Source organism: Bactrocera tryoni, chromosome 5 (assembly GCF_016617805.1).
Source record: "Bactrocera tryoni isolate S06 chromosome 5, CSIRO_BtryS06_freeze2, whole genome shotgun sequence".
In the NCBI taxonomy this organism is placed as follows: Eukaryota; Metazoa; Arthropoda; class Insecta; order Diptera; family Tephritidae; genus Bactrocera; species Bactrocera tryoni.
This window is the reverse complement of record NC_052503.1, coordinates 8,293,257-8,365,345: the sequence shown is the minus strand read 5'-3', so window position 1 is coordinate 8,365,345 and position 72,089 is coordinate 8,293,257. Positions and strand designations below refer to the sequence as shown.

At 40.5% G+C, this 72,089-nt stretch overlaps 5 protein-coding genes across 5 annotated transcripts in view; 3 read left to right on the top strand and 2 right to left on the bottom strand.

Annotated features, from left to right (window-relative positions):
• LOC120776366 overlaps positions 1–206 on the bottom strand; it is a 4,559-nt gene extending 4,353 nt beyond the window's left edge. Inside the window, exons 1-2 of the mRNA XM_040106944.1 lie at positions 120–206; positions 1–58 (exon numbers count right to left, since the gene is read on the bottom strand). The exon at positions 1–58 is cut by the window's left edge and continues 381 nt beyond it. Coding sequence (XP_039962878.1) covers positions 1–58; positions 120–206 — 145 coding nt within the window. The remainder of the gene's footprint in view (positions 59–119) is intronic.
• Positions 207–12,866: 12,660 nt separating this feature from the next.
• Positions 12,867–29,169, top strand: LOC120776368 (allatostatins MIP). Its single transcript, XM_040106947.1, has 3 exons — positions 12,867–13,204; positions 27,640–28,212; positions 28,279–29,169. The coding sequence occupies exons 2-3, from the start codon at positions 27,666–27,668 to the stop codon at positions 28,392–28,394; spliced, it is 663 nt and encodes a 220-aa protein (XP_039962881.1). The 5' UTR covers positions 12,867–13,204; positions 27,640–27,665; the 3' UTR covers positions 28,395–29,169.
• A 1,112-nt stretch (positions 29,170–30,281) lies between these two features.
• On the top strand, positions 30,282–33,472 carry LOC120776367 (transmembrane protein 209). The gene is made up of 8 exons (XM_040106945.1): positions 30,282–30,407; positions 30,459–30,757; positions 30,828–30,941; positions 31,001–31,241; positions 31,333–31,481; positions 31,541–31,668; positions 31,734–32,063; positions 32,125–33,472. Exons 1-8 carry the CDS (start codon positions 30,385–30,387, stop codon positions 32,482–32,484), a joined length of 1,644 nt encoding a protein of 547 aa, XP_039962879.1. The 5' UTR covers positions 30,282–30,384; the 3' UTR covers positions 32,485–33,472.
• Positions 33,473–66,723: 33,251 nt separating this feature from the next.
• LOC120776938 lies at positions 66,724–68,127 on the top strand. Its single transcript, XM_040108014.1, has one exon. It carries the CDS (start codon positions 66,724–66,726, stop codon positions 68,125–68,127), a length of 1,404 nt encoding a protein of 467 aa, XP_039963948.1.
• A 1,507-nt stretch (positions 68,128–69,634) lies between these two features.
• On the bottom strand, positions 69,635–70,598 carry LOC120778295. Its single transcript, XM_040110081.1, has one exon. The coding sequence runs from the start codon at positions 70,556–70,558 to the stop codon at positions 69,926–69,928; it is 633 nt and encodes a 210-aa protein (XP_039966015.1). The 5' UTR covers positions 70,559–70,598; the 3' UTR covers positions 69,635–69,925.
• Positions 70,599–72,089: the final 1,491 nt, after the last annotated feature.

The following is a 72,089-nucleotide window of genomic DNA, read 5'->3' as shown; positions in this document are numbered from 1 at the left end:
GTGCCATCAACTGGAACACGTCCAAGTCGGAATCCTTCATTGTGTAGAAGAATTTCAACTAAAATAAACAATAAAAATAAAACAACTTTTGCAGAAATGTATACACATTCAATGCTTACCGCAACGAATTCATGGAATCCAACTTGCAGAGCAGAGCTGCAGAAATGTTCCCTGTTTTGTGCATTGTATGGCAAAATAACATCCATTTCTTGTTTGTGTACGTTGTATTTTAACCAATTTACTATTTTATTTGCATTATTTACAATATACTAAATTTATAAACTATTCTGAGACGCCGCATACAAACAACTAAAAACAGCTGATTGGAAGAAACAGTGTTGTAAAGTGAAAAGTGTTTGTCACGTACACCACAGAAAGTTAGCAATAATATCTTCGCGAACAAACATATTTGTGGCGACGAATGGTTCGTCACGAACATTTGTATGTTGAATAAAAACGTTCTTTCCGGGCTGGAACAAGTTCAAACATTAAAAAAAAACAAAATAAATATGAAAGTAATAAGAACATCAATGATTATTTTATTTGTAAATTTTTATTTTTTTAATTTACTTCTATGTCATGTTTTCAAATTCTTAAGTAAATTACAAATGTATCAATAAAGGAGTAATTTTTGTAGCGAGCTATAATATCCTTCACCAAAAAAAAAAAATATATGTAAATAGTCCGATATCGGCGATTCGGACAAATGAGCAGCTTTTTGGGGCAAAAAATAGGTAGATCGGATAAATAAAACTGTCAGAAAATGAGAGAAGAGTTCACGTATACACAAGAAGACAGACGGCCGGATATGGCTAAATCGACTTAGTTCGACACCCTGACCATTTATGTTCAATATATAATGTACATATATGTACTTTATAGGGTCTCCGAAGTTTCCTTCTGGTTGTTATAAACTTTCAGTCAAACTTAAATAAAACTTTGGGGTATAATTCATGTAATGGAAAGCAATAAAACTATATGAACACAAACCATACTAGCGGCTTAAACGGAATTGGAGAAAGTGGGAGATAGTTATCAACGCAGCTCGAACACTTTCTTGGCATAAATGGCGTTTTAAACAAGTACCAAATGCGTCGCTTTCAGAGAACCTTGTTATACGCTTATGGATGCTGACTTCATTCAGGAGACGTCTACTTACCTTTCATCATTCAAAATACAGAGGCAGACTGGCCTGATTCCTCATCAACTGACTACATCGGCATAAATTGTTACCGGCTAGCCATTGCCTCGTATAGTATATGATTTTGCCAGAAATGGTTCTCGTAATAATAACAGTAGGAAGGAAGAAAGATATAGCTTTTTCGAATACATTCCACGAATTACAGAGCTAGACGACATTGCTGTACACTTAAGAGAATATGAGACGTAAGCATAGTATTCTTGACAGTAAGGAAATTTTGAGATACTCATGTATATGGTATCTATGAAATATTGCATTGCTCGAGTTTGGAGGTTTATATACTTGATTCGGTGTAATGAAAATATTATCGACCCTAACCTCTTACGGCTAAAATTTTATACATTTGAAGAGGTTTAAAATCCGGTTTGTTGGGTTTAGACGAAATATTTTATTGAAGCGAAGATAGTTTTTCTTTCCGCAGCAAATTGTAATAAACTATCTCAGACTATCACCTCGAATATAGTAACGATTCGTAGCATAGCCTTCAAAATAGAATACATAGTAAAATTATTTAGCTCGTCAATTCCATTAATATAATGCCATGTTCTCTAAGCCTTAAATCTTTTGTATTGCCATTCTAAAGCTCATTGGAAAAGCTCATAAGGCAAACAATTTGTAACCATCGAGCTGTTTGTAATCTCCTAACATTTCCTGATTCTGATTTCATGGTCGAGATTATGAGAATTTGTTCTCCTAATGCACTAAAATAATATCACGTTCGTTACTGGCAGTGTGTCAAAGGAGCGCTTGCAACACCAGCGGGTATAGGCCGAGCTTCTCTTTTATTTTGATAATGTAAATGTATGCTTATCTCGCGATTCGCTGGCATTTGCTCTCATGGTATTGAGCTTCAAAAGCAATTAGGGTTCCTTGTTTAGGAGTTTCCAGTCTAAATTTGCCAAGAGCACACATCTCCAGCTACACCTACTTTAACTAAAGGATATTTTGTCTGCTTGCTCCATCATCACAGAACTCGGACCTTAATTATTCCAGAAAATGTTCGTACGCCAATTATACGTTCGAATGTTTGGCTGAATGTCCACGCTCTCAATCGGTGCCTAACTAGCTAATTACCCTAACCTCTAAAGCACCTGCCGTTTCAAGCAGTGTACAATGTTCGCCCTTCAGCACCGACCAAAGTTATCGCATTATCATTCAAAAGCGCCTAAGTACATATACTATATATAGTATGTATGTAGATGGCGTAAAATTTCCATTACATGAATTATGAGAATACATTCACCAAAAGTTTTGATCTAAATAAAGCAGTCTGATTACACATCATTTAGGAGCCTTCACCAAATTATCAGTGGCTATCAGTTATGTTAATTTATTGCCACTAAAACGCAACATTTATATGTTAAACATGGTGTACTCTTGTCGTAGGACGTCATCGCTTATACGTAGAATTCCGCATGACAATATTGTTGTTTACTAGCAGACAGATTTACTACAATACCCTCCTAGATTGTACAATTCTGAATTTGAATATTATTATATTTGCAAAAGAACGTAGCTTAACTCGATTTTGAAGAAGGTATCTTAAACGAATCTTAGTGGAAAAATGAAGACATGCCTCGCTCTGGACGGCCTTCGACCTCTTCGACTGATGAAAATACTACAAAAGTGAATGATATCTCTTCTTAATTGGCATAGACACCGCTTACGCGACTATAGCCGAGTTAACAACAGCGCGCCAGTCGTTTCTTCTTTTCGCTACGTGGCGTCAATTGGATATTCCAAGCGTAGCCAGGTCCTTCCCCACCTGTTCCTTCCAACGGAGTGGAGGTCTTCCTCTTCCTCTGCTTCCCCCGGCGGGTACAGCGTGGAATACTTTCAGAGCTGGAGTGTTTTCGTCCATTCGGACAACATGACCTAGCCAGCGTAGCCGCTGTCTTTTAATTCGCTGAACTATGGCAATGTCGTCATATATCTCATAGAGCTCATTGTTTCATCGAATGCGATATTCGCCGTGGCCAACGCGCAAAGGACCGTAAATCTTCCACAGAACTTTTCTCTCGAAAACTCGCAATGTCAACTCGTCAATTGTTGTCATCGTCCAAGCCTCTGCACCATATAGCAGGACGGGAATTATGAGTGACTTATAGAGTTTGGTTTTTGTTCGTCGAGAAAGGACTTTACTTCTCAATTGCCTACTCAGTCCGAAGTAGCACCTGTTGGCAAGAGTTATCCTGCGTTGGATTTGCAGGCTGACATTGTTGGTGGTGTTTACACTGGTTCCCAAATATAAGAAACTATCTATAACTTCAAAGTTATGACTGTCAACAGTGACGTGAGTGCCCAGTCGCGAGTGCGACGACTGTTTGTTTGATGACAGGAGATATTTCGTCTTGCCCTCGTTCACTGCCAGAGCCATTTGCTTTGCTTCCTTGTCCAGTCTGGAGAAAGCAGAACTAACGGCGCGGGTGTTGAGGCCGATGATATCAATATCATTAAAACGTGGTATGGTGCATCATGAATTTGTTCCGGAGGAACAGACGATCGATAAGGAGTTTTAGCCATATTGAGGCGTTTGCGTGCCGTTCCGTGGAACCTGTTTTCAGTCGGTCGAAGATATAAAACAATATTCGCTGAAGGACTTGAAGACCATCTCAAAAAGTGCTTATGAAAAGTGTTTCGGTAAATAGTCACCATATTTCAAAATCCCTAAAAACTTTAGCTGATTTCAGTGCATCAAACAGCACAGATCTCTATCTCTCTTTTGGTAATTAATGAAGTGCTAATTTGGATTGAGGCTAAACACGAATCAGCATCGATAGTCAGGCCTTACGATTGTGATAGAAAACAAACATAATCATCTGAAGAAGACTTACATACAATATATGGCATATATAGTACGCTTGCATATCCAAGGACCAACCGTTAACCAAGCGATATGTTTGTATGGCGATTGCGAGTGCATCCTTGCAACTCACCAAAGAGTAATTGTGGCAGCTGTTGACAACTGAAAAGAGATGCCCGACAATGCCAAGCAACGCCTTGGCGATGATGACTGCAAGGCTTAAGTAGACCAACGCTACAGGCCCGCGACGCAGGCGAAGCTTATGCAAAGCACCCGATCAAAATCTAAAAGCATACATTTACAAAATATAAACAGTGCGACAAGGCTTTCAATGTCAGAGAATGCATTTTTAAGGCTAAGCGCTTGCATTGAATGCGTGAAGCGTCGAAGCCTCGCTTCGGTTGTGTGTGTGCATGTCACACTCGCTGGAATTTTTCAATAACGCTGAAGGCAAACAAACAGAACAATTGCCAGCCAATGGAATAGAGAATGTAGATTATTATGTAACGTCGAGTCATGCGGAGTAGAAGAGCATGTGGGGCTCCAAAAGAGTGCTTGGGGTCATAAGGCTGCTTCTTGCGTTGCTCATTTACTGTCAGCGCAGTTCATAATGCAAAAAATTTGTTTTGTTTTGTTCCTGCCCCCAGCCGCTGCCAACTGCACTTACGCAAGCTCGCTTGCTGATTCACAGCTCCTCCAATGGCTATTATAATTTTTAATATTTCTTTGTTTTGCGAACATGTGGGACTGACTGCGCGACTAACGCTACTTTGCAATCATGAATCAATTTCTCGCCACACAGTTTAGTCCATGTCAATGCATGGCGCTGTCAATCAAGAGATAATGGGGATTCTTGTTTTAAATTTCAAAGTAAGCAAGTGGTTAAACTGAAATGATTGTCGGTCTCTGGAGCCAAATGACAGACTCGATTAATGTCATTTTCACTCTCTTTAGGGTAAGGCTAATTTAAGGCAAAGGAAATGATCTTATTGGGAGCAATTGAGGAAGACCCAAATCAGTCTCTCTTACAAAATCAAATTGACATACGAACTGAAGCCGCATGACCACCATAATCGTCGTATCTTCGTGAATGGGGCTGAGTAACAACTTGAAAATGAGCGATGAATTTCATTTCTGGCTGCTTGGCTTCGTAAATAAGCAAAATATGGGCTATCCACACGTACTTCATGAGTTACCATTATGGTCAATGATAACCGAATATTTTTGGCCCGAATTGGATAATATGGTATTGGACAATGTGTGGTTAATGAAAACCAAGTTTGATGGACGTGTTTTCTCACGAAATGGCCCAGTCAATTGGTCGCTACTGGCTACGTCAAGTCTATGGTTTATGCCAACAAGCCAGCGACGATTGATAAACTTTGTACGAATATCGAACGTGAAATTGTAGCAATATCGGCCGATTTATGCTGGATAATCGGGTTCTGCGTCTGGACTTCTGCAAACGTGATCGTGGTGGCCATAGAAAAGAAATCGAGTTCCATACATAATGGCCCCGAATGTACTTTCACACGAATAAAGAATTTGATTGATATCCCAAACCGTTTTTGTTTATGAAAAAAAGCTTTCGTAGCGCTCCTATTGAAAACCCCGTTACAAGGTTGGTCTTAAAAATCTTTAAGAGTGAGATTTTCAATTTTCCAATAGAACAATTTTTTACAAGAAATTGTTCTGAATTCTAGTTTCCGTAGTGGTGATTGGAAAATGATCTTTTGCAGAATTTTTTCTGAACTGAGAAGAATATTGACAGGCCGGTATTGATGATTTTCAGGGAAAGGGTTTAGTTCTACACACCTTGAGAAAATCTTAATGATATATGTGATATTTGTTTTCTTTTTGTTATTGGTTTTCGGTATCAATAAAAGGCTGGGGTGTAATTGAGGATGAATATGAGGTGGAGGTCTCTGTATGGATATTTGAGACCACAGCTGGCTGTCGCATAGACTTCCCCATTATACCCCAACATTCAAATAATTAGTATTACCAAAACATGCACTGCTTTAGCTACATGTATAACATCCTTTCGAAGGCTTTGTGCTCTTTTATTTTTGAACTCGGCATTCCAAACAATTGCGTGCCGCCTAATCAACAAGTGTGACGTCATACTATTAATGCTGCATGCAATAAAATACCTACACAGTAGCAAGCATATCGCATAGGAGCATATGCGCTGTAAGGGAATCTCTATTCATTCACCATCAATCAGGCCCAGTTGCCGCAGATTCTTATCGAATTTGCGAGCTCCAAAGCGGTGGCTAGCCCTGCCAGGTTAAGTGTATGCAGAAAACCAATTCATTAAATAAGCAAGCAGTGGTGTCATAAATTTTCCCATTGCCTGCATGTGCAGCGGTGTGAAGAAAAATGGCATAATTAAGCTGGTGGGAAAGGTGGTTGAGAAAGGAGACTTGTAACTTTTGTGAAATCTTCGGAATGCTGCTGCTCTTTTAACTTTTTGCTAAATATTAAATTATATTATGTTTGAAATTATCTTATTTGGTATTTTTGGCAAAATCAAAGCAAAGCAGGGTTGCATTTTTTGTTTCTGAACGCTTAAGTAATGGGTTTGGTACGTCATTGTTGCAGATAAATTTGCTTAGACCTTCGCCCACAGCTACTCACGCCCACACACATCCATGCAAACAGGCACATCACTCAGTTTGCGATTTAAGCCATTAACAATTACGCCACCAGTTGTGGCCAAAGCAACTTCGACACACACACACACACACTTGCTCAGCGAGTACACGGCAAAGCGGCGGTGAGAGGAGAAAGGGTCGGGTGAGAGCAGCACATTCGTCAACAATGCTAAGATGCGTTGTCACTATTCCAATAAAACGCAATTTGTAAATATCCCAAACAGCCGGGCACACGCAACGACAATGCACAGCTGAGGAGGCGAGGATGGAGTTGTGGCACTTGCTTACATATGACAGCGGCAAGTTGGTGGTGGGCGGGGTCTTGAGAGGGCTGCTGGCGTGTTAAAAATATGCGTCGATACCGTCATGAATATTCATCGTGGATCAAAACGCTTTCGCAAATAAAAAGTGCGAATACAACACTAATACATACACACGCACACACAAAGGTAGGGTTCGTGTGAAAGGATAATGGAACAGTGAAAAATTACAAAGAATAAATCAGTCAAGGTGGTTATTTCAATGTTCGACATATGGTTATTGGAATTCAGGTAGCAGATTGATTTGAAAGCAAATGAAATTTTAGCGATTTACAGAATTGGAAGTATGTATGTCTCTATATGAGTGATTGGGTGAAATATATTACCTTCGAAATATGAAAGAAAATTATGGACAAATCCTATTTTGAAAATATCTCGGGTAGTAAATCGACTGAAATCCGGACACACGCGGAGTTTTTCTTTTTGCCAAGACTCTGCCGGTTCTAGCGGGTTCTATGGAAGAACAACCATATTTGAGAGTGCGCTGACCGAGCAAATCCAAAGTGAAAATGAACCGTCAACCTTGGAATTCCTCAAGATACTCAAACGAAGGGTCAATCGGGTCCGACAAGACACCGCAGCCGATTGGAAGTTGCACCACGAAACACCCCGGCTCACACCGCCTTTCTTGTAAACAGCTACTTAACCAAGGCCGGCATCCCAACGCTTTGCAGCCGCCCTACAGCCCATATGTGGCGCCCTTGGACTTTCTTGTTTCCTTGCCTGAAAAGGCCGATGAAAGGGGATTAAAGCAGCATGCACTTCGGCTCTGAAGGCTATTCCTGAGAATGCCTTCCGTGACGCCTTCAATGTTTGAAATTGCGCTGGCCGCGCTGGCAGCGATGCATCGAAGCAGAAAGTTTTTAAAGAATTGTGACGATTGGTTCAATAAACTTTTTTTAATCGACTCAGTCCTATGACTTTCTCTCTTCACTTGTTTTCTTCATTAATGTCCAAGTTGCCTTTACAATAGTAAGTTATGGTCCTTTTCTCTTATGGATGGAAATATGAGAGCTCTGCCCATGTTCCCAATTTTAATTTTGACTAAAAGTACAGCTTTGGTCCTCATCAAAAGGGCTAAAGATTATTATATCTTCCCTTGAAACTACTCGGTATGGGAACGTCTCCGAAAAATTAGTGTTTCAATCATATTTTTTAAGTAGAGGGAAGTGTCAAAAGCCGGAGTGCGGAACTTTAATCCTACTCCGAACTCCAGACACGGAACCACCTGATTAAGTATTACTTTGTGGGAGTGATAAGACATTTAAGTCTCTTCTATCGCACGGGCTGACGGACGCCTACTCTGCTCTATATGTCTTAGTTTTGCAATGATTGAGGCTGCCGCTTCGCTGACGGCTTTCCATTCGCAGTGGACTGACACATGAGTGTCGTCAAGCTTTAGTACTTAGAAGTAAGCAATATAATCGGAACGCCTATCTGTTGAGGTAAATAGCTTCCGAAAACTCCCAGTGAGACTTTGATCTTCAGGATTAGTTCCTAGCTTAGTTCAATGCCCGTAAGTTACACACTTTGAAAACCAATAAAACCACGAAATAAATAAAAACCTCGCCAATAACTGTTCCTCAGTACTTCATCTTTTCTGCCGAGGAGTTTTAACTCCCCAAATCGATTCTAAGCTTATTCAGTTCTCCTATATATCAGCCGTATCGCAAGCATCGTCAGTCGGAGATGAGTAATCAACTTTGCTGTTAAACAAACTGAAATTCTGTTGTTGAATAAGCGCCGCACCTACACATGCACACATTTACATATTTACGCTTACATTTACATTTATGTTTGCATTTCAATCTGTATGCATTGCAATCAAGGAGCATTAACACACCAAGATGTGCAATTAGGTGTTGCAATTACCACCATGCAACAAGGAGACCTTGAAGACACAATATCGAGACAACATGAATTTTTCCAGTTATGAACTTTTTAGACACACCCATACATATGCACATGCAGAAATTACTGTGTTGTGTCCATATTGCCAGGCAGATTACTCTCGGCTAATGCCTTCGGGGCATTATCCAAGTGCAAGTGCCACACGCATGCTTCTGTGTTTGTGTGTGTGTGTGGGTGTGGATTAGACTCGCCTGTAAGAGCAGATGAAAGTTCATGTGAAGGTATTAAGACATATATGACGCAAATGACCACTCAATTGTTTTGTGCGATTGCATTGGGTTAATGTCTAGCTGTGTGAGTGTTGCAAGTAGCTGCAGTCGGATATTGCACTTAAGTAATAGATTTTTATGGCACTTGAGATGGTTATGAAACACAATATGGGTTTATAATTTCACATATTCTCTTTCCAGAAGCTGAAACTTTGGTGGGGCGTTTGTATGGTCCTTGTTACCCACCTTGGCCACCAAAAAAAGGTGACTTTGGATATTAGTATTCCTGATTAGATTTGAATATTTAAAGGTTTGTGTCCAATTTGGACAAAGAAAACCTTATAACCGATTCTTTTTTAAATTTTCCGGTGAGTTAGCTGTCAAACAAGTCAAGGTGTAGGCGTAAGATTCTTAAAAAGTTGAAGGTTGCTTTCAACATGAGGTTGGCGTTAAGAATCAAATTTGTTGAAGATCTGTTCCCTCCCCTTCATAATTGTTTAAAGGAAGATATAATAATTTTTAGTATTGTTCTTAGACATTGATGGCTACAGAGGTTAAGTAGCATGATAGATATACAAATTGAGTTGAATGAAGGCCATGTTCCAGTTTGGAACATATAGCCAGCAAAGGTCTTTCCTATCGACTTTTACATTTCCAGCTATTTATGTCGAGAAAGCTCAATTGGTTACAGAGTTATAGTGCTTTATGCAAACGCTTCTTTTGAAGGACGACTTTTGCGTATTTTCTACTATTTCAATAAACATGCCGCCAAATTTCAGCAAAATGTCCCTATCAGACAGACAATAACCTTCACCCATTTGAACTATTATCTCTTGTGTCTTGGAAATTATGAAAGTATTGACATATATTCGATATTAAAAATAATACAGTAAAAAAATAGAAGTGAATTGGTTGCATCGAAGCTATAATACGCCTCACAGCTGCATTTCTTACAGCAGCAATATGTTTAACTAAATCTGAAAACGTAACCGGTCAACGGTTTGCATCCAACGGAAAACGTTTTTCTAGTTCTCTCTAGCCACGTACATTTTATAAACAATATTCAAATCGAATTCAGGTAACTTAGTAAGGAAAAAATATCTTATATAGATATCTTTCGTGATTTTAATCGGCAAGTTTGTATGGCAGCCACATATTTCCTGATGCAAGCTAAACAATATATTCGGAAATTTTAGCGTTGCCTTGGACAATACGTATAATCCGCTTCAAATTTCATGATGACATTTTGTCAAATAAAAAACTTTTCAATACAAAAAATTTGATTTTGGTCGGTCAAACCTCGGGGAGAAAAGAGCATTTGCAAAATTTCACATCTGTATCTCAAAAACGAAAGCGTTAATCTTTATTAAGAAAATTCACGTTCTGTAAAGAATGTGTTTCGCGCTCAACTTACGGTCAACAACATTGGCCTAATGAGCGTACTATTCGCAACACAATCACCCAACTTGAGACCCAGCATTCATTTTTGGTAATATTCGACCGAATAGACAACGTCCAGCACGCAGTGATAAAAATACGTAGCTGAGAGTGTACACGAAGACCGTGGAGAGTCGATTCGATGCCGTTCGCAGCTACTCGTACTGACGTACGGAACGATTTGGCGCTTTTTACGTCGCGATCTTAAATTGAAAGCGTACAAAATACAGCTTCTGCAAGTATTAAAGTCGCTCGACCTTCCCAAGCGATGGGCCCTTGAAAAGTTCCACGAATATTTTCGAGTCAAATTTCTTTCAGTGATGATACCCATTTTTGGCTCAATGCGTATGTAGACAAGCAAAATTGCCGCTTTGGAGCCAAGAGAAGCTCGAAGAGATTCAAGAGCTACCATTTTATCCAGAAAAAAGTACGGTTTGGTGTGGTTTGTGGGCCAATGGAATTATCGGTTAATATTTCTTCAATAATGATGCCGTAACCGTCAATGGCAATTGATGCCTGAAATTGAAACTCGTAAACTCAGCGACCTTGGTTTCAATAAGAAGGCGTTACTCCCTCCACATCACATCAATCAATGGATTTATTAAGAGAACACTTCGGTGAGCAGGTAATTTCACGTTTTGGGCCGGTCCATTGGCCATCAAGATCGTGTGATATCACACTGTTAAACTTTTTTTGTGGGGATATGTAGAGTCTAAAGTATATGCGGACAATCCTGCTTCGATTCAGGCCTTGGAAAAAATATCACGCGTGTCATTCGCTTGTTACTAGCCGAAATGCTCCATCGAGTCATCGAAAATTGGACTCAACGGACGGACACTTTGAGGCCTAGTTACGGATAACATTTGAAAGAGATAATCTTCAAAAAATAAATGCCAAAGAATGTTCTTTCGAACGATAATAAACATTCCCCAAAAAATTTGAAGTTTCTATGTTTTTTCTTTAAAAAAAAAATGAGGAACCTCGAACGGATCACTCTTTATATACACTTTATAGAGTCTCCGATGATTCCTTTTGGGAGTTACCAACTTTGTGGCAAACTTAATATACCCAGGATATATGTATGTATGTACATACATACATAAATATAAATTGCCGACAAAATTTTTAAATTCTTAGAAGAATTGTAACCAGAAAACAAACAAATAAGCAGAGTTTATGATTTTCGGAATACATTTTTTTATTTTTATCCAATTATTAAGCATTCCTTCAATGCCAGTATCGTTACCATTATTATTTGTATATCGATTTAGTTATCTACAATAACAATTTAAAGGCGCAAATCAATGCAAATTCTCCTGGCTCCAATTGCAACTAAGTGCAAGATTTGCAAATGGGAAAAATAATAAATTGCGATGCCAACAAAAGCTCAACCTGGTTGTTCTGGTTTAATTAAAAAGCGAACCACAAAATGGCCACTGGAATCTGCCTAAGCTCTGGCAATAACCAAATAACCAAATACTTGGATAAATAGCACGGCCGTAATAGTAAAAATAAATTTCACCCATTGCCAACTCGGAGCAATTTATCAAATGTATCAAATGTCTTAATTGTCTATGCGGGCCGAATGACACCTGCAAGGGGTAGCGGCAAATCCGTGCGCACACAAATTTCACAATTGCCATCATATTTTGCGGTTAAGTGAAACAAAAGCGTAGGCACATGGGCAACACTGTTCGGCACTTCCTTCTGCATAGCACCCCGCTCCATCCGCATGTATGTGTGTATGCGTGTGATTGTGTGTGTGTGACAAAAACAAAGCCACCAACTAATTGAGTGTGCCATGCATCCTGTCTTAAAGATACGTGCGTGTGTGTGTGCGTGTGAGTGTTGGCGCCCCACACAAGTGCCATGTTCTTGTGCGTGAAACCATGTACAAATGTGTGTGCGTGCATTACGTGTACTTCCGCTTTTGTTGCCGCTCGTACGCTCGTTTATCGCCGTGATAGTCGTCGTTCGGAAGCCAGTTACATTTGCGAAGCGGCGACATACTTCGGAAACTCCTTCGGCATTGCTTGGTCGTGTGCGTGTTGCTAGCGCCACAGTTGGTGGTAAGCAGTGGCACAGCGCTTTGGAGGGGTTTCACAGCCGGCCAGTCGATTCATATGCTTTCCGAGTGTTTTACGAAACATTTCGCATTTCGTCAAACTCACATATTTCTACCCAAAAGCGGGTCATTGTTGATTTTTGAAATTTGAAGAGCGTACGAATTGAAGCCCCCTCGAAGAGCTTATTGCCGCGCCCATGTTGCCGATGGCGCATATAAATAAGTGCCGCCGAGCCAGTTGGAGGCATTTAACGGCGATCAACAGGTGAAAGCGCGCAGTTGGCTTAGAAGTGGCCAGCAGTAAGCACACGACAGTCGCAGCAAGTGAAAGCAAACGCTAAAGCAACGACATTGACATAACTGTTACATAGTTTGAATTTACTTTACTTTAGTGTGTCCCGTTAAGTTACGCGGCAAATTGAGTTTATCTGCTTCGCTTTATAATCACATTAGAGGTAAAACGCGGTGAAATTAATTAAAAGCAAAGAACCAATAAACTAAAGAGTGCAACAAGTGTGAATTACAACAACAACGACACTTACAGGGATATACATTGTACAGTTAAAGGACTTAAAGGCAGTGCTACACCGGTTTATTAAAGGTGAGTTGGGCAATGCTTTTTTAAAACAAATATGGAGGCGTATCGAGCTTTGCATTAAACTCACGACCCCTGAATTTTTTATTGTGGGTCGTCATTTTTAATTTTACAAAAATCTATATGAATCTAAAAGAATTAGTGGTGAGCTGCGCTCTTCGTAGATTCGAATAAATTTTTTAATTTTAATTACACCAAAAACAAATGAGAGTGTCGGCTCATTGGTTCTCACTTCTCATAAAAATATTAATAATAAATTTGATAAAAAATGTTAGCAAAGAAATTATCGCAAATATTCAGAAGCTTGAACGATTTCGTTATTTCAATGCAAATTAGACAGTGCAACAAGGTTCTATGTAACTCAAGAACATATTTAGGGGTAACATGGGTTTCCTCCTGTGAAAAGAGCCTTTTTTCAACTATATTTTATTAGAATTTTTTATTGTTACAAAAATGCATATTAACAAAGAATTTCCGGAATTTTTGCGAAAAAATTTAAGACGCAGGCATTGCGACGCCATTTCCGGTGACCCGCGGATGCGTCCGCGTTGGCAGAATAACTCCTTACAGAATCATCTAAAGTGAAAAATACTTTTTTTACTTAAAACCTTAACTTAGTACTTGGACGAAGGAAAAAAAATTGAAAATTGGATTTTTGGCAGACATTTTTATAAAAAAAATGAAAATTTCAGTGAAAATAGTTGTAAACGAAAAAACTTCGTCCAAGTCTTTAATAATTATACCTCAAAGACTTGTGTGACTTCAAAAACACAGTTTCGAGAAAAGCTCGTTTGAAGACGGCGCACTTAGCCTAGCTAGGCTGGAGTGTACACATTCTTAAAGCTGTATCTCCGGGGAAAAGATAACCAAAGGTTTAGCAAAAAACTGCAATTATTCTGGAAAGTTGTTGTCTATTGCGGTTTTTTGGATCGAGGTAATTTTTTATGTTGGCTTTATGCTAAGTTTCTTTTTTCTATGGCTTTTTTGTTTCAAGTCGGTTTGATCCACTTTCTAATCTAACTTTTATTGTTAGAATCATATCAAAAATCATCATAGAAAATTTTCCATATATAATGGTTTACATGTTTTTGGTTTTTGAAAAAGAATCTAGACTAGAGTTCTTAGTATTCGCTTAGCGACTAAACGGATTAACTGGATAGGGCATTATGCGAAGAATTTTAAGAGACCAAACAGTTTAGCTTTTTAGTAAATTTGTTTTAAAGATGTGTTACATTTTTATGTACCTTTTGTTAAAATTGAGCACTGTGCGTCTCAATACAATTAATAACACGTATGTACCTATATCGTCACCTAAAATCCAAAATAACGTAGCAACACTTTTCATAAGTTTACAGGGTAAACGAAAAATAAGCGATAAACCACTCATATTGAAACGAAATTTGAGTTTTGGTTATAAAATGGTTATATATGGGTTATATATTGGGTATACATTGGTTATATTTTGGTTATATAGTGGTTATATCTGACAGCGGAAGCTTAAAATGTTACACCACATATATGTAATAAGTATGGTGTAGTAAATCGTTAGCAATAAAAACTCAGTTTCGGTTTTTTTGATAATATATACATATTTATACATATATGCAAATTGCTGCCCATCCTTTGAAAGATATTTTTGAAGTACCTGGAATAATAGAGATATAAATAGATGAAATGTAATCGTTTTTTTCTGTAGCTCCATGTGCTTTTAGAAATAAAATAAATTTGCATACACAAGACTCCAATGAGCCAAAGAGGATTGCTGCTTCTACATTCCCGTAAATTGCTTATCAGAGTTATCTTATCGTCGAAAAATAATCAAATAACGTGGCCAATTAAATGAAGGTGGAATTAGTTTATTAATCAGTAGTAAATATGCAAATGTGTGTAGTAAACTAATAAGTACATGTGTAAATTGAAGTGCAGGAATCCGTGGGTCGCAGCGCTATTTATTTCGAGGCTGCAAACAATTCAATATTAGAACTACTTACAGTAAGCCCCAACTACACTAACGTATAATGAACAAAAATTGTCAAAAATTATATAAAAAGGAATAATAATTTTTCTTGCCAATTCTTTTATTAACTAGCAATATAGTTTTTCTAAATAGTTCGTTTGCAGTCATTAGCTTCTGCTAATCAACGCATATCTAAAAAGCCTTTCACTTCCAATAATCCCAGCAGTTACATGGATTTGCTTGCTCTTAGCGTGTTTAATTAATTGCTTCATACAATTTGATTGATAGTTGTTATCAGAAAGCGACATGTTTTGTTTGAGCAATAGCTCAGTGCCGATTTTATGCGAAATATTTCTGAACTGCAAATTTTTTACTTTGCAAAGGCAAAGCCATACAGTTTTGATATACAAAATTTAATAAATCTTAACAAATAATTATAAATTTAAAAATATTTCAAAATATATAGGTTAGGGTAATCTGGTATGTATGTAGGCCAGTTTTGGTCTTTCGCGATTTAAAATATATTAATGTATTAGTACTGCTAGAAGTAAAATGAGCTCGGATGCCACAAATTAAAAATTAAAAATAATACTTAACAGTGCTATGGTGTGATTAATTTAATTGCATTTGCTTTTCAACTCAAAGAATCTTGTCTCAGCATCAAAATTTCTAAGTCGCGAGAAAGTGATTATCAATGCTCTGAATTCAGTTACTCATACGCCATGTTGGACCAAATGTGTCAGATTTTAATTTGCTTGCATTGATTGGATTTTTTTCTCTAAATACTTTACATAATTTATAATTTTCATTTGTGTTGTCTACTTTTTGACAATTTTAAGAAGAGTTCGCTCTTCTTTATTTATTATATTGGGTAGTCGAAAAAGTCATTTCGTATTTTGTCAATAGTTGCCGTTGCAGTCGTATATCTCCATTGCTACCAATCACATTGTGTCTTACCATATAGTTTTGGAAAGGTGAGATTTTAAGCTTCATTTAATCAAAAAACAATTAAATTCGAGGATTTTGAAAAAAAGTTACAGCTCTTCAAAAATGAATGAAAATAATAAAGAATATTTTGAAATTTTGGTATAAAAAAGGGAAGAATGCCACGCAAACCTCCAATGAAATTTTTGAAGTTTACGGAAGACGTTGCTGCATCAGTTCGAGTGGCCCAACAATTTCTCGCTCGCCTTCGTTCTGTCTTTAGCGGAAAAATGGCAAAAAATGGTTGACCAAAATGGTACATATTTGTTTATTTATTTAGTGAAATGTTTAGCCTTTATTGAAATGAAATATCGCATTAAAAACTTCAAACTAAAAGTCATGGAAATAAAGCGTATGAGTTTCCAAGCCCTAATTTTCAAGGGAAATCGGAAACATTGCAATTCCCATGTGGGAAGTGCGTTGTTATGTAACTCAGCTCACGGCTAATATTCTAATTTATCAAAGCAATTCCATTTCAAAATCTATTGAGTCATCAATTTGCACAGCAACAGGTGTTTTAGTACAAATTGAAAGTGATTTCAGCACAAAAATAAAATAGATTAAATCCCATATGCTATTTTTGTCAAACGAAAACTATTTGCAACGCAGTCGAATTGCTTAAATTAGCGCAGCTTTTATGCGCGCACACGCTCAAGCGGAAGCAGGGAAATCCCAACAAGCTGAAAAATGACGCGGATTAAGCCATTCAGTTTTCAATTGACAATCAAATATCGGTCAATTGAAAAAAGACGGTCATAAAACGGCCATTTAAACACGAGGCAGCATATCCACGATTGGCTTTGGCTGCAAGCGCACAGCGGCGGAAGTTCTATTTCGCTATCAATTGTTGCAATACCAAAAGAGCGCAGCTGAGACACTGCGAAGTCTTTAACAAAAGTGCTTGTTTACCTACATACACATGTCCGTCTGTGCGCATGTGTGTGTGTGTGTGTGTGTGTTGACAGTGCACTTCTAATAAACGGAACACCTGCCTAACGACAAAACAATGTACTGCCACCACACGCACACACTAACGCGCATTCAATTCGTAGGACACCGGCCGACCTAGATCTGCAAACACGCAGACATACCTGTGGAACAGTCGCTAAACCGGAAAGCGCCGCTGCTCAATTGATTGCCGCCTTCAATGGCAATGTAATTTCTCAACTGATAACAAAATTTCAAACGCACCACGTTGCATGTATGGATGTGTGTGTATGAGGTCTTTTTGCGAAGCAATAGCAATTCTAACTTCGACAATTCGACTACAACAGCTGCTTTTTCTCTCAACGTCCATGTGTTGTTTGGGTATTGGCAATATCCATACACCTCAGCCGAGTAAAAATACTTAGGCTTAAAATATTTAGGACACTTCTGCCGCCGTCGCTTTTCAAAGCCAAAAAGTCCAATTGTTTGTTTAATGTAGTCGAACCAGTTGAGTTTGAGCAGTTTGTCAGCCGGTCCTTCTTCAATGTCGTCCTCATTAAAAACGCATTTACATCGCCATACCATTCACACACGCGCACACACATATTAGCAAACAAACATTCATAGTTTCTCGTCATGCCGTAGCAGTCGACGGCCGGTCGACCTTCTTGTTGAATTTGTTAAAATAAATGTCCTCACCTAAAATCTATTTTTCATCTTGTGACGTAAGCTATGAAATCGAGCGTAGCGGTAGCGGTGCCTTACAACATTCGCTGGCGGAGGATTTCCTGAAAAACCGTACACATGAGCTCCGCAATCGCCACTCCATCTATTCACCGTATCTCAGCTCATTCAAGCAATTGGCAGAGTAAATAAACTGAATCGTAAATGAAATTGGTGATTTACATAAAGCGATGGGTGTTCTTAGCCCTCACCGATAGTTACAATGGCCGCAGCATTTTTGAATTCCACCAGGAAGTCTACCATACAATCATAGCGTTGCGTGTATTTGTTGGTATGTTGTTGTTGAAATACAACTGTTTAACTTGTATTTGAGCACATTTTTACCCGTGACTTGCGTGGGTGATTCACTGAGCTAGTTTGAGGCACCGTGGGGTGTCAGTGAGCAAATATTGTGATAGTTTTATTAATAGAAGCTTTACATTTGAGGTTATTATTACGAGCATTCTAGAAATTTTGTGTCTACAGTCATTATAATTACATGAGACAACTTAATCATAATGGAATTTCCCTGTGAGTTTTGCATTAACGAACGCACTGATGAAATGTGTTGGATGAAAGACTATTGTTTGGCTCAGTTCGCGAGGTCAAAACCATTGAAAAGTAACCTGCAAAAAAGTATTTCAAAATGTAGATATCTCACTTGAAATTTATATACATATAAAGGGTGATCCATTTCTAAGTTCCTTACTTTTTTAAAGAAAAAACACAAATACTTCAAATTCAATGGGGAATGTTTATTACTATTCGAAAGATCATTCTTTGGAATTTATTTATGAAGATCATCTCATTCAAATGTTGGTCGCAGCTACGTCTCAGATGGTCCATTCGTTCAGTTCAATGTTCAATGACGCGTTTGCGTATTTCGACTGGTAATTGGCAAATGACACCCTTGAAGTTTTACTCCAAGGACGGAATTGAAGCGGGATTGTGCGAATAGACTTCAGACTTTACATATCCCCACAAGAAAAAGTCTAACGGAGTGATATCACACGATCTTGGAGACCAATCGACTAGCCGAAAACGTGAAATTATCTGCTCACGGAAGTGTTCTCTTATTAAGTCCATTGTCTGTTGCGTTGAAGTGAAGTCTTGTTGAAATCAAATGTCGTCGAGATCACGAGCTTCAATTTCAGGTATCAAATAATCGGTTATCCTGGCGCGATAACGGTAACCATTGACGGCTCTGTTCACCGGAATCATTTTTGAGGAAATGTGGACCGATGATTCTACCGAGCCATGAACCAGCCCACAAGCCAAACCGTTATTTTTCCTGGATAAAATGACATCTCTTGAATCTCTTCGGACTGCTCTTCGTCTCAAATGTTGCAATTTGACTTTTTTACATACCCATTTGGCTCGAGAACGTCGGATCTTCTTGGAACTCTTCAAGACCCCGTAGAACGAATAATGAATACTGGGTCTCAAGATGGGTGATGGCGTTGCGAAAAGTATGCTGTTGCCCTGTGATGGCTCAGAAATATGCCAGCAGCATGATGAAATGAAGCGACGATAAGTATTGTGCTTTTCAAATTGTTCACACACATCGAGTTTGATCCTTAGGCAAGACAAGAAAATCTTGTTTTCTAAGTAAGTATTCCAAAGCTCTCTGCAAAAGTTAAAGCAACGTCATCTTTTGAAGGAACAGCAGTCTACCGAGTTTCGTTTAGCTTCAGCCCACTGTGTCAGCAGTCATATTTCCAGCTAAGCTCCGTGCCATTCTAATCACTTGCCAATTTGGCTCATCAGAGGATCATTTCGTTAAGGAAAATATTAAATAATTTCAAATGTAAATTTTGCAGAAAAGTAAGCGTTCTTAGGCACGCATTTGTGTGTGGGTATGTGTGTGTATTTTTAGATGTCGGTTCCCAGCGGAGCTTGCGGTCTTCAGCCACGTTTTTTCCAGCTGCTGGCTACTGGCTCTTCATGTATTTATGCTGATATCCAGCCTATGCAAGTTAGGGTTGATTTAGGAGTAACTACGTGTGTATATGTGTGTGTGTGTGATGATGGTGTGCAAATCATTTGTTGTGCGGTTATTTATTTAGTCAAGAATTTGCGTTTTTGCGGGGATTTAATGTCGGTTTTGGAAATTTAGGCTTTCGCCACCGCTACATTATCAGCCGAGCACGTAAAAGAATGTGTGGTTTTCGGGCGAAACTCCAGCCTTCCAAGGACATTTATGCGTTGGCAGCACCGACGGCTGTTTGCTGTAGTGCCGCAGAATATGGAATTTTTGATAGCGCCCAAGGCGATACGGGCGGCGTCCACGTCACATCAGACAGGCAGATGTGTCAATAGGAGAACAACAACAAAAGCGGTAGCTTGTCGTTGTTGACATTCTTGTCGAAATTGAGGCGTTAAAAGCGTTCTAATTCTCTTGTTGTTGTAGTTGGTTTGAATGCGCCGCCGGATTTTTTCTGCTGCGAATGAGCAAGTGAAACCGCGAATGTTGTTTTTGTTGTTGGCTATGGTCCTATCCAAACATTGCAAACGCGACATGGCCTCGTTGGCAGATTTCCGTCCGTAGACTTGCCACTTATGGAACGTGCGGCATCGCTTACGCCGCAAATAATTATAAACACACATGCACCATCCATGTGTGTATGTATGTGTGTGTGTGAATTTATTTAAAGTATGCCTAATTTCATTGAAAAACTCAAAGTGGTAACGCGTGAACTAATTTTGACGCATTTTTCAAGACCACTTTGGAATTCCCAAACGCATATCCCTTAAGAGACTTTCGAATGCCCTCCATTCTCCTTATTGAAATGTTGTATTTTTTAGTGGAACGTTCGTGTTCGGCTGTTGGTATTTGCGCGCTGACTAATTTAAGATTTCGCCTGGCTTTTGTGGCTTAGGCAAACACGTACCACTTGGGCCGCCTCGATTAGCCTATCCAAACTAAAATGTAATTGAAAGTTGTTGACTAGCTGACATTCGCTTGAAGCGGCGAGTCAGCTGGGGCAGGTGTCAGCAGCAAACTCTTTGTTACTTGCTGATTTATATTCATAGTGCTTGTGAAGCTTCGAAAGCGCGCGTCTTAAGCCAAATGGGATGAGTTTGGAAAGAGTTGAGTTTGGCAAGCGCGTGTGGCCCCTTGAAAAGTCGATTTATTTAAGTGGCTGTCATGTTGATTTAAGCAACAATTAGTTTTAAAGATTATTTTACCATTTTTCTGCAGAACTTTGCTTGGGTAAAGCTGCGTAAAGCGTCACAATTATGAGCTGCAAAGTATGCTTAAAGATTTGTGTGTTCGCTGTTCTCAAATTAGATTTATCATTATTGGGAATACTCGTATAGGTATGACTACTACGCAGTCATCACACATTTAATTAAAAGCAACAAAAATTCATTTTGCTACCTTCTAATGGCGTCACTCCGACAGCCGAGCGGATACTTTGGCTTTGAGCTCGCTGACAGTGTGCTTAAAACTATGCAAAGAGCGCATGACGTCACTAGCAACAGCTTCAAGTTTTTCCATATTAGACTTGTGTGGCTGTCCGGTCACAGCTGAAGCGAGTCGGTGTCCGTTGTCATTTTGTACTCTATCGCTGGACCTATAGACTTGAAATGAGCTTGGCAAACGCTGCTCAACAACCAGATTTTATGCGAGATCCTTCTCGCCCAAAGTGAACTATAAGAGGCCATTCGAACTACTTGCACTTAGCAAAGTTAAGCTGGCAACTATTGTAGCCAAAGCTTTATGGAGGAGTTGGAATTTTTGTCGTGTTCTCCTTTGTTGTCTAACTTCTACCAGACTGAGATTGAAATCTTTGGAAATCCTAGCGAAGCGGTTTAGATTGATACTAATCGGCTAATAACTCTGTGCTAAGCTCGAAACACTTTGCTACTTCGAATTGGGTAAGTAAAGTCCGACGAACAATAACCAAACTCTATAAGTCACTCATTATTCCCGTCCTGCTATAAGGTGAAGAGGCACTTGACGATGACAACATCTGATGAGTCGACGTTTCGAATCATCGAGAGAAAGGTTCTGCGTATAATGCGTATAATATTTGTCAAAGTAAAATCCATCAATTTTGGACCAACTCCACGTTCTAACCTAACCTCACATATTGGTTGGGCTCCTCAAAAAATCTCAGAATTTACTGAAATCCTCGAGTTCGTCAATTATGTCGATAAGTATTTAAAGAGTGTACTGTAATAACAACTCTAGAACGAATCAGATTTTCGATTTCGAAAAGTGTGAGTTTCGTTTTAGTGCTGCAAATAGGCTAATTTCTGTGAAGCTTGGAACTTTCGCTCGTTTATATAAATTTGTTGCACTTTTATTTTCTATTTTCGCTCAAGTACAAGTACACTAAGGCAAGAGCACATAAGTAGATGGGGATATTAAAAACTGCCGCAATAATATCAACAATATTGACGAGCAATTACTTTTTTACGCGCAATAACGGCAACGTGTGAGTGCAGTCGCGCTGCTATTATTGCATTTTCCATATAAAAGCTATGCATACAGTATGCTCCAAAGTAAATGAACGCTGGCATCGTGCCAATGAATAATGAAATGGTTTTTGCGCACCTTCAATTAGCATTCCTTATAACAAAGAGGCTTATAATTTTATTGAAATAATATAAACACTAACATTTACATGCAGACATAACGTCCAGCGTTTTAAAAAAAAATGTTGCCTACATTTCGGCGCCAACAAAATTTACCTCGTTCAATATTAGTAGAAGGCTTAAAAATACTTTTTCTGAACCCAAGAGCAATACAACCAACTGTACTATGCAGCATGCATGAACTCTCTCTAGCACTCCTCTCTGCTCACCCACTGAGATAATTTCACTTTCGCCATTTCGCCATTTGAATCGTCATAATTTTGCAATTTTGCATTGAAATTGTGCTGTAAAAGTGCTTTCGATGATTACACACTCGTTTCCCGCCTTTTATTAGCATTTTTAGGCGCGCAAGTCATAAATTGTGTTATGCATAAATGCCAGAGTCCATCAGCGCTCGACTAGCTTAAGAGCCCAGCCAAGCAATGCGCTATTATATATATATATATACATATATAAGTTAATATGTATAACTGGTATGAGTATATATGTATTTACAAGAACAAATGCTACACTCTGCTGCCTCTCCTGTCTCTCCTGTCACTGTTGTCTCTGCTGCCAATTCGGCTACTTTAACCCGGGCACTCAGCGTATTTATGAAAATAACAAATGGCTTAATATTATCGAATCGAAATCGATGGGAATACGTGTGGAATGAGCCTGAGTGTACTTTGACCGTTTAACCAAATTTCTATTAACCATTTGCATCACACGTACATACATACAAACACTTACATAAATACCCTGATACATGTTGCTCATATGCTTTTTTATCCATAATACAATAACGGTTTTATTTATGGCTTCGTGTCATCCCCCTGCAACTATTGTTTATTGTTAGCTGAGGTAACGGCTAAAACAATAACAAACTACTTTATGATAAACATCACGAAGCACAACACGAATATGCTGCAGAAGCTCTATCGAACTCAGGTGAAAGCTATGAAGGTGTTCTTTTCTCACGTGATTTTTCTTGTATTTTGCTGCTTATAGTTGTTGCAGCTTTTGTTTGCTTGCCACGAAGTTTGTAAAAACCAGAGGGAAACTTCGAAACTTCGAAGATCTTACAAAATATTGTATAGTCGAAAAAGTCTTTTCGCATTTCTAATCAAACTTCAACTTATTTTTTTTCTTATTTCTAATGAACTTTAATGAACAAAATAAGTACCATTTTGGTCCACCACTTTTTGCCATTTTTCCGCTAGAGACATTATTCCATCAGTGTAAAACTTTGCTGGTTTCTCGGCGAAAAACTGCGACAAGTAATTTTCAACTTCTCTTGAAACCAACTTTACTCCATTGAGGGAGTTCAGCATTGACCGAAACAAATAGTAGTCCGATGGCAAAGTTAGAGCTATATGTTGGATGCATCAAAACTTCCCAGACGAGCGCTCCCAGTTTTTGCCGAGTCATCAAAGATGTGTGTGGTCTAGCGTTATCCTGATGTAAGACAAAGCCCTTTCTGCAGATCACTTCCGGCCGTTTTTTTTCGATTGCTTGTTTCAATCCCATCAGTTGTTGACAGTAAAATGTAGAATCAATCGTTCGACCAGGCTGTAGCAGCTCATAGTGTCTAATTCCTTTCCAATCCCACCAAAGACTCAGCATAACCTTTCGAGGCGTCAATCCAGGTTTTGCGACCATTTGTTGAGCTTCACCACGCCTGGACCATGATCTTCTTCGCACATTATTGTCGTATTTTATCCACTTTTCATCTCCTGTTAACATTCGCTTCAGAAATGGTGCGATTTAATTTCGTTTCAGCAAGAATCGCAGATGTTAATTCGGTCCATTAAGTTTTTCACAGACAATTCGTGTAGCCAGTCTTTTTTTAAATTGTTAAAAATCGTTTGATGATGAATTAACTTCATTAAAGATGTCACGGCTGCTTATGTGACGGTCCTGGTCAATCGTTTCCATAATTTCATCGACTTTTTCAACGATAGGTCGACCAAAGTGAAGTTCATCTTTCACATCGAAATTTCCAGAACGGAGGCGAGCGAACCATTGTTGTGCTACACGAACTAATACAGCATCGTCTCAGCAAACTTCACAAACTTCTTTGGTGGCTTGCGTGGCATTCTTCCCTTTTTATATAAAAATTTCAAAATATAGCTAAATTCTTCATTTTTTTCACGCATTTTTGAAAAGCTGTAACTTTTTTTCAACTTCCCCGAATTTAATTTTTTTTTAAATGATGCTTAAAATCTCACCTTTCCAACGCTATATGATATTATGTAATATATGATATGATTGGTAGCACTGGAGATATACGAGTGCATCGACATCTTTTGACAAAATGCGAAGAGACTTTTTCGACTACCCAATATTTGGGAAAATTACATCTATGTTGCTCTATTGACCCCTTAATCTTCGGAAGAAGATATTCTTTATTATTTCACTAATAAAAATTTATTAATAAAAATTAAAAAATTGTACGGTGTACCATATGAAACTTGCTTTTAGTCCCACGACTCTCTTCAGTATCTAACAGTATTCTATTGGCTTCATTCACAGTTTCGTCACTTTATGAACCACTGACTATTAAAGTCAGCATTATTAGATAAATATATAAACAATCCGTCGCTCCCATGTGACCACATTGTCCGGGTATGCCACATGATCGTAAGTGATTTAAGTCGAAACTCGAGATTGCTGTGGTGTGTGAGCGGTGCCCAAGCAGCAAATTACAGAGCGCACATGTGCCTTCGCACCAAATGTTCACATCGGACGCATACAAACACACACGTCTTTCAATGGAATGGAAGACAATCCGTGAATGTGGTGTGACAGAAAAACGAGTACAGAAAAACGAGTAAATGATGAGCGCAGGATGAAAGATTGCGTTGTGGCCACGGTCTGACAGGCTTTATAAAGCGAACGCACGCTCACGCTGACGCACAAACTTACACTCACATAGATGTATGCCTAAATATACAAAGTAATGAGTAGAAGTATTACTGGCCGCCTGCAAGAATGCCGCGCGCCGCACGCTGCCCAAAAGCTCAACAGGCCAACAGGGCGTATGATGAATGCGCTGCCGATGAGCTGGTGAAAGTGACGAGCACTTGATTGTGGAATTCCGCAAGGAATCGGTTTCTCTATTGAAATGTGCACTTTTTCGACATTTGACTTTTGACTGTGCCCTGTCCAGCGCGCCTTGAGCTGGCCTATTTGTGGCTGAAAAGCGCAAAGGTGGAACATTTTTCTTATTTTATTTCCCCAAAGGTGTGGGCGTCGCATAGTGCGTTTGAATGTGTGTGCGTGTATGGCTTGGCATTTCAGCTGATGATGATTTGCTGTTATAACCAAATACGCTTGTCAATTTGCGCCTATTCACCGCTTAACAGTGCCATGATGTTGGTATTTATGTAGGCACCTTGGCACTCAAGTGGCGCTGCACAAACAACTGCGTGCGGCTAAAACACACAAACGGTTTTTCACGCGTCACAAAGTAACAAATGAATGAACAAATGCCCCCCCACCCCCTCAGCTCTGCGCCAGCCACTTGACTGACTGAAAGGGCAAAGCGTTTTTGTTGCCGTTCATGTTGCTTTCGGCATATTTTCGGCACTCCAATTTCGGCTTAGGGGAAATCTGCGCACTCGTCGCCCGTACTGCCTGTATCCACCAACACACACACGCACGCTGGCGCAGGTCTGTTTGTTCGTGCGTTGCCGTTTAAGCATTATGGGGTCATAATTTCTAACTGTTATTATACCTTTTAGCCATGATCGCATGCCCCTGGGCGCATACACCGAGCCGGCTGCGAAGTCGAGTGGCAATGCGTGTGCGTGTGTATGTGTTGCATATGCGTGAGCGATTAAAAGTGCTCGTTCATACACAATACTTAAGCTCTTAGAAATGCTTGTCCATGTGTGTGTGTGTGTGCGTCTGAGTTTGTATATTTGGAGGTATTTTCGCTTTGTGTTTTGTCCACCCACACAATTTTCGGCGCTTTAGCACAGTGTACAGCAGCTGAGAAAGGAAGCTGTGGAATCTAGTCTAGTGGAATGCAAGGTCTGCAAGGCTTTCGGTTAGATGGGAGCAAACCTACTCAATTCCCGTCAGAGTAGAAAGTGCAAAAGCATTCTATGGCCACATCTCTGTTCTTCTGGAAAGGACTGCGCACAAAACAAAAGGTTCCAGTTGACCTCTCCTTTCTACGGCAAGTCCGCTTGGTGTCTAGAATGGCCAATTGTCACCGCTACGTATACTTTTAGGGAGAAAATCATGAACATCGTTGGATTTCAAGGTTGATTTTGCTGTTGCTTATAATACGGGTTCCAAGATAGATGCGAGGAAATGTTTTATTTTGTCCTTCTGGTTCACTACCAGACCCATTTTCCCCATTCTGGAGAAAGCAGAAATAACGGCGCGATTGTTGAGGCCAATGATATCAATATCACCGGCGTACGCCAGAAGTCGCACGAAAAGGAGTTGCCTTTTCTGAAACCTTGTTTGGTATCGAACGGCTCGGAGGGGTCCTTTCCGCTCCGGACGGCGCTTTTGGTATTACATACTCAACGTCACAGCCGTATTAGTTTCTAAATTTAGACATAGCGGCATAAGGACAGCTTCATTTCGTGCGGCCAAAAGCAGCTTTGAAATCGACGAAGAGGCGGTGTGTGTCGATTCTCTTTTCAGTGGAAAATTCTCTGGATCTCATTCACTTAGGAGTAGTCAGAAACTATTTTTTATAAATGGCTCAAGCAGCTTTCGACTTTCGGTCTCAGATCAAGCATTCTCTGGGTAGCCAAAGCACATCCGTTTGAGCTAAAGTGAGAAGCCCAACCATCCCTACCCAAGTTTCTGCGCTGGGTTTGGTGCCAACAGCCTCAGAAGAAAAATTTCCCTTTCGATGACGCCATACCAAAGACAGAATAGAACACAGTGCAAAATACTTCGATTGTTTGTATGTAAAAATGTGTCAAGAAATTGTGCCGCAATGGCTGAGAGTGTCGGTGGGTGTGTGCGTGAGATTGCAGTTTGGGTTGAGCAAGTGGATGACGGGCGAATTGGCTTCCAAAAGGAGAAGTACCGCCATTTAACATAAGGCAAATTAAGAGTGTAATTGCGGGCGATAATTAACGCATATGTTGCATTGAGTCGTAAAGTAGCCGAGCGAGTTTAGTGTTAGAAGGTCAAGCCACCGAATTTAAATGCAACATTTCTATTGTTTACTGTACACAATTTACCGCAAATGATTAATCACACGACCACTTTTACTTCTTCTTCACTTTTCTAGTTACAACAACACTTTTCAAAGGCAAGATGCAGCATCCAACCAGTGAACGTCAGTCCAGGTGTAAATTCCTAACGACCATTTTCCATGCTTTGCTCATAATCGCCGCGGTAAACATGAAATTGGCCGGCGTGCACGGCGAAGAGGCAGTCACAGGCGTCGCGCTGCCGGCCGCCAACGAAGACAAACGCAATTGGCAGGCGCTGCAGGGCCCGTGGGGTAAGCGCGCGCACTTTGCCGGGCCAACGCTGCCCGAAGTGAATGAGCCAGAGGACGACGAGCGTTTGGTGCCGCTGCTGATCAGTAATGGTGAACGCGATGAACCCTTCCTGAAGTTCTCCATGATGTACCTGACCAATGCCGGCACACTGGATCGCTTGTTGAACGACAGACAGGACGAACAGAGTGCGCTGAGAATGAACGATGACCTGGTTACGTCGATGGAAGATACTGAGGGGTACGGCAACAACAACAATGATGACAACAACACTCCGCTGAGCGAGAAGCGCGCTTGGAATAAAATGAACGCTGCCTGGGGCAAGCGCCGCAACGCGCCCACTTGGAACAAATTCCGAGGTGAGTTTTTGCGCTTCACTGGTAGAGAATTTTTGTTATGATTGTTTGATTCTGTTGACTTTACAGGTGCATGGGGTAAGCGCGAGCCCGGCTGGAACAATCTCAAGGGCATGTGGGGCAAACGCTCCTCCAAGGATTGGGTGAAGTTGCATGGCGGCTGGGGCAAGCGCGCCTTGAACTAAGGCGCTGGGAGTGCAACCTGCTCAATTTGCGATGGAAAGCCTTCAACAGAATGTGCAGCTAATATGTGTTTACCGGCCATCAGCAAGTCGAAATGATACCCAACAACAACAATCTACAACAAATTCACAAAAAATATGAGAAACGCAACAAATGTATACAAAATCATATTATGTAATCAAATTTGCCTATTGTACATTTTACCTTACGTCTTTATATGTGTATGTGTGTAAACATAATTAATTAAATTAATCTCTTGTAATAATACATATGTAAGCAGTGTGACGGGAGCTATGCATGTAAATGTAAAATACGGTCAACTATGAGCATCTTAATATACATTCACACACACAAAAACATATATATAAATATATATTTTCAACTATTTATATATGCATGTAACAATTAGGAAGCAAATGAAAAGTATTAAAGGAACCCGTGAACAGCATTTAAAAAAAGTCAATCTCAATCCGGTTTTCTATTCGAAATTTTTAATACCAAAAATGTATGAAAGCCTTAAATGTTCTGTGTATGTAACATTGTATGTAAATGTGTATAGTTCTCTTAATTTATATTTATATACTTCGAGACGCGTTTTTAAGGATTTCTCCCCCACTTAAAAGCAATTTCGTGCATGCAGACAGACTCACCGATGAGGGAAAAGTGGAAGAGAAGTGCAGCCAACAATTCCAGTCAATTAAGTCTGGTTTTATGTATTAATTACAAATACAACTTAAACAGTATTAAATAAAGAGTATTGTAAAAATATCAATTAAATTTCGAGTTTACAATGGAATTTTTTAATAGGTGAGTTCGTCGTCATGGCACAAATTGGGAGATTAAATAATTCTCCTTATAGCCTTTCATCGAATTTATTCAGTTATCTTCATATTTGAGATATTTCAGTACTCATAATGGTTCATTCCTAATAAAGGGTTATTTTATCGGTTTACTGCGCAAATCTTGTACTTGTATTCCTTCATAAATTTCAAAAACAATTTGACATGGTGATAAAGAAAACTGTCCGTATCCAGCTACCTAGACCAAAAATGTATCAATTAAATTGTTCTTAAGGAAAAAATAAAATTAAGATTATATTTTTATCACACACGTACATTTCGTTACTTATCAAGCGCTTTCAGAAAAAAATCAAAAAAAATTGCATAAACATTTAGCAACTACACAAACCCTTACTTTAACTTAGTACAGAGTGTCAATAAGCTGCTGAATTGTTGGACCAGAAAATGGAAAACATTTTGGCATTTGTTGCTTCCTTCTTCCGCAAAATTATTAAAATTGTCAAATCACGCTAAAATGGATTAATTTGGATGTAATTATACATATTTGCTGTTTAAAGTTAATCACAAATGTGGCAATATTAGTATGCCGCCAATTTCAGACAGATACCAATGTAAGGTACATTTGCATTTCTATACACATTTATGCTGACATTTTCACTTATGTAGTAAATAACTATATTAATAAACATATAACTTATACCAATGTATTTTCACATAAAACGAATAACATACACTTTCCGAAGATAGATGTTCACTAAGAAATAATAACAGCCTTTCACCAATTCCTGTGTAATCGAAAACCAAACCGAATTTGCTTGAAAATAATTACATTCCACACAGGGTAGCAGCGAAGCACTAGAAATATTTTTCTCATTTATTTTGAACGGTTTCACTGTTTGTAAATCCTTTTCACCACTTTAAGAAATATTATATTTTATCTTCAACGGAAGTCAACAATTCATAAAAATTGTTTAAAATACAAATTATTTGCAATGGCGTGCGTAGAACACAGATGATGCAGTGATTGGATTTTGTGGAACTTAGCGGTGACAACACGAGAAACGGCATTGCAAAAAACAGCTGTGCTAAAAGGCGCAAACTACTATTGGACCGGCGAAAATCTTACTAATTTTTAGTTATTTCGTATATCGTGTATTGACAATTGGAATTAAAATAAATTTTCAAAATAACAATGCAGTCTTTGCAAAAGTATTGGTATGTTATCGGAATTAATTGAAATTTAATACTAATATGCTCTCTCGCTAGCGGTTCGCCCAACAAATTGGTTGAGCTCAGCCTCAATATGCACTTGCGCGCAAAACTCGCTAAGGATAGCTTACGATGGGGCTGCCTAAATGTGGTGCTACTTGCCATACTGTTATTTGATATTTCTAACCGTTGTCCATTTGCACACTCGAAATGGTATTATGCAGAGTATATTGCGGCTGTGCTAACGGGACTTGGTGCATTCTCCAGTTTCCTCAAATACTTTCTGTTCATATTCCGAAAAAATCCGATATTAGGCACCAAAGAACAGAAAAATCTACTTAAATTTGATGAGCTCGGTAAGAAAATAAATAATTTAACTTGAATTTATGTAATAACTAACAATTGTTTAAATTTCATTGTTTACAGATTCGTCATTTCTTGTAACCCCACCGTCACAAAGCAAGAAGAAAGCATGCGATGATTTGGCCCCTAATCAAATAAACAACACATTGTTAAGCTGGCACTCATCTTTCAATGATTGTAAGAAAGATATATCCAGAATTATGGTTGTATATTTAATTTCTATATTTTATTTGCAGCGCGCGCTGGTATGTCTCACAATTGGAGCTACAGTCGCACAACACCACCTCGCGGCAGCTTCAGTCCACAACAGCAGCAACAACCACACAATACTTCCTGGAACTCTATGGGCAATCGTTCGTTGGTTATGAGCGGCAACAACAGTGCTATGAACAATACCAATTCCCTCATGGAGTCGTACCCCAAATACAAACGCGAGGAGCTGATAACTGACGAGGAGAGCCTAAAAAATTATTTAAAGTAAGTGAAACCATTTGACGCGTTTTATTATTAATATATCGTGTCATTTGTTAAAAGAATTTGTATTTTAATAAAAAACTTGTAATTTTAGAGAGTTTTCGATACACGAACAAAGCATGAATGATACAGCAGATGTGAGTCAACATTATAATACCGGTTCAGTAAACTCCTTCTGGAACTATTGCAACACAGCAGCTAATATGCTTAAGACATCCATATACCAACTGTCCCCTTTGACGAGTGAGTAAAAACATTGCTTTATGATTAACGAAATGTCGTTTAACATTGACCTCATTCAGATCCTGCCACACCCAGTAAACAATCAGCAACTGAAGACGGTGGTCTTAAATTCATGGATAGCAACTCGGAAGTTATTAGACGCATCTCCTCCGAAAAATTATCACAATATGTAGCCAATTTGAGAAGGGTAATAAATAGTTGCCTTTCAAGACCCTAAACGACTATACTAACATCCCATATTTTTCTTTACAGTGGATGTCTGCAACTATTCTGGAGCGTTTATCAATAGAAATCAAAAAGATCGATGAATCATTTAAAAATCGTGGATTTGCTGATATGCGTATGGGTGGCATTAGTTTGGAACGCCTTAAGAAAACAGTTGAAAATCAACAATTTGTGAATCAGTACATGCCAATGTTGCCTTTGATTCTGCCGTTTTTGGAAATGTCGAGCAATCAAGAGTATTTGGTTCAGCGTATTAAGGATTTGGCAGAAGGTTCATGCATCTCGGACTACCGTTGGAACTCGGGCGCTGCCTATCACGGTTTGAAATGGGATGAGCATCTACCCACCGACTCAGCGGTCCGTTCACATACATATATTCGTAATACGAACTCACACTAATATTATAGCATATTTACAGATATTATTCCATCTATTTTGCGTTTACATGGACAGTCAACTCATGCCTTTACCACAAGGTGGTGGTCGTCCCTTCTTCAGTCGCTATGTGATAATGGGCAAAGAGAAGCGCTCAGCAAAAGAAACTCTGGCGCTCGTCAAAAATAAAGCTCATTGCGCTATACTCTGCACGAATCCGCAGAAACCACGTTTCAACTTTATAAGCGACAAGGAAATCCATACATGCGCCTACGACCGCAATAATCTCTTTTACGTGATCATACAATTTTTAATCCACATGAAAACCCATCATGAAGGCGCATTGGAAGGTGTCAACCTGGGCAAAAGTGGCATAAATATTTTATGCGTCATTGAAAGCTGAACCAGCGTGTAACTGAAGTAATTTCTTTGCCTTCTTCAAATTTTACATACACACACATGTAGTTAGCGTTGTAACACCCTTTTTTATTACTGATTGGCCAATTAAGACTTGACAAGCGTGTAGAATGAAATTCTCATTAGACAAAACAATACACGATACTGCTTTACACTTACAATATTAATATTAAGTAAATTTAGCGTAGATTGAATGAAGCGCAGAACTTTTAATCGCCAAGTTCTTATGATTTTAAAAGCGTATAAATTAGAAAGTGTTTCTATGCGACTAAAAATACAATAAATTGTTAAAAGTGCGAACAGACATAAACCCCAACCGTACCCTTACACATACATACTTACATACTCACACCCACACGCAAAACGCAACACACAGAGAGAGTGGCAATAATTTTGCGCGTAGTTTTCGCGTAAACTTTTAATTAAAGGGATTTACTGATTTATATCGCAAATCCATGGTACATTCCTTTGGACATTAATCGTTTTTGTGCTGTGGATTTATCGTGTCACAGGAGTGATTTGTGGCTGAAATACAGCGTGCTACAGCAGCGCCGCCGGCTGCACACAACACACATACACATGCACGTATAGCAAGTGAAAATACATATGCAGCTGCTGTGGCAGGAATGTGAACGACAAATCTGCTCAAGTTATCACAGGGCTTGGCGACAGCCGGCAAGCACACATACCGCTAATTAAAAGAGAAGAACATAATAGCAACACTCCTGGGTACCCATCAATTTTAACGCACTTACATGTACTTTACTGACTGAACTGACTGCACCGAAAATCGTTATAAACTCGTTTTATAGGTTATGTAGAAAAAATATATTTACAAATTTACGCTTTTATGTATTTGCCAATTATTTTTTATTTATGCGATAATATAAATAATACAACTAACTACTCCTAAGTTACTATAATTTAATGAGTTACAGTAATTAAAAATAATTTAATTACTTAGATTTGGTTTATGGACTATGTTTAATAATTTCTAAGGCTTATTGATAGTGAATAGTGTCTTTATATGGCTTAAAAATAATAAAATGTCATAATTGTATGGAATATTCGGAGACTATAGTATTGACTGTATGTCTGGAAGCTGATTGGAATTACCGTTAAATCCCCCATTTTCATAGGACAATATTTCAATGGACGAAGGGGTTGGTCGCACAAATTTAAGCAACCGTTCCCACAACGTAACCGGAACGGACCCGGATTTTTAACTCGGCAGAATTTTGCCCCTACATCATCAACAACAACAACAGCAACACATTTAAGCAACAATTTTAGAAATAACTTCGCTTTGCCAAAATTTAATACAACATTTTCTGCTTCCGGCTGGCCCTGGCTCGATGCATTCTCCATTTGTTGTGGAACTAACGCACTGTGCGCTTGCATTTCAACAAATTCCAAAAGCCGGTAAACGAGTGTTTGGAGTAAGCGATAAAAAATTATTTCCACTTGAACAATGTACCCTCCCCCTCCTTCCGCACTACGCGGCAACTTTGGAACGATTGAGTTGACACGCCCACTATAAGTAGAGCTTTGGAGCTGGCACGCATTCGCCGCGCACACACCCACAGACGCACGCACATCATGCGGGAGGGGGAGGAGTCGCAGCTGCAGGCGGAAGTGAAAATGTGTTAAACAATTCCCGGAGTCCCATACCGCAGGAAGTTGCAGGAGGAAGTTTGTTTGCTGTTTGTTGCCGTTGCAGCTGCGGCCGCTGCCGCCATTGTCGCCCATGTTGTCAGCTCATAAAGTTCTGTTGTTGCGGTGCTTCTTCTGTTGTTGTGTAAATTGAGTGCAATTAAATTGCAGCCGTTAGCAGAACGAGCCGGAGCGCGGCGCACGGTGGGGCGATGTCGGGTGGTACAGGTTGGTGTGAAATTCCATTGTGCGGTCGGTTACTTAACGACTGCAACTGGCCAGCCAAGCATTCGAAGTGCGCCATTTTCGCCACTGCCAACGACAGCAATACCTATGTCCACACCCACCACACACGCACCCGCAGCCACTGGCGCAAGGTATGCTTGCAACTCGCTGGCGAGTTTCCTTTATTTTTCGGTGTAATGGCCACAGTCGTATTGGCCATGTGCGGTTTTGGTTTTGCCCGGCACTTTGGACCTTGCCCACACGCGCATTTCTCCTTGAGCGCCTTCGTGATTTCAATGCAGCCACTGTTGGCGCGACACTTGCGCACAAACACACACGCGTATGGATGGTGTTGGAGGGAGCGCATCGTTGCGGCAGCAGTTTCATTTCTCATTGTGCACTTTTGTGGTCTGCAGATGCGCCAATATGCATTCGCCAAGTGTTCTGTGTAGCGCGCGGACAAGCCACCGCCATCTACGCGACGCTGTGCTACTTCACTTCATTTTGCTGCGATTCTTTCGCTCTACATACACTGTTGATTGTCTGCATGCTCCATTTGGCAGCGGACAATTAAATGGCTTGTTGGTGTCTGCCTCACTAGCGTCCCGCCGTACCCTTTGTGGCGCTTGCACACGATTGTTGTGCCGTCTGTGCGGTCTGCGGTGGCGATACATTAACCGGTAATTTAATTGTAACGTTAATGAGGTTATGTTTGTTGGCACCACCGTCGCTGTGTACGTGTGTATGTGTGTCTGTGTTCGTTTGCCCGTGTGAGGTGCAGTTTGGAGCGCTTTAATGGATTTCATCAGTAAATTAGTTAATTCGTTGCAGGTTTGCTGCGTGGCACTCTAATCGAAAGTTTGGCTGAACCTAATTAAATTGTTGGTCGCCAGGAAGCGCCTGATTATTGCTATTAAAGCGATCCAGCCATTAGGCTTCGGCTTTGCAATGCTGTTTTAATTGATTTTTCATCGGTACAAATATATCTAGTTCCATTATAGGGAACTTGCACACATATGTACATATATATGTATGTCTGTATGTGTATTTAGGGCAGAAGGGCTTTAGTTTCATTTTTGGTTGGATATACATATAATTTAATGGATATTAGACGGACTGCTTAATATGAAGGCAGCTTAGATAATTCTGGATTTCAGTATCTTCAACCTTAATGCTCAGTTGCTTACTTCTCCACTTATTGTCTCCTCTCTCAAATTCATAAATATCAGAATAGACCGTTACGAGCTTTTAAGAGTTTTTAGCATGATGTGAAGTTCTGGCTTGAAATACCGGCAAATTATTTTAGTTGAACACTGCACTCCGGACTATAACGGGATACCTCCCAACGAACATGTCTCCCATCGAACATCTGCACAGTAAGGTCCGCAGGCTACCACTTAAGGAGCATAATGAACTCCACACCAAGCAGCTCCTGCTGGGAAGTTTTCGTAGAAATCATCCTTGTAGTTATCTGTTTGAAGCAGAGCCGCCTCCTAGGAGCATCAAGCGGTCCTTCTTCAATTACGTCGATGACATAAGAAAATACGCCGACCAAACTTTGGACGCAACTCATAGTGGAGTCATAAACACCTTCACCGACTCCCTCTCAGTGAATGGCGTACTTGGAAATCACCACCCGTTGTAGACGACGAGCTCCATTTGCGCGAGAATCTAGAGTGACCCTTGCAGAGCTTCCTTCTAGATACTGTAGCGGATTATACTCCCACTTAACCAGAATGGACCCCAATATATCAAATACAATATGTCCAGTATGCAACGAGTACGCACGTGACTCTAACCACCTCTTTGCATGTCCGGATAACCCTACACTTCTGACATCCCTCTCCTTATGGTCCGACACCGTCGAAACAGCACGTTTCCTTGGCTTTCCGTTGAATGACCTCGATGACAACTTATCTGAACTGACTAGATAACTGTTACAACAACAATGATCACAATATGCGACCTTAATCCCGTTAGAGGTTGGGTAAAGCCCACTTTGTGATGATTTCTAAGCCATGTTTACCAGTTTCTTCATATTTACCGATAATCTGAGGGTGTGAAAAAGGTTCCCATTTGCAAAACCAACTGACTCAGAGTGCCGAAGATATTCTGCACAATATCCAAATTTTTACTCAGTTTATCGCTTTCGCGGCTGAGCAAGTTTCGCAAAAGAAGCATATTCCTCTAACCGTTTAGGATATTCCACAATTTATATATATTTACAATCCCCGTGCATGCGAAGTTCGCACGTTTGCATTTCAGCGAGAATTTAAACTTTTGCGGATTATCGATAACGTCTATGACACGTCATAATCAACGATTAATAGCACCTGTCGAAGTGAAATATTTAGTATGCTTGCCAAAATGTACACCAAATCACATACACAGCTAAAAGATGCTAATTCCCGACGCTCATCCATCTCCCCTTGTCAATTTAAGACGAGTGCCGTGTTTTTGTTTCCCCAGCCAACCAGCCAACCAGCCACCTACCGAACCACCGAACCACCGAACCACCGACCCGCCCCCAAGCACATCAGTCATCTTAAAGCGCTCCAACGCTGTCAAAGCACTTTCGAAAGTGACAAAATTAATGGCTACTTCGGAGGAGAGAATGCCAAAGCACAGTGCCTGCCATTTAGAGAGTAAATGCAGATGTGGCAAGTGGGCAGGCGGAAGGTGCAGTTACGCTAGTGAATATGTCAGCGTTTTAGCTCAACAACTTTTTGCGTTCGCGTCTTCGTTTCTTCTTAGCTCAATTCCGTTCCGAGCGATACATAAGGACGCCCAAACTGAGCCAACTGCATAAAATTCTTAAATATGTATTTGCCAATAATATATGCGTGCATATGTGGACAAACATGTCACTGATGTCAGCATTAGTTGTCTTAACCTGCAAAGCTCTATTTTCCTGGCTTCGTCCAATATCACTGCAGACAGCTTCCCGCCGACTCGGTGGCCTTTGTGGCTGCGTTCGTCTATAGTATATACTCCCTTCGTCCCCGCTTTGACATGTCTCGCGCCACTTGTAAATTAGCTTGAAAATAATTTGTCAAAATGGTGAAGTTGCAAAGGCCACTGGTTCACTCTTAAAAAAAGAAGTGGCGAAAATGGAACTGCGGCAAGTAAAATAGCTCGTCATTGCAGACTACTTCCCCCTTCGGTGTGTTTGTCTTTACGCTGCTGTTCATTGGAAGTTTCTCCTTTTGTTGGCGTAAACTTTATCCCAATTGACACAAGAGATTGTCATGGGTCTCACTTCCTCCTCTTTGCCTTCGTCGTGCTAATTCTCCACATATTAGTATGTGCAACCTCACACGTACAGCAGCTGCTTATAGATACATATAGCATAGTCTAAGTATACCGCCAACTTTAAATTATGCATACACATCTGGAAATTATTTTTGAGAAATTTTTCGCGAGGGCGAGGAGACATTACGCTTGTGTGGTTTCTCAAAACCAATTACTTACAAGTGTGCGAATATATGTGCATAAAATCATACCTGTACATACACATATGTGACTTTTGAAATTATATGATTTTTGGGTTTTGCGATTTCAGCTGAATTAAGAGCAATTTATACTCCATCGTTTTATTTTGAAATCTTCGAGTGATTTTGTTTTTATTTTTGAGTTTAGATTGAGGTATTTAAGAAAATAGAAAAAATCAACAAGCTACCTAGCTGTCTCCGGATCGAAAACCCACCAACCAGATCGATCATGTTGTGAAAGATGGAAGACATGTCTCCGGACTCGGACCACTGTCTTTTTGCAGCCAAAAACGTACGTCAACAACAACAAGGTAAGATCGACGTCGAGAATATGGAAACGTTCGAATAGCAATTACCCGTCTGAAGGACAACAAACGGCAGGGGCCGATGGATAACCGGTCGAGTTATTCAATTACGGCGGCGCAGAATTGATAAGGAGAATGCATCAGCTTCTTGGTAGAATATGGTCGGACGAAAGCATGCCCGACGATTGGAATTTAAGTGTGCTCTGTCCAATTCACAAAAAGGGGATTGTGAGGTCTCCAATCTGCGCCAACTATCGTGGGCCTCCCTAACATCGCATATAATGTTCTATCGAGCGTATTGTGTGAACAATAAAGCCCATCGTCAACAAACTGACCTTATCAGTGTGGCTTTAGACCTGGAAAATAAATAACTGACTAGTCATTCACCATGCGCCAAATCTTGGAAAAGACCAGTGAAAAGAAAATCGGAACACACCACCTCTTCGTCGATTTCAAAGCCAGCTTTTGACATCACGAAAAGGAGCTGCCTTTAAGCCGCGATGTCTGAATTTGGTATCCCGCAAAACTAATACGGCTGGGTAAACTGACGGTGAGCAACAACAAAAGCTCCGTCAGGATCGAAAAGGACCTCTCCAAGCCGTTCCATACCTAACGAGGCTTCAGACAAGGCGACTCCCTATCGTGCGACTTTTGCAATCCACTGCTGGAGAAAATAATTTGAGCTGCAGTCTAAATCGAGAAACAAACAGTCGTCGCACTCTCGACTTGGCTCCTGCGTCGCTGTTGACAGACATAACTTCGAAGTTGTAGAAAATTTCATCTCTCTTGGAACCAGTATTGACATCAAAAACAATGCCCGCCTCGAAATCCAACACAGAATAACTCTTGCCAACAGGTACTACTTTGGATTGAGTAGACAATCGAGAAGTATAGTCCTCTCTCGACGAACAAAGACCAAACTCTACAAATCACTCACCATCCCCGTTGTACTATATGGTGCAGAGGCATGGACGATGACAACATGAGTCGGCGTTACGAGTTCATGGTTCTTTGCGCATTGGCCACGTCGAATAACGCATTCGATGCAACGATTAGCTGTATTAGTTATAGGACGAAATTACGCTGGCTAGGTCATGTCGTCCGAATGGATGAAAACGCTCCAGATCTGAAAGTATTCGACGTAGTATCCGCTAGCGGAAGCAGAGGAAGAGGAAGACCTCCACTCCGTTGAAAAGAAAAGAAGAAACAACTCGGCTATAACGGCGTAAGCGGTGTCTACGCCAATAAAGAAGAAAAAGTTCTGAGTTTATTTATCATATAAGCTCCTTTTTTAAATGCAAAGCTGGCGCACTCTTCGAAGAAATCACTTGTGAATCACCTGGAACCTTACTTAACTCTAGGCTAGGCCGCAAAATTATTATTCTACGCTATAAAGTCTTATAAATTTATCAAAATTTCTTAAACTTCACTTGCTCATGCGTCTACGTTCACCAACGCAGTGAAAGACTTACGAGTGTACATTCAAATTCGCATTCAGAAGACTCGAGTGCCATCTCTCCATTGATATAGTATCATGTGTGTTACTCGTTCCGCTCAGCAGGCACTTTGTGGGCAAAAGTGTCAGAGATTGGAGTGCCAGCAAAGCTGAAGTGCGGCGAAGCAGTGTCGAAGTCATAAGAATTTTCAATATGGGCATTTCAGTCGAAAAACTGGACATTGCAAGTAAAAAACTTCTTTGCAGCAGCGTCCATATACACTCACACGTACATACCACTCCCAGGCAAAGGACAACAACCGGTCACTGCTGATCCCATGAGGGTTCTCAGAATGCTCGAAAGAAGTGTCTGTATGTGTATGTTTGCAATGCCTTGGCTTCCTCTTCCACTTTCGTCAGCTGCACTTCGGATTGACAATAAAATTGAGGGCATTCCTATCTGCGACGAGGACAACGCTGACTTCTTTGTTGGTGGCACAAGTGCTGCATAACTATAAGTACACTTTCAAACACAAACACATATGTACATATGTGTGTACATATATGACTGTACCAGCTGCTGTGTGCGGCAGCTCGCGCAAATATATAAATATTTCTTGTATCTCTCTTAAAATGTATCCAAAATTTAAAAGTTGCACTTTATGCCCGGAAACGCTTGCTGTCGTTGTCATGTGACTGCGTGTGCTTGTGTGTGTGTAAACATACATATATGCCGTATAATTTAAAGACTTAAGTATAATAATAAAGTTTGGCAGCGCGCTGCTGCTGCTGGTACGCGGCAGGCGACCCAATCAACTGGTTGAGCTACGCAGCCGCTGACTTCGTGGACAATTTCGAAAGCGCGGGCATAGAAAGCTGACGACAAGAGACATCTCTGTATATCCCTATGTAGTAGTTGTAGTACATACATTTGTACATAACGTGGGTATGTGGCAGCGCGTCGCAGCACGCAAATGTCTTCGAAGCTGAGCGCTGAGAAATGGAGCAACTGTTCTTACGCAACAGCGGAACTCTATGCCATCACACACACACACACGCGCGCGAATGTTGAGCGAGAACATTTCCATTTAAATACACCCATGTGTACAGACAGATTCCTTCGTCGCTCTTTCTTTGTGCACTTTGAATTCTCCAGTCTATTTTTCCTTTTCATCGCTTCCAAATGCAGCGAAATGCTTTCGTCTTCCGTCTTCGGTTTTTTGTTCAAATATCTTATTAGTTCATGTGAATAGCTGTGCATTCTACATTTATAAATAGCAGCTTTTCTTCTTTTTTCAAAAAAATGTTTCGATTCCTAAAGACATAAACATGTGTGAGTGTGTGTATGTAAGATTCGGCGCTTTAAGCGAAACCCTGAACCATCTGGTTAAATATTTAAACCATAAACAATGTATTTAGACTTCCTTGCACATAATTCATAACGGTATGCTACACTTGATTCGAAAAGTTGTTGGTTTTAGTGATTACCGATGAGAAAATAATCTCTTTTTAAATTCACTAAATCGGTTGTTTATAGTCTGATAAGACTTAGTGCAACAATGTTTGCCCCTTTCAGTACAAATATATCCGAAATCTGACAATGACTTCATTTTTTCGTTATTGCCAGATGCTATAGACATTTCAAGCTTCCTTAAACTCTTCGTCTTTACTTCTAAAAATCTTAAAATCTCAATCTACCAATACAACCTTCTGTCACTAGTCGCTCCTTCGACTATCGACGGTATTCGCGTTGCCAATGCGCAAAGGACAAGAAATCTTCCGCAGAACCTTTGTCTCGAAAAGTCGTAACGCCAACTCATCAGATGTTGTCATCCTCCATGCCTCTGCACCATATACCAGGACCTGGGTGATGAGTGACTTGTAGAGTTTGGTCTTTGTTCGTCGAGAGAGAACTTTAATGCTCAATGTCTATTCAGTTCAAAGTAGCAGATGTTGGCAAGAGTCATTCCTGCGTCCGACTTCAAGGCTGACGTTGTTGTTGGGGTTAATGCCGCTACGAAGATGTACGAAATTATTTACGACTTCGAAGTTATTACTGTCAACAGTGACGTGGGACCCAAGTCGCGAAGGTGACTACTGTTTGTTTGATGACAGTAGATATTTCGTCTTGTCCTCGTTCACTACCAGACGCATACGCTTCCTTCCTTATCGAATCTGAAGAAAACAGAAATAACGGCGTGGTTGTTAAGGCCAGTTGTACACTCTTGTAGAAGATTGTACCTTCCCTATTCTGATCTGTAGCTTGAACTATTTTCGTACGATAGGGGGCCGCCTTGTCTGAAACTTCGTTTGATATCGAACGGCTAGGAGAGGTCCTTCCCGATCCTGACGGAGCTTTTGTATTGCTCAACGTCAATTTACACAGTCGTATTAGTTTTGCGGGGATAACAAATTCAGACATAGCGGCATGCTGTAAAAAGCAGCTTTGAAATCGACGAAGAGGTGGTGTGTCGACCCTTTTTTCACGAATCTTTTTCAAGACCTGGCGCATGGTGAATATCTGGTCAGTTGCTGATTTTCCACGCCAAATGTTGCACTGATAAGGTCCAATCTGTTTGCTGCTCCCATATCCTGGTGTTCTGCTTTCGAGTAGCGCGCCTGGAGTTTTCTTCAAACGCCAACAGAGTTCCGCTTTGGGTTCGAAGCTTCTTGTTTCACTATTTAGCGTTTTGACTGTTGATCATCATCAAGAGGCATCCCGTTATAGTCCGGAATGCACAGTTCTGACATGTCTAAAGCTTCCTCTTCTGCGTTTCACTGCATCCAGGCGACCATAAGGACCGGCCGGCCGTTTGCTTTGTATGTTGCTTACAATGTTCTTTGTCTTTTCTCCATGTGCTGCCGGCTAGCGATTTGAGGACTTTGTTGCGGTTCTGTACTTTGGCAATAAACGCGGTCGTGTGAGGAGTGAAGGAGCACGGTCTGTTGAGTGTCACACCTAAGATCTTAGGGTTATTGACAGTAGACTTTTTATCGCCATCGACTGCAATATTAAGGTCAAGTTTTTACTCCTTCGTCCAGTTTGTGTGGTGACTATGACAAAAGCTTCTGACAAGACCAACGCTACAAGGATCATCCTCCCGCAGGGTGGTTTTTGGTTGAGGCCATGAACTATCTGGGCGTTAATGATGCTAAGTGCTGAGGTGGTGCTGTGCACTTTTCGGAAACCATACTGGTGGTTGCTAGACTCAGTGACTAGTGGTTAGTCTTCAGTGTCTGAACTAAAATTGTTATCAATATAATTTACATTCACAAAAATGATCAGAAAGCTTAATTTTTCAACATCTCTTGGTGGATATTGTATTCCTCAAAAGATAAGAACTTTATGCCTTGACAAATTTTCCTAAAATGGGTAATTCGTTAGAATATTAATATAATAGTAAAATGGAAATTAAAAAAATTTACTGCTTGCGTCTACGAGAAGAATATTAGGCGAATTAAGTACTATGAAAAAACTTTATTTTTTCCGGAGATTCGTGGTAAGTCTTCTAACGGAAATTAAAAAAAATTTGGAACATTTCGTCAGTCATGTGCATACTTATACACAAACAAATATATTTCCATACAAATATTTATTTAACTGTTCGTTTGTTCAATCGTCCGTCTCCTCGTTCGTGCGTACGAATGAACATTGCCATAAAATGTTGAAATAATACGTAATAAAAGGAAATATCGACATAACACAAAGTGATAGGCAACATAAGAGTCGAATATCAAAAATAAACACTTTAGACATTACATTTCATTTCAATTCACTGCTGCGAGCTGCGAGCTTCGAGCTTCGAGCTCCGAGAACCGAACTCCACCTCTGGCCGCAGTTAAGGTGGGGTGCTCCAAGAGACAGCGACGACAACATCGTGTTTGTGCGTGCCCACGTGTGCTTGAGTGTCCTCGCATATCGACTTCATTTGATGGAACATAAGAATTTTATGTGGCGCGAAATATGGGCGAACACAAGGAGCACAAACTGCCGAATGTGCTGGAGCTCATTCACTCGCCATTTTCCGCTTTTCCGGCGTTTTGTTTGTACAAACTTAAATAAGCGGAAATGTGGCATGCTACGTTCACATGCCACGCCCTGCATAAATTCAGAAGACACTGTCACACACACGCACACGCACTCCCGAAAGTCATTTCAACCGCACGTTCACAAATAAAACGACAAGTGCACGAACACACACATACATAGGTGCACACACACATACGCACATGCTGCGTTCTATAACGGCATTCGCATGCATGAAGAGTAGCTCTGCCGAGAAAAAGTACACCGCTGACCATTCTGTGCACAACGAGTGCGTTCGAGCATCCCAAATTCTCGCTTTTCTTTTTACACATATACTATACGTACAGGTACATACATACATACGTATGAAAATGTGTATGTAATTGCAGGTTTGATAAAAAGCGAAAGCCCTTACACTTGTTGAGATATCATTAATGAGCCAAATACACGCACAAAAGTTCTTAGCTGCGATTTTTGAGTTTGACAACCAGCTTTGTACGACCCCAGATTGCCCGGTGAAACTAAGAAGCGGATGACTTGCTCCGACGCGGTTAGAAATACTCTAAAATTATATCTTAAGAATCCATACCAATTAAACTGGCTTCCAATTCCCTAACTTTTGGTTGGGGAACATTCCGAGAATTCCTAAATATTCAACAACATGAGTCTCTTTATACATATAATGATGAAGACTTGATGCGTGTAAGCAGATGCTCGGCACAACCTGGGGGCGCTCTCCCTCTCTCATGCACTAGACAGCCACTGTTAGACCGCATTTCGGTGCAGTAGTATGTTGGATAGGCGTACGGAAATCCACCTACCGGAAGCCAATGGAAGGGGTTCAGAGGCTCGCTGTACTGTGCATGGCGGGAGCTTTAAGAACAACTTCAATGGCGACTCTTGAGCTGGTACTAAACCTGCCACCTTTAACAGATCTTTGCTGAAAACTGAAGGTTCAAAGTAAATATTGGAAAAGATGCCTGACGTAAAGGTATGTTAGCTACGCGCAACACTCTAAGCATCTATACGGATGGCTCGAAAATGGAGGATGGAGTTGGTGCGGCAATATACTTTTCAGAGTTAGACAAGGGCCACCTTTTAGGTTGCCGGACCACTGCAGTATATTTTAAGCTGCGGTCTTTGTAGACAGCCAAGCAGCAATCAAGGCAGTAATCTCGTACCGCATACCGCTAAGTGTCTTGGGAAGCCAGACAGTAGTAGAAAGTCTTGCTAGAAGTAAGCAACTTCACTTTCGCTGGGTGCCAGGATACTAAAGCATCGAGGGCAACGAAAAAGGGGACGAGATTGCCAAGAAAGGTGTGCGGCTAACATCCGAGAATGTGGTCAATATTGGTAAACAATAATGCATGGGATTGTCGATACGACGATGTTGACAGAAGCATGGCAAAGAAAATCAAAACCCGATGGAACGAGTTACCTGGTTGCAAAACTGCAAAAGTCATGTGCAAAACGGTAGATCAGATGTACACAAAATTCCTAATGGCATTCGATGGAAGAGAATGTAGGAAAATGATTGGAATGCTAACTGGTCACTGACTGGTGTCGGCATATGCTCGCAGAATGGGGCTGACAGATCGAGAAGACTGCAGGAAATGTTTAGAGCAGGTTAGCAGGGAAACAGTGGAATATCTGTGCACTTGTCCGCATTGGCAAGAGTACGCTGTAAGCATCTGGGGTCCCTACGGTATGATACACTGGCCGAGATATCTATAGTGGGGCCGCAGAGTCTGTTAAAGTTCGCGACAAGCACAGGCGTCCTAAAGTAAGACTACTTCTCTTGGATGTAGGAACTGAGCTCCATCTGGTATTGCAAAGGACCAAAGCGCTCAGGAATTGCAATATTTTAAAGCATAATAAATCCGTTATCAACCAATAATTTTTTCTTTATCAACCAAATCTCAATTGAGCAAAAACATATTTTGCAACCCATGAAGTTGCGTTATTTTAGTCGTTTACATTGTACTCGTATCTTCTTTACCGGCGCGACATATGTTGATGCTGAGTATTGGCGAACGTGCTTAGATGACCACGGAAACCTCAAGTGCATCTGGACAAGTGTAAAGCCAACCTTTATCACTCTATCCGAGCTTATTTGCCAGCTCATTGCGGCAATTGGGCTTAAGGGTTGTATAGCCGGTGCTAGAAATACCGTTGTGGTTGCAGCAATCGACCTAACCAACAGCACCGCCACCGACACCGTCCCCTTCACCAACTTGCATTTGGGTCGCACTCGCACAGCTGTTAGTGTCCATGTGCCACACATGCAACACCGCGCGCACATTCGGCAGTTGTAAACCTCAGCCGCTCGACTACCTCGACTTGTGCTTAAGCAGATATTGTTGCCATTTCAAATGTGCAGTTAGACATCTCCCACTAATGGTATAAAATGTTGCAAGCCTTGTGTACTGTGCAACATCGCACAGTGGGCCCGTTAAGTAATTCTACACCTGAGAATTGCAAAATGTGTCAAGCTTCGGTTTTCGACATGATATTGTCTGCTTAGTGTAACCCAGACGATTCGTGACCAGTTATAAGAATAGAAGGGTGGTTACAATGTCTAATAAATATAATAATCTAATTTAAATCTCTTCAGCGCTCTTGGTTGAAAAAATGTTCGAATACATGGTTTTTCAAAAACTCTTTGATACATGACTTTGCTTAAATCTATTTCTTCAATTTAATTGAATACACAAAGGATCGAGTGCAGGAGATCTGGTGATCTCTTTGCCCTCACTAAGGTTAGCCTCTGCCTAGTTGTGGGGCTTTTAATAGGTCATTGCCTTAATGGCGTCCATGTTGTAAGATTGGGAATCTTACCAGGCGCCATATACAGAAGCTGTATGGAAGAAGATGTGGTGGAAACAATCAAACACTTCCTTCTTGACTGTTCCGCGTTAAAGACTTGGGAGCGCATAACTTCAGACATCCTACCGACTAGCGGTGGTGGAAATGAAACGTCTGTGCAAATTTGTATTGGCTACTAACGTTTTGCTAATTTATAACTGCGAACACAGGTGTTATTCTTTTCTATGGTTTCACAAAGGGTCCACTTGCGATCTTCGATCAGCCATCTAACCTAAACCTAACACATTGAAACATTTGAATATTTATTTTAATGAAACTCATGAAATTTCCAGTTCGTCCCAGTCTGCAGCACAATTTCTTCGAAAACAACTCCCTGCTCGCCTTTCTGTAGGCTACCATCCGCTCCACTTGCCACTCGCCGCTACCGACTCACACCCTGTCCCCGCACACACCTCGGAAACGTGCTTCGTTGTCACCATTTTCGGCCACAAATCCTTCGTTGCCGCTTTGGTAAATAGCACACCCGTCTGTATGTATGCATTCATGCACGCGCGCATGTGTGTGTGCTGCGTAAATGCATAGCCGTGCGAACCAGGACTGATTGCAACGCAGTTTTGGTCAGTACATTGGAACTTTTGCATTTAAATATTAATTAGCAGGGCAACTTGCACATCAGCCAGGCCGGACCGGCTATCGAGGTCACACAGAAACAGAGGACGGTGTGTGTATTTGGGGGTGGGCGATGCAGGGGTAACGAATGCAATGCACGTTTGGCACGAGCAGACACTTGTTGGCAAGCAACTGGTTGGCTGGTTGGTTTGCAAGTACCAACAACAACTAAATCGGACATATTTGCCGCTATTGCTGTTGCTGTTGTTGTTTCTGCTTTTGCTGTTGGCCAAGCAGCACGTTGATTGACGTGCACAATGGCTAGGCTGAGGGATATGACGAGGATTACGAAGAGTGCCACATTGTTTATTGTATGCACAATAAGCATGCACTCCCTCGCCCCTTCACCTCTCCGTCGCACTGCCTCTTCCATCGGTTGGCGTTTTTATTGGTCTTCTTTGCATGCGCACCTCTCCGGTTGGTTGGTTTGTTATGGCATTGCAGACTTGTATTTAATCGGATTTGGATTGTTTTGAGTTTACATAATAAGTGATACTAAATTTGTGCCACACAGAGGTTGTGTGGGCTTTGCAAATGGATGCATGAGTGGCCCGATGGATTTGCCGGTCCTTCGGAAAGTGGAAATGAGATCTCATAGTCCAGCGAGACAATATGGCCAAAGGGCAACACTAACAAACCGACAATACTACTACAGTACGTATGCGACAACGTGCCGCAAGCTGCCTGCCACCTATGTGTGCACTTACCACATCTTCTTGTCCATTAATGCCTTGCTGCTGCTGCTGGTGTTTTTGTAGCACTACAAGTGCTTTTGTGTGAACAATAAATATGAAAATTAAATAACAGACGGCACAATGAGTAACTGATTGAGCCAGGGGCATGTCAGGGCAAAGGTGCACGCGCCAAGTAGCACAAATGGCAGTGGTAAGGCACAGCAGATGGCTGCATCTGGTTTGTATACCGTGCAAAGCTTCAACTTAAGGCGTTGGTTGGTATCCTGTAGGATCGGAAAGACGGCAAGAAGTTCCATATGAGCTCTTAGCAGGAACAGAGTGTAGTATTAAAAAACGTTCGGCTTGTGTGGTCGAAACTTCTTAAATGAGAACTGACTTGTACTAGAGACTATTTGTGAAGGTTATGTGATGTTCTTATTGATACATTATTCATCCATAGTAAGGAAAATTATTTGCTATAATTTTAAATTATTTATTTGACAGTAAGCATTGGCTTGACCTCGTTTGTTACGGTCAATGACCCTTTTTTTACCCTTTTGCCAAAACGCAGAGGCCAATGATCAATTTTTACATTTAGCTAGTACAAGAATTCTGACGTCAATGATCTTTAGTTAGGCCAATTAACGTTTCACTCGCTTTTAGTGAAGAGAGCAACCTTTCCTGAGGTCAATGACCTCCGATACGCACCACCTTTTCATCGATTTCAAAGCTGCTTTTGACAGCACGAAAGGGCGCTGCCGTTATGCCGTGATGTCTGAATTCGTTATACACCCAGAACTAATAAGGCTGTGTAAACTGATGTTGAGCATTACCAAAAGCTCCGACAGGATCAAGAATGACCTCTCCGAGCCTAAACCAGGTTTCAGGCGACTCCCTTTCGTGCGACTCCTTCAATCTACTCTTGTAGAAAATAATTCGAGCTGCAAAACTAATGGAGAAGGTACCATCTTCTAAAGGAGTGTACAGCTAATGCGTATGCCGATGGTATTGATATCATTGGCCTCAACTACTGCGCCGGTAGTTTTTTTTTCTCCAGACTGGAGAAAGAGGCGAAGCAAATGGTCTGTTAGTGAACGAGGGCATGACGAAATATCTCCTGTCATCAAACACACAGTCGTCGCACTCGCGACTTGGCTCTCACGTCACTCTTGGTAGTCATAACTTTGAAGTCGTAGATAATTTCGTCTATCTTGGAACCAGATTTATCAACAACAACAATGTCATATTCGAAATCCAAGGCAGAATAACTGTTGCCAATAGGCGCTACTTCCAACTGAGTAGCCAATTGAGAAGTAAAGTCCTCTTTCGACGAACAAAGGCCGAACTCTAAAAGTCACTCATTATCCCCGTCCTTCTATATGGTGCAGAGGTATGGACGATGATAACATCTGATAAATCGGCGTTATGAGTTTTCGAGAAAAAGGTTCTGCGGAAGATTTATGATCCTTGGAAACGGCGAGTATCGCCTCCGATGGAACGATGAGCTGTATGGGATATGCGACGACATTGACATCTTTCAGCGAATTAAAAGACAGCGGCTACGCTGGCTAGGTCATGTCTTTCGAATAAACGCAATACCCACCGGTGGAAGCAGAGGCAGAGGAAGACTTCCACTCCGTTGGAAAACCAGGTGGAGAAGGACCTGGCTTCGCAAAAAGAAGAAACGACTGGCGCGTTGTCTTTAAGTCGGCTATAATAGCGTAAGTGGTGTCTACGCCAGCAAAGAAGAAGAAGAATTATATAAAAATTTTACCCAACTACGGTTGAGTTGAGTCTTCTCAGCTTTTCGAAATTACTCAAAATTAGAATGAGTGAAACTTCAATTCAATCTTATCGGAATCATTGTCATTTCCTTGTTATCTCCATTCAGCTCTTTGCAGTTAACATGCTTTGTGAGTCCATTTCCGGATCAAGTTCTCTAATTCCTGCGCCAGCTTCCACTTCTAACTTGCCTAATAGCCGAGAGTTTGAAGCGCTGGGGTATTTACTATTTACTCGCACATAAAATGACATAAATGAAAAACGGAATGATAAATCGCATTAATTTATTTTTTCTCGTATTCCCGAAACATGTAAAGCCAGAAGAAGACACATGTTTTGCCGCCTAATGGAACACTTGCGGCATTAAATCGAAAACAAAACCACAAACACAACAACAACCCACACAACGACAGCAACTATGGGCGTTCAACTTCAGTCATCTCTTGCCACTCGACTTAGCCCGCGGATAGGCTTTGGAGGCATCATCAGCGCAGCTACCACTTCCTGTCCATGGCTGAATGGCAGGCGGAGTGGGCGTGGCAGGCGCGTTGATTGCGTTCTCCATGTCGCAGTTGCTTGTTGGTGATTGCGACAATTTTTCAACACAATGACATGTCACAAAGAACGGAAGAAAAAAACTAGTGAAAGCAAAAGAAGACGCAGCATACGTGTACGGACGTGTATGGGTAGGTGGGTGCAAAGACACATGCCTGCGCTATGTGTGTGCGTGCGTGGCCGGGTTGAGTGGCTTGGCGAATGAAATTTGTAACGCACCTCAATGAAATTACTACAGCGTGACAGTATAGAAAGGATTACATTACATTTGCTGTGATATGCTTTGGCTCGCATTGAGCTTTACCAGATCACGGCGCTGATAAGTTCACTAGCAGGCTGACAGCTTCACCATCCCCCCACACCACTACGCTCGCACACATTCACGAGCAGATTGAAATCACTGTCAGTCGCCCGGTCGCAGTGCTGCCTGACACTTTCATTCATCTTAGCACGGGCTTCCCTTATGTGGGTGTGTGTGTATCGGTGTGTTTGTTTTCTCAGCCACTTCCTTAACGCTTCATTTTTTGCTTATCCAGCTCATGTGTCCGTTTCCGTTTGGCTTCGATGCTTCGCCTAAATGTTTTCGTATGCGGTTTGTTTGTCAAATTGATAGCGGCGTTGCTTTTGTTTGTGCTTTTCGGCTAACCGCACTCACGCACTATAAACACCCAATTACTCTCGATGTTCGGGCTGTTGACGCTTGTCATTTTCACATACACAGACGCTCTTCACGGTAGAGGTGTAGACGAAAAATTCGGTTGATATTTATGTTGCTTCTGGCCAAAAGTGACGGTGCGCAATGTTGCATGCCACTCTGCAATGAGTGGTCCAAGCAGCTTCGGCTGAAGATCGGCACATTTAAAAGCGGAAATCAAGATTTAAAGAAACTCTTCATTAACAAATATTCGGACTCTGACCAGAGTTTCTCGAAAGTACTTAATACCTTGGGATCTTCGTATAGTAATACTAGGCGAACTTTATACTTCTTCTGCGTAATAGTAAATTTTTTCACTGCGCTACAGTATTAACATTGGCAAAGACTTCGCCCATATGGATTAACTCTTCGGTAAGGTTGCCACTGAAACATTCAGCGATCGGTGTTCCACACTTTTTGATGTGTCGACTTTTGTTGCGCGGGAAGAAGAAATGGTTCCGTTCATTCAGTTGCGATCTCAATGAACCTTACTAAACCACTTTATAACGTCCTTAGGAGTGCTGGATTTTCATGATGTAATTGAGGACGGAGCCTTGTATAGATGTTCACACAAGTGAGGAAAGTTCTCTGAGCGCCATTCACTTCGGAGTGGCCAGAAACAATTATTTTACATGTGGCTCCAGCAGCTTACGACTTTCGGTTTTAGACCAAGTATTCTCTAGATGGCTAAAAAGCTTCCATTTGAAGGCGAGCTAAAGTGTGTAGGTGAAACATACCTGCCCAGGGTTGTGCGGTGGGTTTGGGACCGCCATGTAAAAAACATTCTCAATGAAAAAAAAAACAGACTCGGATAAGTGGTCCCTCTCTTGATGAAGATACCTGCAAACGTGTTAAGGATTACGATTTAAAGGCACGCCCCTGGAATGTCCGGTCACTTAGTTGAGAAGGTACCGCAATGTCAGCCTTGAAATCCAATGCAGAGTAAATCTTGCCAACTGGTGATACTTCGGACTGAGTAGACAATTGAGAAGTAAAGTCCTCTCTTGACGAACAGAGAAAAAACTCTATAAGTCGCTCATTCTTCCCCTGCTATATGGTGCAGAGGCATGGACGATGACAACATCTGATGAGTCGGCAGTACTCGCCGGGAAAAGCAGAGGAAGAGGGAGATCTCGATTCCGTTGAAAAGTCCAGGTCGAGAAGAAAGGCTTGAAGTTTCCAATTGACGCCAAACAGCGGGAAGGAAGAACAATTGACACGCTGTTGTAAACTCGGCTAGAACCGCGTAAGCGATGTCTACGCCAATAAAGAAGAAGAATTGACTAGATTTTCTGAAAATAAATTTGGTCACCAGCTCGGAATTCAAAAGTCACTGAGTTTGACTAACTGCCTTCGTAGAACACATATCCGATGAAAATCTAGTTGACTCTCTATTATAGCGCTGTTAGGTACAGAGGTTACGCGCCAATGTGAGGAACTAAACATGACAAAGCCGGCAACAAAATAGGTGAATCCGTACGTGACCGTGTCTGCTGGTGGATTTCGTTGTGTGTCAAGCTGCTCGAATGCGTAAATGTTTAAATTAAATTTATTACAGACAAGTAGATTCTAGCCATTTCATCCTAGAACGTACACACACACACACAGGCATACTAATGATTACAAATAAAGCGGCAAACAATAGGCATACACGCACACACTCACACACAACAAATGTAATTTACTAATATCTATAAACGACACAATTCCGTTATTTGCGCACAGTTATGTGCATTTGTGAAGTGCTCGACTTACTGCTAGACACCTCTAAGTACTACTCGAACCTCTGTCTCTGCATGTGTGTGCGTGTGTGGACAAGTCGAGCCCATAAGTAGGCGCTGTTGTTGTTGTTGGCATTCTACAATACATAGTGCGCATAACATGGACTCATGCGACGAGTCCTTGATAAGATTGCGATAGGTTTGTGTGGCATGTTGTGTGTGTGTGCGCGTTGTTTATGTGTTGGAAATTATGAGTAACGTGTTGTAAACAGTTGGAAAATTGCAGGAAATCCTTATAAATTGGCAACAATTTTATTTACAACAACAGCTAGCTGGCAACAACAACAATGCTCGACAACAGCAAGCTCTGAAGTAAGGCTCAAACACGGCCTCAACAACAGAAACAGGATATCAGCAACACTGCTCAATGTGAATGGGTGCGTGTGTGCGTGTGTGGGTAGTTGCCATGCCACTTGGTTGCTATTGCGAGTGTTCATTATGTTTTGTTGTTGGTTTCGCACTGTTTATTCGTTGTTGTTCGTCGCATTCATGATAGCTGTTGTTGTTGCTGCTGGCTGCGGTGACGGTGGCGGCGTTGCTGCAGCAGTGGCTTCTTTGCTTGTCATTTGAAATGAGTGATGTCACAATAAAATATGGGAAATTGAATTATTATCAAATAAAATGAAAAATACGCACACACACATACGCCGTTAATTTGCATATACATACATATATGCGTCTGTATCTATGTGTGTGCGTGTGTGACAATATCGGCAAAATGGCAGATCATAAATTCAATAAATGACAAATGCAGCGGTCGTCGAAGGGTACAGAGGGCGGCGAGGGTGTGTGTCCTGCCGACGACAATGCTTTGCTGATAAACGGTACTCCCAATGTGTGTGTGTACGTGTGTGTGTAGTTGGCTGGTTCGCTTAAATGCATTATGAATCAATTGAGCAAATAAAGCATTGTCCACAGCATTTTGTAATCTGTAAATTCACAAACAAGCAAATACATATTTAAATGTGTTTATAGAAAAATGGGAGCAGAATCTATTTAGAAACCCTCAAAGCACTGCTGAATGACCAGCATCCTAATGAGTTTGCTCTGTGATTATAGATCTTATTTCCACAGACAGTGCCGTTATTCATTGAGTGACTTGTCTGTTCATTATTCATTGTCAAGACTTTAGTTTAGGAGGGTCTACTGAGTAGCGGGCCAAGAGGTTAATGCTGTGCTGGTCCTTTAAAATACCTGATTTTAGCTTTTAAACTCAGTCAACTTAAACACGCCCCTGAGCGGGTAAGTTTGTCAAGAATAATCTGACTTGACTTCAAAGGCGTTATCTAGGGAGTTACTACTACATTTTTATATGGACATATACTCTAAGGCTTTACTTGAATCTATATTCGCTCTAATATGACTTACTAAATCCTTCTCTTGATAACCATCACATCAATGGATTGGATGGTGTCATCGACTTCAGGTTTGATATTTGCACTTAGACTTATTTACTTTTTATCTAGTCAAAAGATAGAGACACTAACGCTGTATTTAGTCAGCTATTCAATGTTCACTGCTGGAAGCTTTCTTAATTAGACGCATGTGAAAAAATTCAAATTCTTCATCAAAATCAGTCTCAAGCAGGTTATTACTCATATACTGTTAAAATACTGAGAGGAACTGTGGATTCGGAGAGACAATCTAGCCGAGAGTTTCAATCAGCTTATTCGTGGATCTTCGTTGCTGATGATTGTATATGTGGACTAGACGGTCCGCTACGTCCACTATTATCTTTAGTGCTAGTCCAGCGACACATTTCCTTCCTTTGTGCTGCGATATATTTGAACTATATTGAAGTCTCTGAAGCATGTTTAACTCCATGGATTAGTAAAATTCTATGGAAAGTATATTGGGTAGTCGAAAAAGTCTTTTCGTATTTTGTCAATAGATTGTCGTTGCAGTCGTATATCTCCAGTGCTACCAATCACATTGTCTCGTACCATATAGTGTTGGAAAGGAGAGACTTAAAGCTTCATTTAACAAGAGAAAAAATTAAATTTGGAGAAGTTGAAAAAAAGTTACAGCAGTTCAAAAATTAGTGAAAATAATGAAGAAATTCGCTATATTTTGAAATTTTTGTAGTATAAACAAGGGAAGAATGCCACAAAAACCACCAATGAAATTTGCGTAGTTTATGGAGACGATGTTGTATCAGATCGTGTAGCAAACAATGGTTCGATTGCTTCCGTTCTGGAAATTTCGTTGTGAAACATGCACCTGGCTTTGGTCGATCTATCGGTGAAAAAGTCAATGAAATTATGGAAAAAGAACTGGCTCTAAAAAAAAGCCCGATGTTTGGGTACCACTTTCTGCGAAAAATCTAATGAACCGAATTAACACTTGTGTTTCTTTGCTGAAACGAAATAAAATCGCACCATTTCTGAAGCGAATGGTAAAAGGAGCTGAAAGGTGGCTCAAATTCGACAAAACTGTGCGAAAAAGATCATGGTCCAAACCTGGTGAAGCTCAACAAATCGTCGCAAAACCAGAATTGACGCCTTGAAAGGTTATGCTGAGTGTTTGGTGGGAAGGGAATCATCCACCATGAGCTGCTCCAACCTGGTCGAACGATTGATTCTATATTTAACTGTAACGAAAAATATGGCCAGAACTGATCAACAAAATGGACTTCGTCTTCCATCAGGACAACGCCAGACCACACACATCTTTAATGACTCGAAAAAAAGTAGGAGAGCTCGGCTGGGAAGTTTTGATGCATCCACCATATAGCCCTGACCATTCACCATCGGACTACCATTTGTTTCGGTCAATGCAGAACTCTCGTTATGAAGTAAAGTTGGCTTCAAGAGAAGCCTGTGAAAATTATTTGTCGCAGTTTTTGCCGAGAATCCAGAAAAGTTTCGCACTGTTGCAATAATGTCTCCAGCGGAAAATTGGCAAAAAGCGGTGGACCAAAATGGTACTTATTTGGTTCATTAAAGTTCATTATAACTATAAAATCCAATATAATAATAATTTTACAGACTGATGTCTATGCTTTAGGTTTCAGGGTGTCACTGATTTGAAATAATCATTCACCTCGCTATATGGAATATGCCTACAATTATTACAATATTTGTCGAGGCAAATTTTGTTCCATTGTTTGCTGCCATTTGATGGCCGCCAACAACAACAGTGCAGTCTACGCCAGTTAAGGGGATTTTTAAGTGAACCCTTTCAGCCACTTCGGCGATGCGACGGTGAAATACAAATCCAACGGTGATCTCTCACACATCACCCATAAAATGTTAACCACAAAATCAAAGCAACAACAGCTTTGCAACAAAAAATGCCAATACAGCGCTTCGTAAAGCAAAGCTAAGGAAATTGAGAAGCAGAGGTGGGGCGCGCAAAACAAGAAGATGAAATCGAGATATCTAAACATATTTGAGAAAGCGTATCTAAAGAAGCCAGCAAGAATTCCCGCAGCTCTGATTTTTCCTCTTCACGAGCTGAATGTTTGGGAAAACTACAAGACACTAGGATGTAACACACACACACGCGCGTACATACATATAAATTTGGTTGCACACAGATACGAAGCTGCTTGCTTGACTTGCCTGCTTGTGCGTCTCTTTGATTTAACGGATTTCAGGTCCCTGCATTGCCGCCCGCCCTCCTCAGCCGCCTGCAATCGGTGCCTGGGCGCTTTACAAGATTTTCAATTTGCCTTGCGGATGAGTTTGTGTACAAACATAAATATGCAGAGCGCAGAGAGGTGTGTGCATATGAATAATATTGATATGTAAATTTGCTTACGACAGACAGACAGACAGACGATTCTGTTGCTCAGCTGTGCGGAATTCGGCCTTAGGAAATACAGTATTTTTGCACATTTCCCATCCGCATTTCACACTTAAATATACAATTTTGAAATCGAATATATTTAAGCTGTCGCATTTGATTGGTTCAACGCCTTCGCCCGAAAATAAATTCATACAACTTACATCTGTTCGTGTGTGTGTGTATGTATGTGTCGGCATAGAGATTTTGTGTTATGAATATTTTCCAAAAAGTGAATAACTTTATTTGATAGATATACTGTTGCCTACACGCACACACACACGTATGCAAGTATGTAGGCTGCCATGAAGTGTTGCCTGATCGTCTTAGTTTCTGCTTGATTGCCAGTGATTTGATTTTGCAGATAACGCGTGTGTGTACATTCGCATTTGCCAGCATAACGGTACACGAAGTATAAACAAGTGCTTTAGCTTAGGAAATGTGAGTTTTGCTACTTGTTTCATAGTTTCGTTACAACATTTATATATTTCTTTTGGAATTTTAGAGCACTAAAACAAGCCCTGGTATAAGAAACATACAGATTTCCGGGCTTTAGTCGCATGATCCGACAAGTAAAAGTATCGGGTTGCTCGGGAGCTTACAGGCAGCTCTTCTTCCTCTTTATTGGCATAGGCTCCGCTTACGCAGTTATTGTCGACTTTACAACAGTGTGCCAGTTATTCTTCCTTTTCACTGTTTGACGCCAATTGGAGTTTCCAAGTGTTGCCAGGCCATTCTCCACCTGATCCAAAGGAGTGGAGGTCTTCCTCTTCCTCTGCTTTCCCTGGCGGGTACTGCGTCGAATACACTCAGCGCTGGGATGTTTTCATTCATTCTTGCGACTTAATCTTGCCAGCATAGCCGCTGACTCTTAATTCCCTGAACTATGTTAATGTCGTCGTATATCACATACAGCTCATCGTTTCATCAATTGCGTTATTCGCCATTGCCAATGTGCAAAGGACCATAAATCTTCCGCACAACTTTTCTCAAGAAAACTCGTAACGTCGACTCATCAGATGTTGTCAACGTCCATGCCTCTGCTCTAAATATCAGAACGGGGATGATTTGGTCTTTGTTTGGCGAGAAAGAACTTTATTTCTCAATATATACCAAGTATTTATGTAACAGAGAGTTCCTTAACCTCCTCAGAGTGAATATTTAATTACTGCGAGGTTAGGTTAGGCTGTAGGGTTGATTCAAAATCGAAGAATCTCACCTGGACAGATATTCGGGTGGATTATCACATCTTCATCGATCGACGTATCGTTTTGCGCTTACCAAAAACTTATTAAAACCTTGCTAGTTTCGTCAAAAATGTGTTTACTGAGATATTTCAATCTCCGTCTGGCAACAGCTGGGTAAAAGAAAAGGCTGAGGCTAAGTACAGATGGGACGTAAATCGATTGAACATTGTCCGGTTGGAACACCTTTAATTGTGGCGAGTTTGACAGTATTTGAGATGACCTCATTTGGTTCACTGTTGCTCGAAAAATTCTCTCAGGCGCACAAGTTCTGGTTGTTAATCATCGCCTACTAACGTTAGAGAACTGACTCGACTCAGTTCGACAGGATGAAATTGGGGAAAGGGAAGTCTATTATGGAAAAAACATGAAGCTGTAGCTAATGAAGTCACGCACGTCTTGACTTGGTTTGAGCGCACAGTCAGCGAGCTCAAAGCCAGTATAAACGATTGGCCGAGGAAGTGATTGTCACCTTTCTGAAGGAAGCTGCACTTCGGACACTCAGACGCTACTGTGGTCTGGTAAACTAAAACTAGAGTTGATGGAGAGCTCTCGACACAAAACAGCACCACATATTCTCCCCATAATCTCGATCCATTCGTGAAGAAGCACAATTGTTGTTGATAAAGACAAAACCTTAAACTCGAGAGCCGTGGGTGAGTTATGTTTGAAAATTAACAATATGAGGTCTTCCAAATAAAAGCTCGGTATACTTTTTGGTTTGGAGTAGTCTTTTATAATTACAAGGTACGTTCCACAGTAAACACAATTTTTTGAATCTAGCACCCCCTGGTAGTGCCATCTATATGTGGTGCGTTAGAATCAGCTATCTTCATGGATTGTCCAGTGAGAATTTCATGATATTTCATTGATTGGAAGTGAAGTTATTGCGTTTTAAGTGTCAGTATGTTTGTGTTTTCGGTGCGAAAGTGACCTTCCAACAAAGAGCCGACATTAAATTTTGTTTTAATTAAATTGGTGAAACTTTTACCAAAATGTTTCAATTGATGAAAAAAGTTTATGGCAAGGATTACCTATCCCGTAGTAGAGTGCACGAGTGGTTTCAACGTTTTCAAAGTGGTTGTGAGGACATACATAAATGACGATCAACAGTGGGCCAATCAAAATCCGTGATAACCGGAAATTCCATTCCATCGAAACTGTGTGTGAATTCATCAAAAATCAGCCGAAATCATAATTAAAATTCATGGAAATGGAATTGAACATCTCCAAGACATCAATTTATCGCATTTCGACCGAACATTTGGGCATACGAAAGATGTGTGCACAGTTTGTTCCCCACAAATTGACTGGTGATCAGATATTGCAAAATCCAACATTTGATTCGACACTTGTGACCGATTATTTGACCAAAAATCGCATTGTAACCATTAACCAATACACGTATTCACCTGATATGTCACCGTGAGACTTCTTCTTTTCGGAAAAGTGCATTTTCCCATGCAAGGAAAGCGTTATGCAGACGTTGAGGGGTCAGACCACGTCAAGTGGTCCATGAAAATTTCGAAAAATCTCCAATTGTGAAATTAGCAGTTCATTATATCCCGTGATATAAATGTTTGGTCAAAATTTTTATTTTTTTTTGTTAAAGTTATTGAAGGTTGAAATTTAGAGAACGATAAAATTGTAAAATTATTTTCTCATGAACTATTGGAGATAAATCGATGAAATTTTGTGAAGTCAAAGAAAAATGTTCGTGCTATATTATAAATATTTTTTCATGATCCATTTGTTTAAATAATAATATTTTGCCTAATTTTTTGTTAAACAATTGAAATTTTTTAAGTGTTCTTCACGCTAAAAAAAATTTGAAAGTATGTGACACAAGGCGGAAAATATTCAAATTTAATAATCTGCAAAAAACATTTTTGTTCATTGAAACCATTCCAAAGATATTGACTTTTTTGTCCTCCTCCCTCTCTTAACACGTATGGCACATCGATCGTTGCGCTTATGCTTTTCTTGCGGCACAGATGTCGGGAGCTTACGAGCGCACGGCGCAACGATCGATGCTCCATACGTTTTAAAAGAGGTAAAAGTGCTGTTTACTTTGGAAAGCACCTTGTATTCAACAATAAACATATGTCAGATACATTTTCTTATATTCCAACAACTTTTCGAATGCAAAGACCCACTTTTGAAGTTTACTTTTACAGACTAAAAGTGACTGCCGAAAATATTTTCTTCTTCAATATCAGCTTTTGTAATTCTTCATTCTGTCGGGCTAGCCGATACCTTGAGACAAAGCTTATATTTGAAACTGTAGAAAACTTAGTCACAAAAAATTGTTTATTTTGAAAATGCGCTCAAACCGATTTTTACTAAATAATCCAGTACCCAAATATTGCCAAAATATGCAATAAAATAAAGTCCATAAAATACATACACGCACATAAAATACACACACAAACATATGAACAAGTCTATGCCACCATAAATACTGTGCTTTAGATCGATTTTGTGGAGCGTATTGCTGACAGAAAACCGGAGAGGCACCAAAATGGAGACGCACCATACGCATATGTTCATATGTGTGTGCATGTGGTTGTATTTTTGCATCCCTGCAGCAGTTGAAGGGTTTCTGAAATTATCCGCTTAGATCACTCAACTAAAAAACTCAATTTGCATATTAATATTTCCAATGGGCGAGTGTGGGGCGATTTTTGGCCTATTTTTTGGGCGAGCACGAGCTTTCCACGTTTGAAATTCGGTTTTGTTTTCTATTTTCGTCTTCCGAATGCACACACATACCTACATACATAGATGATGAAATACCTAAGATCTGAGCTCACTTCGCCATAGTCGGAGAATGTTCGGCTTCGTTTGTTGGGGCTTGTCTTCCTTTGTGTGCCTGATTTTTGATGTGTCGAATGTTTCGCATTTTGCTTTTGTTTCAACGGCGCAACCATGTTGTTACTTGTGTGTGTGTGTATGTAGGTGAGCGTGCTTGTAAGTTTTTTTAGGAAACATGTGTTTTTCGTTATCCCCAAAGCAGTTTACGGCCGTACGTAATATACTCACAAACACTCACTTTTATATATTTACGAGTACTCCTATGATACGACTTGTGGGCGCTTACGTACAATGCCGGCAATCTTCCGAAATCACACACATTCACAAACTCAATTCGCTTGTTTACCTTATGAGCTTGTTGTACTGTTATTTAAGAGCTTCAAACGGTAAAATGATTTCTGGCACGCTTACATCAAACTGCTCTCGGCTGCCGGATTTTCGGTCTTCCCCGTTGGCTTATTCGCATGTATGTATGTATAGGGTGATCTATTTCGAGGTTCTTTGCTTTTTTAAAGAACAAAAAATACGTAGAAACTTCAAAATTTAATGGGGAACGTTATCATTCGAAAGACCACTTTGGCATTTATTCTTTGAAGATTATCTGTTTCAAATGTTGGCCGTGGCTACGTCTCAGGTGGTCCATCCGTTGAGTCCAATTTTCGATGACTCATTCGAGCATTTCGACTGGGTACTGGTGAATGACACGCGTGAAGTTTTGCTCCAAGGGGGTTTGTCCGCATAGACTTTAGATTTTACATATCCCCACAGGAAAACGTCTAACGATGTGATATCATATGATCACCGAAGTGTTCTTCTCAATAAATCCATTGATTGATATGATGTGTGGGTGAAGTGGCACCGTCTTGTTAAAACCAAATGACGCCGAAATCTCGCGCTTCAATTTCAGGCATAAAATAGTAGATTATGCCATTGACGGTTACGTTCTCACCGGCAACATTTTTGAAAAAATATGGACCGATGATTCCACCGGCCACACAAAACCGTTGTTTTTTCTGAATGAAATGGCAGCTCTTCAATCTTTTCAGGTAGCTCTTTGTCCCAAATTCTGCAGTTTTGCTTGTTCACAGAGCCAGAAGTGGGTCTCACCGCTGAACAAAATTTGTCTCGAAAGCGTCGGATCTTCTTGGAACTTTTTAAGAGCTTATAAAGCGTAGCGATGTCGCTTGGGAAGGTCGAGCGGCTTCAGTTCTTGAACGAGATGTATTTTGTACGCTTTCAATTTACCTGGGTGTTCCATACGTCAGTCCGAGTTGCTGCGAACGGCACCGAATCGACTCTCCACCGTCTTTATGTACACCCTCAGCTACGGCTGCTATATTTTCGACGTACTACCTGCGAGACGTGATCTATTCGGTAGGATATTATCCAAAAATAAATGCTGTTTCTCAAGATGGATGATGGTGTTGGGAATAGTAAGCTCAGTAGTCCGAATATGTTGAATATAATTTGAGCGAACCGTGCGAAGCACATTCTTTACAGAATATGAATTCTTCTAATAAAGTTGAACGATTTGTAAACGTTGTTCAGACGTAAGTCTTTACATGATGAAATGTCAAGTGATATTGAACAAAAATAACTTGACAGCTTGACGCCACTCGCACATGAACTGTCAAAAAAACCGATTGAAAAATGTACTCCTATTTGGATCACCCGTTAAAAAGGAAAGCCCCCAGAAACATTTTGGAAGCTAGATTTTTTGCACACACTCAGCCATACATACAAATGTACTTGTGTATTTCGATACAAGCTCTCACGTGTTCAAGTAGTTGAACAAATTTCATAAATTGCTTACATTCATTCGTGCGTCGCACACACATACACGTTCACCTATGCAGGTGGTCGTGTTGTCATAGCGGCAACGCTCACCCCATTCGCTTTGTATTAACCTGGTCTGCGTGACACATTACTCCTGTTTGTCTCTCGTGTTTGTATGCCTTTTTGATGAGCATAATATTGTGACATTATTGAGTGAATTTTGTCAATTGGGTTTTGTTGGCTTCGATACCAGCCACCCTCCTGGGGGAATGACATAAATAACACATGTATAACATGTGTTTCGCTTTAGTTGCTCAGTTATTTCATAAAATTAATTCAATATTTTTCATAAGCTCATGAAATGATGGATTTGGAAAGTTTGTATATGACAATAATAAAAAAAAAGTTTGAATAGAATTTGAATGTAGAAGCGGAGTTTGCATCGAAAAAGATCCAATGCACCGAGAGTAATACCCCTGAAGGTGCGTTAGCGGTAGTTATCACCTGAACACACATTTGGAGTCAGTCGGATATGATCCTTCTGCTGCTGGTATTAGTTCATCTGTTTTTTTTTTTAAAGGAAGACTTAAAAGATCTTCCATAACACGATTTCTTCGGATGACCATTTGCTTGAATCGTTTTTTACACTCCTCGTAGCATCAGCTGCCTTAAACCTAATTTTCCAATTAAGTTCTCAATTTAGTCAAAAACTTAGACACATTAATTTATTGTGGGATCCTAAAGTACGGCATTAGTGGGTGATTCGTAAAATTTAAAATTGTTTACTGTAAATCTAAGAAGATTACAAGCTCTGGGTCAAAAGGAAGATGTAAAATGGTCGCGGTAGTAAGTGAGAGAGTTTCACCTACATACATATATTCAATATTGAAACCAAATAAAAAACGGTGCGTGTTTAGATGGAGTGTAGAACTGAAGGAGCCGAGGAGTCAAACTTCAAAAAAGAGAATTGAATTCGAACTTCTTTTTATACAGAAACTATTTTTCTACTAGAAAAGTACGAACAATTATAAATGACGAAGTACTCTATATAACAACGAGGGGTTTCGGTGAAGTGAGTTATACTGTTCAAATGCTTGAAGATTTTTCACAGCGTCACACGCACCACTATAGGGCATTTTTAACACGTACGGCTCTTGAATATAAGGAATACACTTTTGGAGCATTCCTGGTCATTTTTGGTGCATTCTATTCTGAACAGTCTCCAGTCAATAGGTTTTGATCCTGCTATACAACGCTGGATCACAAGTCTTCTGACCTCTAGACGGATAAAAGCAGAATGGAACGACGCTAAAATGACCAAGGTACTCCCCAATGTGGAGTGCTCTCTCCGCTTCTATGGACATTAGTGGTGAATAAACTGCTAAGGAACTTGTGTCTACAGACCATTAGCGGTGTTATGCGGTATTATCGCAAGCGGGTCTGGGGTTGGTCACGGAGAAAACGGATCGATCTGCTTTTGTTCACAAGAAAGCACAAAATTCCCCAATGGAGATTTCCTTATATAAACGGACGCAACTCTCCGCACCAAGTATCTTGGAGTAGTTATTGTTAGACTAATTCTGCTATACGTTGCAGTAGTTTGGTGGACAGCCGAAAAGAAATTCACCTACCGGAAGTATTGGAAATAGTTCAGAGGTTCATTGCGCTGTGCATAACGGGAGCTTTAAGAACAATTCCAACGGTCGCCTCTGAACTGGTAGTAAACCTGCCACCTATAGACATCTTCAGGAAAAATTACATATAGAACCTTCGTACATTGCTCGGTGGGTAATGGCGATTGGGCAAACATTGACTACTTGATCCCACTTTTCAATGGAGAAGAAGGTTCAAAGTAAACATTGGAAAAGATGCCTGGCGTAAAGCTATGTTAGATACGCGCAAACCTTTAAAAATCTATACGGATGGCTCGAAAAAGACCATGGAATTGTTGCGGGAATATACGGTCCAGAGTTAGGCATAAGGCAACCTTTTACGTTGCCGGATCACGGCAGTACATTTCAAACTGCTATTGCCAAAGCCGCGGAGCTAGCCTCTAATGCACCTGCAGGCAAATCCAGAGTCATTATCTACGTGGATAGTTAAGCAGTTATCAAGGCAGAAAGTCTGGAAAGTGTTACCAGAAGTAAGCAACTTCACTTTTACTGGGTGCTAGTCCAAAAGGGCTTCGAGGGGAATGAAATAGTGAACGAGATTGCTGTGCGGCTAACATCCGAAACGGTGATCAATATTGGGAAATAAACATTGTCTATACGACGATCTCGAAGCAGGGTAAAGAAAGTCCCGATGGAACGAGCCACCTGGGAGCAAAACTACAAAAGTCATGTGATCATTAGATCGAAAGTACACAAAATTCCTATTAGCACTAGAAGAGCTTGCAAGAACATGCTGGGAATACTAACTGGTCACTGTCTGGTGGAGACACACGCCCGCTGGATGGGGCTGACAGATCGGAAATGTTTGGAGCAGGGCACCGGGGAAACAATGGAGCTTCTCTTGTGTAGTTGTCCCGCATTGGCAAAACTACGCTGTAAACATCTGGGATCTCCACGGTATGTTACACTGGAGGAGGTGTCGATAGTGAGACCGCAGGCTCTGTTGAAATTCGCGTCAAGCAGTGGCATCCTAAACGATGACTATTCTTGGACATAGCAACTGAACCAAATTTGATATCGCAAAGGACCAAACTGGTCTATCTGTGGCTTACTGGCCTACCAGATTAACCTAACCTAACACGTATGAGCTAAAATTATAGGCTTAGATGGAATCCAAATCACGGGGTTAATACGATTTATTCGTTTCGTTAGCTTTGCAGCTGCTCTTTGTCATGCAGTCAAACCAACATTCTGCGTTGTGGAACTACGCTCCACTAGCCACTACACCACCGCGGCCAAAGTTTGCTGCTCCTCTCAGAAACATTGATAATGCCATTAAAAAGTGTTGTGCATCGTAAAAGCCTTCGTTTATTTCAGACATTATAATTCTGTTGACAGCTCCATAACTGCCATATTAATGTGTATGTATGTTTGTCAGTATATGTGAGATGGATTCTCTGGCACTAAATTCACACTAGAAAGTTCTGCTTAATAAAGCATAACATAAACCACTTGAGCAAAAGAGTTGAAATTGAGCAATTAAACTTAGAATTTACTCACAACCATTAAATTTAGACGCACTTAAGCTGTTCTAGTATGAATGTAGAACAACAAAAAATCACTTTCGAAAAATTAAATACTACATTGCTCAGTTGAGCCAGCCAGAGACCTTAATTTCCGACTGTAAAGAACTTTGCTAAGACAATAAAACACAACACAAACAACTTTAATACAAATGCATGGATGTAGGTTGGCATGCCGTGTGGTACTGGTACTGGCGCTTTCGTAAAATTGACCATATGTACATATGTATGTATGTAGACGCGCTCATATGTAGTATATGTTGCTGTGAACGACTCACTATTGGTTTATTATGCCAAATGTTTGACGTTTGCGGTAACAACCGTCTTGGCGCGCGAAAATCCGTTAAACTCAAAGTACCCAATAGGGAATGTTGGCGTTGCTTTAGATTGGTTAAGAGCAGCAATGGTGAGCAAAATTTAAAAATTTTTACTAAAAGTAAAAAATATATTTAGTTAGAGAAATCGGGTTTGAATTTGCCCGCTCTCTATCCCATCATACACAAAATCTTGCAAATGAGCTTTAGATGTATACATATATTACAAATATTTCCGGGGGGAACATCAAAACATCTCAAAAGTCGTCTTCGTTGCAATTTTTAGACGTATCTGAAGTCTTAAAACTGTAAGTATGCCACTTAAGTCCCTCACAGTTGGTGCATTCTTTAGTTTCTCCCGTTCGGAAACTGAAGAATGCCTGTCAACTTGTGTTTATTATTCAAAATTTCGAACGGACGTAGTAAACTGCATTACGAACAATAATATAACAATAACGAAATCATAAATGACTCCCAAATTTTCCTAGAGGGCACACTTTTTTTGTTGAAAATAGTGAAACAACATTAAAACATGTTGTAACTCAACACAAAAATATTTGTAAGAATAATTTCACTTTTAAATGTGCGTCTCAGCTGGCCCAGACACAAACAGGTAGAACGATCGGCGAACCGGGAGCGTCCAGTAGTTAGTTAGTGACCAGCAGTTGTGGTCATAAAGTAACAAGCCAGCAGTAAAGTGGCATACATACACACATCTTCGCATACACTTTGGATGCAGTGGCAAAAGTGACAAGCGAACATTTAAATTCAGTCCAATTTCGGCGGCGAACCGCAAAAGTAACAGTGGAAGGCAGTAGTAAGAAAACAGTTAGCCGCCTAACTGAAACAAATTGAAGTGTTAAAGAGTCTCGGAAAAGTTGAGCTGCGTTAAGTGCTCTTCAACAAATTGGCACAAAAAAGTTTTCGAATAATTCGACAAAGTTTGCTGTGAACTTGAGAGTAGTCGAGTATTTAAGGATGTCGTTGAAGGATTTCATAACGCTGCTGTGCATTTTGTCGTTGGGCGGTGTGTACGGGGTGACGGAGGAAGTAGTAAATTTACATGATTTACAAGTTAAGACGACGGCCGGGTGTGACGTTGATGTCCCAGTCAAGGATTTAAGTAATATTCACGAAAATAAGTTATTGGAAAAACCTAAAGAGAACAGCACAGAACACAAAAACGAAGAGGCGTCTACTTTGCGGGTTTCAAACACGGAACTGAGCGGTAGTGGAAACAGCAATTTAACTGAGAGTGAACCGTCGTCCGTGCATGCACGCAAACTACCCAACTTGGGCATCAAGTCAAAGCGGCCGGCAACGCTTTTCGCGCCCGAGTCGAAGCCTTTCAATATACTCAGTCAACTGCAATTGGATGAAGTACGTGATGCGCAAGAGCAGCTTCTGCTCAATCCGGCAAAATTGAAAGCAGGGAAGAAATTGAAAAAGAAGAAAAAGAAGAAGAAAAAGAAAAAGAAGAACAAGAAGAAACCGATCGGTGAGGACGCTACAATTTTCTATACACAGCTCACTACAAAGCGACCACATTATTATTACACGATTACAACCACCAAGGTGCCGAAGAAGATCAAGTATATCGTGCGCAAAAAGAACACGCTAAAAAAGAAAAAGAAGGAATATCTCAATCACTTGAAGCATGTGCTCTACCCTTTCATCAAGTTTATCGCCTTCTTTACGGTACTCAATCCATTCACATTGAAAGTTTTCCTCTTTGCGCTCATTTCGCCAGTTGTCTTTGGGTTTCTAGGTTTTATGGCGCTTAGCTTCATGATAAAACCGGGACTGCATCTGCTTTTCGATGTGAAAAAGCGCGTAGACATCATCAAGCGAAAGAAATGGCGTGAGAAAAAGCGCCGCGAACATTGGCTCCACGGTCGTCGGCCGATCACCATCCACAAGCACTACTATAAGAATGTGGTTGTGCCAAAACCACACAAACCGCACCCGCCACCGCATATATTGTCGCATCCACCTTCGCATATATTATCACATCCACCACCGCCAAGTTGGCCCGATTGGATGCGTTCGGATCAAATTAATTTCAAACCAAAACCACAGATTCAAAGCCCACCGAAAGGGATCATTCGGAATACACACCACGAACGTCTTAGACCGACAAACCTACAGTTTAATCCGATATTACCCGAGGTTGAAGATGAAATTGAGGATTGGCCTTATGGATCAACACCATTCGGTGGAAGACCACCGCCGAAAGTTGAACACGCATCAATCCAGTTTAAACGCCCACGACCAAAGTTGCGACATCGCAATCACTTTGTTCCGCCACGTTATGAAAAGACACACGACGATTCACTTTCTCAAGGCTCGTCTGCAGGTTTTGAGGACGCTCCCTTTCTGTAGGCTTTATTTTATAATAATAACCACTAATTTAGATATAACAGTTAGGTATCTAAAATAAAAGACTGCTAAAATATATTCACTGGTCTCCTTACTATTTCAAAGAAAGTGTCAATGATGAAGAATTGTGGAGGTTTAAGTCTCGAAGTTTTGTTCGGTTCAAGCCATAGTTCTGTTTATTTTCATGTCTGTCTTCCTCGATTTTTATACTCTCGCAACAAAGTTGCTAAGGAGAGTATTAAGTTTTGTTCACATAACGGTTGTTTGTAAGTCCTAAAACTAAAAGAGTTAGATATAGGGTTATATATACCAAAGTGATCAGGGTGACGAGTAGAGTTGAAATCCGGATGTCTGTCTGTCTGACCGTCCGTCTGTCCGTCCGTCCGTGCAAGCTGTAACTTGAGTAAAAATTGAGATATCATGATGAAACTTGGTACACGTATTTCTTGGCTTCATAAGAAGGTTAAGTTCGAAGATGGGCAAAATCGGCCCACTGCCACGCCCACAAAATGGCGAAAACCGAAAACCTATAAAGTGTCATAACTAAGCCAAATTTGGCACAAAGGATCGCATTAGGGAGGGGCATATTTGAACGTAATTTTTTTGGAATAGTGGGCGTGGCCCCGCCCCTACTAAGTTTTTTGTACATATCTCGGAAACTACTACAGCTATGTCAACCAAACTTTATAGAATCGTTTTCTTCAGGCATTTCCATATACAGTTCAAAAATGAAAGAAATCGGATAATAACCACGCCCACCTCCCATACAAAGGTTATGTTGAAAATCATTAAAAGTGCGTTAACCGACTAACAAAAACGTCAGAAACACTAAATTTTACGGAAGAAATGGCAGAAGGAAGCTGCACCCAGGCTTTTTTGAAATATTGAAAATGGGCGTGGCATCGCCCACTTATGGACCAAAACCATATCTCAGGAACTACTCCACCGATTTCAATGAAATTCGGTACATAATATTTTCTTAACACCCTGATAACATGTACGAAATATGGGTGAAATCGGTTCACAACCACGCCTTCTTCCAATATAACGCTACTTTGAATTCCATCTGATGCCTTCTCTCTATAATATATACATTAGGAACCAATGATGATAGCGGAATAAAACTTTACACAAATATGGTATTTGAAAAATATGTAAATGACGGATAATGAAATCTCGATTATCATTTTATCATGCGAGAGTATAAAATGTTCGGTGACACTTGGCCCTTCCTTACTTGTTTATTAATCAAAACAATGGCAACAGACCACGACTGGTAGACCACCAGTGCTTGTGGGCTTTGCTACATCTTCGCAGTTCGAAGGACAAGTTTTCACACAAGCGAATGGTGGGTCGATGGATTTTAGTTTTGTCTGTCACCATGATGCCATATACATATAAGTCGTTGCCAATAAAACTTTCTAAGTACCAAGTCAAATATAAAGATTGTGAAATTTTTAGAAAAGAATTGCAAAATGCCATCCTTAAAATATATTTGCATTCTTTTGTCATTAAACATTTCTCAATAAAAATCTGTGCCGCGTTGAAATAATAATGGAAATTTTACCGTGATCTTTCATTGAGTACATTAAGCGCTTGGAGCGTTAACTGATGAGATCCTTTGCTTAGTTCACACATCCGAATGAAGGCTCAACCAAATAAGTGTTACATAGGCTCATACTTAATCAATCGCATCTTACAAAATGGTTATATTCTAATGTAGTTTGTACAACGTATAAATATATGTGCAGCCCCGAATGGCAAAGCAACCCGAAAGTAAGAAAACTTGACAAATATTGAGTTACGGATTCACCAGCGACTTGATTAACTCATCATCTGCCGAGATGTCCATATGATAGAAACGAGAACGCCGCATTAACCGCTCCTCTTCGTCCATGAGGCCATAGACCTCCTCAATTGGCAGCGATACTTCGATCTCATTTGGTGTCAATAATTTTCGCGCGTCCTTACGGAAGTTATCGATAGTCTTGCGCATGTCCTCATGGGCCAGTATGAAGCTCTTTAGCGAGGCGATTTCATTCTCTTTGGCGCTGCGTAAGTACTTCGTTTCAATTTTGTCAATATCGGCAATCAGGCGTATGAAAAGAAAGTCGGCATAGCGCTTCTTCACCTCCAGCTGCGACAGCTCGTCGAACCATGTGAACGAACGTGAATTCATGACAATGATGAAAGCCAGGAAGAGGACCTTGATGAGCACAATGATCATAATGAGTATGAGAGCGAAGTGTTCCAGTTCATTGTAGCAGAAATCGAGCAGATCCTTCCAGTAGATGAGATCGCGACTGTTGTGCTTCAGTTCATAGTGTAGGAAGCCGATGAGCACCACCGTAAACACGGACATGAACCAAATGTACGGATAGTGTTCTTGAAAGAACAGGTGTAGTTTTTGGCAAAATTTTCGGACTGTCAGCATTTTTAGTTACTTTTTAAAGACAAAATTTATGCTATTTTTTTCAAATAAGAAATGTTTTTTGAAATTTTGTGCTGAATTTTGACAAAACGTTTCTATTTTTATATTTCCTCTTTCGGATTTTGTACTCGTTTTTGGTGGTGACGTTTCATTCAGCTACTTGCAGTTCGAATGTTTTCTGAAAATTCTATGTAAAATAAAGGGTGTTTCTGTATTGCCTTGCCAACTACCGGAAAAGTGGTTTACATGAACTCTTTGACAAAGATTTTGATCTTAACTTGAGATACGAAGTAGCCATGCAGTTGCCAAGTAATTTATGGAAAATTCTCGCCAATTTCTTCGAAATAGTAGTTTTGTAATTGGGACTCTTGATCAAAAGTTTGGGACTTCTGAACTTTAGTGAAAAAGTGGGTGTGGTCACTTTTGTAGTTCATAGTCTGACTCATGTACTGTATATAATCCTTTTCTTAATGTGCCTAGAAGTTTTGAAGGCAGACACCGTTCACACGGCAGCCGGGTCTACTTAACCGGGACGCACCCGCATTTTTATCCGACCAAGGACTGTCAACTCGGCAGAATTCTGCCGCTACAACAACAACAAAAACATTTTATATGTGTTCAGTTTAATAAAAATATATCATTGACGCGTAGCGGTGGGTAGCGAAGGAGAAAAGAGTGTTCATCTATTGACATGCGTCGCAGTTTCCATGGAAATCTTATTGCCATTAGACATTTTATTTGATGTCGCACAATATTTATATGGACCTGCAACTTCGGTGCAAGTGCACAACGCAAGTGCGTCAAAGGACAATTGTCGCAGAACGCATCCATATGTGCGTGTGTGTGTGAAAGTGTATGAGCGTGCGAGCGGGCACTCTCTTCGTTATTGCAAATTTATTGAAATTCCTGTCTTTGGCACCTGCTCCATTGGCCTTACAAATGATCTGATTTCTATGAATATATCTGCATATGTCCATGTGTGCAAGGCTATACAATTTTTTACTGTTGTGTTGTTAATATTGAAAACATGCATAACAATATTGCAATTTCTGTGTATAAAATGTTGCTCCTAAATGATGAAAAGAGGGAAATATGCTTTTACTTACCTTTGTCGTGTGTCAGCGTCGTGCACGTTGTCAACAAAGGATTCCATAATGCCGTCGTCTAGTGGACTAAAAGCATATTTTATTTGTGATCAAGTAAGGTTTGTTTTTGAGGGATAGGAGAAACGTTAACTTCGGCTGCATCGAAGCTATAACACACTTCATAAAACTACAAAAGATTCCTTACAAAAACTAGTTTTATAGGGTCACCCACGTCTCTTTCTGAGAAAGAACATTTTTTGGTATTTACATACGTTTGTAGGTTATCTCCTTCAAGTGTTGTCTCAGATGGTCAATCCCTTGAGTCCAATTTTCGACAACTCCTTCGAGAATTTCGACTGGCAACTGGCGAATGACACGGGTGATGTTACGCTCCAAGGCCTGAATCAAAGCGGGACTGTCCGCATAGACTTTAGACTTTACATATCGCT

What these genes read in the sequence shown, in the direction of transcription:
- LOC120776367 (XM_040106945.1), top strand. Translation starts at nt 30,385, where the DNA reads ATGCAGTCTTTGCAAAAGTATTG. An exon ending in ACTTAAATTTGATGAGCTCG is followed by an intron (nt 30,758 to 30,827) that starts GTAAGAAAATAA and finishes CATTGTTTACAG; the next exon opens with ATTCGTCATTTCTTGTAACC. An exon ending in ATCTACCCACCGACTCAGCG is followed by an intron (nt 32,064 to 32,124) that starts GTCCGTTCACAT and finishes GCATATTTACAG; the next exon opens with ATATTATTCCATCTATTTTG.
- LOC120776938 (XM_040108014.1), top strand. Translation starts at nt 66,724, where the DNA reads ATGTCGTTGAAGGATTTCATAACGCTGCTGTGCATTTTGTCGTTGGGC.
- LOC120778295 (XM_040110081.1), bottom strand. Translation starts at nt 70,558, where the DNA reads ATGCTGACAGTCCGAAAATTTTGCCAAAAACTACACCTGTTCTTTCAA.
- LOC120776368 (XM_040106947.1), top strand. Translation starts at nt 27,666, where the DNA reads ATGCAGCATCCAACCAGTGAACGTCAGTCCAGGTGTAAATTCCTAACG. An exon ending in CACTTGGAACAAATTCCGAG is followed by an intron (nt 28,213 to 28,278) that starts GTGAGTTTTTGC and finishes TTGACTTTACAG; the next exon opens with GTGCATGGGGTAAGCGCGAG.